This window comes from Dasypus novemcinctus, chromosome 10 (genome assembly GCF_030445035.2).
Source record: "Dasypus novemcinctus isolate mDasNov1 chromosome 10, mDasNov1.1.hap2, whole genome shotgun sequence".
NCBI classification, from domain to species: domain Eukaryota; kingdom Metazoa; phylum Chordata; class Mammalia; order Cingulata; family Dasypodidae; genus Dasypus; species Dasypus novemcinctus.
In genome coordinates, this window is record NC_080682.1 from 106,852,954 (window position 1) to 106,909,667 (window position 56,714).

The window sequence follows — 56,714 nt, forward strand, 5'->3', positions numbered from 1 at the left end:
TTGGTTGGTGGGCAAGATTTATTGGGAAGGGGAAAGGGTAGGAGAGGAGATGCTGATCTCCTCATCCTCAGCCAAGATGTAATTGAGCAAGGAGAGTCCCCAGCTTTGAAATCAGAACTTGCAGGTTCCAACCAGCCCCAACTCTTGGTTGTTTTTTACTTTATTTTATTATTTTCTATTTAAAGACTTGTTTTTTATTTATTTCTCTCCCCTCCCTCCCCCTACCCAGTTGTCTGCTCGCTGTGTTTATTCGCTGAGTGTTTTTCTGTGTCGGCTTAGATTCTTGTCAGTGGCACCGGGAATCTGTGTCTCTTTTTGTTGCATCATCTTGCTGCATCAGCTCTCCGTGTGTGTGGCGCCACTCCTGGGCGGGCTGTGCATTTTTTGTGCGGGGCGGCTCTCCTTGCAGGGAGCACTCCTTGAGCATGGGGCTCCCCTATGTGGGGGACACCCCTGCATGGCAGGGCACTCCTTGCGCACATCAGCACTGCACATGGGCCAGCTTACCACATGGATCAGAAGGCCCTGGGTTTGAACCCTGGACCTCCCATGTGGTAGGCAGACACTCTATCAGTTGAGCAAATCTGCTTCCTGCTTTTGCCTTTAGACAAGTTATGTGAGCTCTGGTTTGTGCTGGGGGTGGATTCAAGGTAGAACTGGGGCTGGGGGTGGGGGTCAGGGATCAGATGTCATGTAGTCATTAAAACAGTTCTGAGCTGGGGTTCAGAGATCCAGGTTCTAATTAAGATCTGAGGTAACTCCCTACACACAAAACCCTCACACCTATCCACCCCTCTCCCAACCTCAGCCAACATTCCACAGTGGTTCCTGCTCTTCTTCCACGAACTGAACCTGGTGGAGGAGAAGGCAGTCAGAAGACGTCTTCCAGGGACCAGGGTGAAGGGAGGGAGGGTGGCTGAGCCAGCCTTAGGGAGAGAGGCCATCATGCCCAGTGGGGCCCCAGGCCTTCTCTTACTGCCAGACCCACCCCAAACCACAGGCCATGTCCTCTTCTCAGAAATACTGCCATTTCCCAGAGTTCAGGGCTCATGGGGGAACAGGAGGAGGTGGCTTCACAGTTGCTGGAGGAGGAAGCCTCCCCAGGAAACCTGGAGGCCATGTCTGGCATTATAAATAGGATGATCAAGTTTTGGGGCCAGCAAGCTCCCTGGAAGGTGGAGTGGAGTAGAGGCTCTGAGCCAGGTCAGCTGCACCTGCTCCAGCCCAGGGCCTGGCCTGCTCTGATGATCTGAGATCCAACAGGGCACAGACTCCTAGACCTCGATGGAACCCAGCTCCTCCACTTAATAGTGGTGGTCTTGGTTAGGCTGTGTCCTTTCCCTGAGCCTTAGTTCTCTCAGCTGTATACTGTGGCTAATAATTCCCACCTCACTCTGTCCTAAGGAGCAGGTGAGACAATGGATTTGAATGTGCTTTGTAGAGTAATGTCCAGGCACACTGTGAAAGCGGATGTCACTACCTCATGCAGAGCCCGGGCTCTGCCCAGCCTGGCCCCCACCTGGGGTGGGAGATGCCGTGCTGGAGACTCAGGGAGCTGGGCAGCCCTTAGACCACCTCTTCTCTCTTTCCGATTATACCCATGGGGACACCAGCCAGGGCTACACAGCAAGTTAGTGGCAGATTTTGACTTGTCCCCAAACCTTGCTCTCCTCCATCCTCACTCCTGTTTCTTCTTCTTTTCCCCTTCCTGTGGCTTCTTCTCCCCACGGGAACCTACTTAAGGCTCTCCTGTCCCCCAGACTCCCTTCTTTCATGCCACGTCCACAGCCAGCCGCTGCCTGGCCTCTCTATTCTCCTTTTCAAAACTAAACAACAGGGAGCAGATGTGGCTCAAGCAGTTGAGTGCCTGTTTCTCACATGGGAGGTCTTGGGTTTGGTACCTGGTGCCTCCTCAAAACAAAACAAAACAAAAAAACAGCAAGCAAAGAAATGAAGCAACCAACTCAGAGGAGCCAATGTGGCTCTGGTTGAGTGCTGGCCTCCTACATACAAGGTCCCAGGTTCAATCCCTGGCCCCAGCACCTCAAAAACAAAACAAAACAAAAAACAAAACCAAAAACAAACCACAGACTGTTTTTGCAGTTCACGAGGTGAAACTTGTGTCCATCTTCTGTTTCCTCACTTCCCAGACACTGCCTCAGCCCGCATCAACCTGGCTTCTGCCCCTCAGCTCTCCTGACATTGCTCATTGCCTTTGTCACCAGAAATCTCCTTGAACCCATGAAGCAGCCTTTTCAGGCCTCATCTTATTGGACTGCTCAGCCCCCTCCTCTCCTTTTCTCTTGCCTCTATGCTTGTTCCTTTGCTCCAGGGTTCTACCCTAGTCTCCCTTCTATTTTCACTCTACATTCTTTCCCAGGCTAATGTCTTCCCGTCTCCTGACTTTAGCTACCACCTACATGCCAGCAGCTCCCAAATTCCCATCTCTAGCCTAAACTCTCCAGATTCATAATATACTCAAAGGACTATGGATATCTCCCCTTGGCTGTCTCACCAGGGCTTCAGACTCAACAAGTTCTCAGCTGAAACTTCTCTGGGGTGCTCCACGGTCTACCCAGCCAACTCAGCTAGACATAGGTACACACTAGACGCCTCTCCCTGAACCCTCTGTCCAGTCCATCATGAGCTCTTCCCTCTTCCATCCCCACTGCCTTGCTCCTACCCAGGCCATTGTCATTCCTCCCCTGCATTCCCACAACAGCCTTCACCCCACAGGCAGAACGTTCTGCTCCCTGCTGCCCTCGGGATGAAGCCAAAGCTCCTCAGCTGGGTATTCAGCCTCATCTGTCTTCGTTCTTTGCCTTAAAATGTATTATCCAGAAACAGTGAGCTCTTTGTGATTCTCTCTGGAATATGCTATTTTCCATCTTCCAGGCAGTTTCCTCTTCCTGTATCATCACCCGCCTCTCTCTCCCTCCATCCTTTTTTGTTCTAACTCCTGCTTGTCCTTTAGAGCCAGCTTAGGTGTCCTCAGCCTGGATGGGGGCGCTGTACCCCCATGGTGCCTGCTATCATGGCTTAGCACTCATTGTGGTATGTGACGCCTCTGTCTCCTCTTCAGAACATTGGGTTCCCCAAGGTTGGGGTGGGGAGGGCACTGTCAGTTTCTTCCAGTACTTCAGGGGTCTAGCATAAGGCCTATCCTAGTGTAGCTCAGAAAACATTTTGTGAATGAATACATGGAAGGAGACAGGTAATAAATTAAAGAAGCACAAAATCGTGGTAGATCTGCTTTGGAATCCACAAGGCAAACCACTCAGAAAGGTCTGGACCAAGATGAGGAGGCGCTGATGTGCTGCACATGCCTCTCACGGCGGACAAAGCAGAAGATGAAAATTAAAGGCTTCAGAAAAACCCATCGGAGAAGCCAGAAGGCAACTCAGCCTGCAACGTCAGGAAAAGCACCCAGAGCAGTCCATTCCTGTCATGAGACCCTGGAGCTGACGCATTCCAGAGCCCTGCCTCTGGCAGAGGGGCCTGGGTGGGGGGTGACATGGGTGGGTGTCAGGAAAGGCTCCCCTGTGAAGGCATCTGAGTTAGATGGAAGGAAACCCAAAATTCCCCATGTGAATGACGGAGCTTTCAGATTCCTGCCCTTTCAAAGCCTGCTCAGAACCCACCCATCGAGCCCCTTTCTCCAATTAACCCGAATGGAGAGCAGGCAAGGCTGAAGCAGAGAGTTTTCTCTGTGAGGGATGGGTCGAGGTATAAGGAGAGGAGGTAGATGGCTTCCCACTCAGGAGAAGACAGGAGGGTCCATCAGTTTCTCAAACCCCAGACTCTCAAACCAGGCCCCGGGGAGTTGGTGGGGAGAGTTTGGGGATGGTGGCACACCTGTCCCTGCTCAGTGAGGTGGCATTAGGTAGGCTGCTCAGCAGACTTCCCAGACCTCAGAAACCCCGGGTACAAGGCCAAGGCTACAGGATCAACAGCCACGGCCCTCTAAGGGGCTGTGGGTGGCAGCACTCCAGCCAACAGGCCACCCTCGCTTGTCTCTCTGGGGCTTCCAATCAGCACAGGGAGGGGGCAGCCGTGGAGGTGGGCGATGGCGGCAGCTGGACTGGCAGGGAGCACCGGCCTGGGAGTCAGCACCCCCAGGTCCTCGTCCCAGCTTCACTCATCCCCACGAGGCTTTGGGGAGACATTTGCTGATCCTGAGCCTCCGTTTTTTCCTCTCTGAAATGTGGATAATTCCTACCCACTGTTGCTATGGTGAGAATTAAGGGAAACCATGGGCGTTAAAGCATCTTTGAAATTGCAAGGACTCATAGATGTGGGGAGGATCAATTATTGATGTTGACCTTCACTGTCATTGTTAGGCTGGTGGGCCTTCTTCCCAGACCCGGGGCTGGGGCTGGAAATCCGACGGCCGAGTCCCGGCAAGCCACTGAGGTAAGGCTCTTTGGGGCTGAGAACATCGGTTGGTCACAGCCTGGAAAGGGGATGGAGCGCTAGCCTGGAGCAAGACAACTGCCTTCCAGGTCGCTTCAGGCAGATTACCGCCCCGCACTGCTCTTCTTCCTCCCTATCAAGTGTGGCTGACAATGGTGAGGCTCGGTCGAATACTGGGAAGGCGCTGAGGCTCCGTTCACATCCCTCCCCTGGCTAGTCACCCTCCCTTCCTAGGCTCAGAGCCAAAGAGCCATGGGAAGGGGCTGTCCGTTACAGGAGGAGGTGCCATACTTGGGGGCCTGGAGACGGAGGCAATGCAGAGCAGGGGACAAGGGCTCGGAGGTGGACAAGGCCCTGGGCGCAGAGGCTGGGGACACTAGCCCTGGCTCTGGCAAGGACGCGCCGGGAGCCCTGGGGCCATCTCTTTCCCTTCTGGATCTGCTTCCCCCCGCTGTAAAGCGGGGTGGGAAAGATCACCAGGCCTGCCTTGCGGCGTCACTGTGAGAAAGCACAGGAGCCCGGATATAAACACAGCAGGCGGGGTCGAGGGGTAATGCAACTTCTTATTTATTAATATATAAAACAAAGATGATAGAGCTCTTATATGCGACTGTTCAGGTCTCTGTTATAAGGTCTTGGTCTCTTTGTCTGGACTGGCCGTGACCTTCAGCTCCGGGGTCTGGGCTAGGAAGACGTTCCAGTGACCTGCATGGAGGAAGGCAGAAGAGGGGTGTGTGTGTGTGTGTTTACAACAGAGCCAGCGTGCCTGGGGTAGGATGAGCTGGGAAAGCTGAGGGCGAGGAAGAACAGAGAGGGCCACGGCGTGGAGACCGCACGGGAGAAGGAGGCGGTTCCTGCCGTCACGGGGCGCGGCGCCTGGCCCTGTCTCCAGCCAGTGGACCGGCCGGGCTGGATCCTGGCACCTGTTGGTGACGCACCTCCCTGCCTCCCCTGCCCCACCGGGGTCCATTTCCCTGCGTGTCCTGGAGGGCGAACCAAGGTGTCAGAGCGGGAGTGGTTAGGGGGCTTTCTGCAGTTCAACCCCACCAGCTGATGGGAGATGTCCCAGGACAGGGGGCTTAAGCAGCACCACGGTTTGGGGGGCTCTGGTCTCCCCTTCCACAGTCCGGTCTCCCCTCACCCCCTAAGACCAAATCTAGCCAGCCCTGCTTCCCCTTTCCTGCTCCCAAGTTGGGAAATCTCTGGCCCAGACGCCCACTGGATTCCTGTGTCGGGAACTGACGTGCGTGGCTGGCGGCCCCTCCCCCCAGCCACCAAAATAAGCCCTCCTCCGGGGACCTCCCAGGGAGGCCCGCCCTCCACCCCCGCCCTTCCCCAGGGCCCCTTCCCCAGCGCAGGGCCCACCTTCGTGGGTGCCGGTGAGCAGCCGGAAGTTCTGTGCCTCTTTCTGGAAGTCTTGCTTCCTGACTTTCTTGATCTGAATCAAGTGGAAGATTCCTGAGGGCAAAGACCAGGGATGAGCAGGGAGGCCAGGACCGCGCGCGCTCAGTGACAAAGGGTGCCTCAGTCCCGGGGCCCACTAGGACCCCCGCCGTCCCTCCCCGTCTCCGATCAGACACCAATCCTGTGGCTTAGATCCCTCCCTACTCTGATTAGATCCCTTCTCCCACTCCCACTGCCAGCCTCCCCATCCGGCCCTGTGCGTCACACCTGGGCCACTACGCCAGCCCCCCGCGTTTTCACGCTCTCCTCCCTCTATCTCCTCCCTCTAGGCCGTAATCCCACCTGCCGGCATTTGAAGCTCACGTGCTACCCTGCCATCACCCTGCCGTGTGCCCAGCCCCGACTCGGGGGCCTCCATGCTCCCTGGCCCCCTACCCTGCCTGTCGCCATCACAGCTCTGCTCTCAACCCCCAACCCATGTACAATGTGAAAGAGAGGGAGAGAGGGAGAGAGGGAGGGAGGCAGGCAGCACAGCCGGCCGGGGTGGCCTCATCGTGCTCTTCTTGGGCATAGAACTTAAGACAACAATTGATAGGTGTCCTTATTCAGACTGTAAGGAACTGACAAGCGTCGGAGTTGTACCCCTTTCAGTGCAAGGCCTGGGTCACCCCAAGCTCCCAAGTGGCCCTGCCTGTGCTCCTGCCCTAACCAACTACCCGGTGTGCGCTGAGGGGCCAAGCCTTTGTACGTGCCAGTCCCCCTGCCGGAACACTCTCTAGCATTGCCCCCATCCGCCAGGTGAGCTCCTGCCCATCCTCCAGCCCTAGCTCACCCACCCCCCCAGGCAGCTAAAATCCTCCTCTGTCTGGGACTGTACCCGCTTCTAAAATGCTATCGTCGTGTCTGTCCCGGCCTTCCCTGCCAGACTGGGAACTCCTGGCCGGTGGGGAATAAGGGATGCCTGATGTCTGCCTCCCCGGGGAGCTGGCCGCTGGCTGTGCCAGCTGTTACCACCAGGGTCTGTGGCCAGAAAGAACAGATGCAAACACCGAGGCCTCTGCAGGCCAGAACCACCCTCCAGAAAACCCAGAACTGGCCCTGCTTATGGGAATCAGGGCAGGATCTCGCCAAGGAGAGCACAGAAAGTCCTGACCCTGGCGCTGAGTTCCAGTAATCAGGGAATGTCTGGCCCTGCCCTCGGGACCCCCAGCCCGGGTGCCAAGGACCAGGATGTGAAGAAGACTTGCTCCAAAGGCAAGGGGGGAGCACACTTGAGAGTCAGTTTTCCTCAGATGCTGAAGTTGGCAACAAGCAAGAGATGGGGAAAGGCCGTTCTGCACCAGCCGTGCCACTGCACACCCTTCCAGGCGAGGGACAAACTGGAGGGGAGGTGACAGGGGCATGGGGGGTGCCCACACTTCAGCCTCTGCAGCATAACTGACAGGACGGGGCTCTTTGGCCTGGATTTAAAAGCTAAATGGAGGGCCATGGCTGCGCCGTTCAGCCTTTGAGGGGCTGGCTCAGGTCTGAGAGCAGCTGGGCTCTGTGGACCCGCAGCTCAGGGCAGGGATAGAGGGGGAGCCCCCGTCAGGCTCAGCTCAGTGTGACGGACCCTCTAAGACTGAGCCACGCACAGCGTTAGGAGGGGAACGGGGGTCCCTGCAGTCGGGTGCTGGTAACATCAGGGAGGCAGCAGGGAGACTGCTTTCCTAGGCTGGGCCTAGAACTGAGGCTCCTGCAACAACCTCCTGCTCTAAAACTCCAGAATCTGAAAGACCCTGAACCCTAAGCCAAGTCTCTGCTCAGGGTCTGGTCCTGGGGCCGGCCCCGCCTAGCACGGGTTTCAGCACGCACCTGCTCTCTTCTCCAGCCCGGTTCTCCCCTTTCTCTCCCAGCCCCCACGTCCTGCTGCTTCACGGAGCGAGCTGCTCCCCCGAGGCCCAGACCCGGGTGACGGGAGGCGGATGGGGGTGGGGGCCAGGAGGCGGGGAGGGCCTGGCCATTGCGGGGTGATGGGGCCTGGCAGAGTGAAGGCGAGGCGCCCCCTTCCTTGTTCCTTTTCTGCTGGGCCCCGCAGCTGTGAGATCGGCCTTGAGGTATGGCCCGTCTGCGTAAGGGCGCTCTGTGGAGGTGGCACTGGGGACCGTCAGGCCTGGCTGTGACTCTCTGCTTTATTGATTAAACTGTGTGAGTCGTCTTAGGTCTCAGATTCAGTTTTCTTCTCTGCAAAATGGGGATATTAACACATAGCCCTCAGGCTTCTAACGTGGATCAAACGAAGCACAAAGGGCCTGGCCCGCACCACGCAGAGTGCGGGCAGCAAGAGGGCAGGCTCTGAGGCTGCGGGCCTTGCCCTCCTCTGCACCTCTAAATCCTGTCCAGCCCCAGGCCCACCCCCACGCAGCCTTCCCTGCCCGGCTCAGCGCCTAGGGCGCTCCTGCTGCACGAGGTCTCTAAGCCACGAGGCCCATTACACTCTGTGGTCCCAGCCCCTGGTGGCAGTCCCAAGCCCAGAGAAAACACTGCAGCCTGCCCAGGGGCCAGTGGAATCTCAAAGCCCAAAAACTGTAGGGGTTACTGAATTTAACTCCTCAGCCACGACTCAGTCCCCACCAACCTTAGCGTGAACCCTCTCCCTGAAGCTGCTCACTCCTCGCTCCCTCCCCGTCCACTCTAGGAAAGCTCTAAGTAGGAGAAAGTTCTTCTTCTCACTGAGCTGAAATGTATCTCTCTGCAGCTGGTGGGGTGGGACGAGAAGGATGCTGACGTTTTTAGTGCCACTATAGGTCAGGGGCTGTAACTATGTTATTTCATTTAACCATCCAAGAGCCCTCCTCCCCAATTAACTGGAGAGAAAACTGAGGCCCAGAGAGGTCAAATGATTGCCCAAGGCCACACAGCTAAGAGATGGCTGAGTGGGGATTCCAACCCAGGTCCATCTACTTCCAAAGCCCCTGTGTGTTGTTCTGACCCTCGAGGTCGCTCAGAACACGGCTGCTCCCTCTACCCAGGGCAGCCCTTCAGACTCATGGAGCCAGCGGTCCTGTCCCCCTGAGTCTCCTCTTCTCCAGGCAGAACAGCTCCGCTTTCTTCGTCGATTCCTCCTACGACAGGGGGCAGAGTAGAGCAGGGAAAGAGCCGCATCTGACGTCACAAGACATGGGCTCTAGCTCCCGCTGCTCCACTTACTGGCTGTGTGGCCTTGGGCCAGGTACTTCACCTCTCTGAGCCTCAGTTTCCTCATCTGTAAAATGGGGATAATAATACCTCTCTCTCAGGATCATGGAGGATCAAATAAGATAATGAATGTGAAAGCACTTGGTAAACTCTAAACTGCTACCCACACGAGCTCCTATTATCATTATCATCATTCTTATCATTATTCCCTCTTCCACCCACATCCCCTCCACCCCAGACCCCAACCAAACCCACCAGTAGGGGAAAGGAACTAAGAGCTAAGTTACCCTAAAGGTTTCTCTCTGGATCATGGCTTAATGTTTTACTCTACCCAGGGGATTTATGTTTTTCAAAAACAGCCATAAAACCGAACTCTCAGCAATTTCCTTCCAAATTCAACCTTCAGTTGGCGATGGGAGCAGCCTGTTGAATAAGGTGAGTTTCTCACGGATCGAAAAATATATCATCGTGTCAATTTTCTTCAGGGCAATGGAATCCACCACGTAGAGGAGGCTGAATGAAACCGGTCTCTCCTGCCTGGGGGGCCCTGCGAGGGCTCTCCTGCTTGGAAACGCCTCCCCAGCTGGCTAACCTCACAGCACGCTGCAAGTCTACCAGGAGAGGTCTATTTATTTACCAGGGTAGCTCTACCCTCTTCTTGGCTCCTCTCAAGGTGCAACAACCCCATCCTTCCAGGAGAGGGAGCAGGTTGAGGCCTTGGCATCTCAGAATGAATGAGCTGATCAGAACTGTGGGAGAACCACAGACTCAGCCCCCCTGTCCTACAGCTGGGATCAGAGACTCTAAAACCTGGAAGGGCGGCCAGAGGCAGGGGCACCTGATCAACACGATGTCCCTAAGGACCCTGCAGGGGCTGGGGACGGGGACAGGCCAGAGGCACCCCCAGCTGGGAGCGGGCCAATGCTCACCTTTTACCAGCTTCCAGAGGTAGATCTCCACCTGGTCAGAGGCCTCACGCTCAAGGGCAAAGCGGTGCAGCGTGTCTGGGCTTGGGGACACCGACGTGTGGACGAGGACCCGGCCGGGCGCCTTCGGACACCTGGTGGCACTGATCTCACTGTGGCCGGGCTCTGCCTTGTCGTCTGGGAGAGACAAGGAGCTGGTGACCGCTCTATCTCCCTGCCCCTGGCGGGTCCAGGAAGTGGGCCACTAGTCTGACAGCCCCTCAGTGGCTCTACGGTCCTTGGGAAAGTACCAGAGCCCCCGGGAAGAGAAGGAGGGCACTGAGAGCAGAGCAGCATCTCCCCCGCCACCTCCTATCAGTTAGCATATCGGGAAATTTCTCACCCTTCAGGACCCAGCTTTCCTCCTACCTCCTCAGGGCAGCCCCCCCGGAACAGCTCAGCCCACCCTGACGGCCCCCACCCATAATTTGTTCTTGTTTGTTTTAAATTCAAGCTTTCAAGTCCAGCCATGGTTTCTTAAACGCTTCTTACTTAACTAGCCGCCGCTCACTCAAGCCCATAATCCCAGGCTGCCTTGAGTTGCTTTGGAATTGTTTCACTTGGGTGTGTTTTATTTATTAAAAAGACCCCCAAGGTAAAGGGGACCAAGTCCTAAAAATCCCTTGTCAGTTACCCCACTCAGCATAGGCTCTCAATGATCACACACTGAACGCAAGGTTTGGGGAGGGCTGAGAAGGTGATGGCAGGAGGAGAGCGGTGGATGTGACGGTGGGCGCGGCAGCGGTGGCGATGGCTTTGGGGATGGGCCGAACAGTTCTGGAGCCAAATTGGAGTCAGCTGCGAAGCCTCGATGTGCTGGCAAGCCCAGGGCACTCCCCAGGACTGTCCAAGTACCATCATCCCCCATCATCCCTCCGGGACTGAAGGCTAGGTCCCCACAGCCCCTTCTAGACTTATGCTGGCTGTGAAGTCCCCCAGATGCCTGGCTGAGAGCGGGAAGGCTACACTGCCAACATCTTCAAGGGGCGGGGCCCACGACCAGGTGTGTTTATGAGGGAGCCCAGCAGTGAGCCTCAGCCGGTGTCAGAGAGAGGGCAAGGTGGACCCCCGCTTCTCGCTGAACAGCCCCATGCCTGTCACATGACCCCCAGCACCCTCTCCAATAGCAGACTACTCTGACGAATAAGAATTATCCCTTTTGTTTGAACTCCATTTGCAATTCATAAAGTATTTCCATCAACACCGTGTGTGAGGCTCAGAGAGGTAAAGCAAATTGCCCAAGCTCCCAGCAGCAAGTTGAGTAAGCAAGCTAGCTCGAATTTGCATTTCCTGACATTTAAATCCCGAGCGAGATGGAGACTTAGGATAAATTTAGTCACTCATTTATCTCATTTGTGAAATAACTCAGTGGTAAGGCTTAAATCAAATATGTGAAATCACAGTACAACACGTGGCACATAGTAGGTGCTCGGTGTAGGTTTCTTCTTTTCCTTTCCTTTCCCCTTTCCTTTCCCCTTTCCTTTCCCCTTTCCTTTCCCCTTTCCTTTTCTTTCCTTTCCTTTTTCTTCCCCTTTCCCTTCCTTTCAGTTTTGCCCTAACCCCCTAACCAGATCTGCTCAGGCTCTGGCCTCAGCTCTTGCATTTTCCCACCTGCCTTCCTCTCAGACTTGAGAGGAGGGGCCGGACCCTCCCAACAGGTGCTGTTGGAAAGCACAGGGTCCTCCGTCAATGTCAATTGGAAGGAACCTAGAGGATAATCTAGGGAAGGTGTTACAGTGGGTTTGGTGGTGGATGATGATCGTGGTCAACAGTACAAATACAAGAATGTTCTTCTTTAACGAAGGGTTAAAAATACGGTGATACACGGGGCAATTATAACTAATGTCACTTATGGACGATAGTTAACAGTAATACTGTAATATTTCTGCAATAATGGAAAAGAAGATATATCAATTCTAAAAGACAACAATAGGGGGGTATAAGAGAGTAGGGGATTTTTCCTTTTAGAGTAATGAAAACGTTCTAAAATTGCCTGAGATGATGACAGCGCAACTCTGTGATGTAAATGATAGTCACTGAGCGTAACCGTTGAATGGATTATACAAAATATGAGGGTGTATAACACAGGGAAGCCAGTGGTGGAAGATGGACCGTGGCTAACAAGACAAATGTGAGAACATTCTCTCATGAAGTATAACAAATGTATAATACTAACACAGGGGCTAATAAACAGGCGGGTGAGAGACAAATACACCGAATGTACGAAATGGGCTGTAGTGAGTAGTAATATTTTGATGATGCTCTTTCATAGTTTGTAACAAATGTTTCACAATCATGCGAGGCGTTGGTGGTGGGGTGATGTATGGAACCCTGTATGATGATGTGCATGTTTGCTTTGTAAGTTCACAACTTTTACTGTTTATGTATGTTCATGTATGAATGAATGATATACTTAAAAAATCACAGGCTCCTATTCTTAATGAGATACTCTGGTGGGCTCCTCTACAGACTTGTCGATCATAAGGTCACACGGCATTATTGAAAGAACCCAGCGGGCAAGTCTGGAGGTGAGTTCTAGCTCCAGCTCCAGTACGACTTTGCAGATCGTCTCTGGATCTCTGTTTTCCCATATGTAGGTGAGGGTTGATCTTGATAGGAAGGTGATAGTGGTCTATAGCCTAAGCTCTGGAGTGACCTCATCACTGTCACTTACAGCTGTAAGACCTTGACAGGGAATGCATCTTCTCATTTTTCTGTAAAATGGAGATAAAGATAACTGTCCTGTCCATTTTGGTGAGACTTATTAAAGGAATTCGTGCATGCAAAATACCTAGCCGTTATGCTGCGAGTGTTCAATAAATATTGGCTGTTATTCCTCAAAGTCCTGCTATTCTAGGGTTTTATGACTTCATGGAGTTTGGAATATTATTTGATTCTGCATACATGTCTAAGAGCCTCTGAATCTATTACGAAAACATTTGATGGTCCCATAAATCTTACTATTTGTGTGTGTGTGTGTGTGGTACTTTCTCTCCCGTGCGAACATCCTGTACTTCTAAAAACCTTGCCTTCCATGGCTCTGAGTTGGAGCCCTTCCATGCCTGAGATGACCTGAGCGGCTGCGGTCCTGGGAGGAGACCCAGGACTCATTCTGGCCAGCGCCCTCCCTGCCCCCGGCGCCCCCTTCTACCTGGGCAGATCTTGCAGCACTTCCCAGCCACTTTCTCAGGGTGACGGCAGGGGTACTCGGTGGGGCAGGTCACGCGCTGGCAGTCCTGGCGGCCATCCTGACAGGTGCACAGGATGCAGGGCAGGGGTCCGAAGGCGCGGAAGGCGGGGTGCCACACCTCCCCGTGGGAGTACGTCTTCCCGCCGTGCACACAGGCTGGGCCAAGAGGAGTGGGAAGGAAGGAGGGTCAGTGCCTGGGACCTGAGCCAGGGCCTTTGGTCCAGCAATGGGTGGGGTGGGGGCTCAGGGACCCCCCACTCCACGAGTGAGGCCCAGCCACGCTGCCTGAAGAGTGGAGGCAGTATGACGCCCACCCCCCGTCACTGACATCCCCTTGCCAGCAAGAGTTTGCTGAAGAGAAAGAGCCGTCCCCACCCCCTTCACGGGACACCTCCAGTGGAGCAAGCACAGTATAGGCCTGGCAGTGAGGGGAAGCCAGGTCCCCTTCTGTCACCACCGGGCTGTGCAAGGCCTGGCAGGCCCCTCTCCATCTCCCGGCCTCAGTGTCCCATCAGTACCAAGCAGGGCTGGACTCGAGAGCCTCCACGGCCCCTGCAGGAAGCTCCTCTCCTCCCCTTCTGCTGCCACGGGCCTCCTTCCCCGCTCCACAGCCTGCCTCGGATCCCTTCTTGCTTTGTGGGAACTTTTCCCCAGCACTCCCTTACATTATGGTAATTTATTTACATGTCTGTCGTTCTGACTCATCTCTGAGTCCCTCGAGGGCAGGGGCCATTCTTCATCTCTCTGTCTGTCATCCCCATTTCCCAGCAACCCATGGCAGAGGCTCAAAAAAGTAGTGCACAAAGCTTGGGTTCCAGACCACGCGCTGCCTCCAACGCGACCCTCGGAACCTCGGTGTCCTCATCTGCCAAATGGGGGCTTAAACCTGTCCCTTAAGGATCTTCCCATTTCGATGGTGTCGCAGTCCACAAGCTGGCCAAGGCGGGGCAAGGGGGCGGCCGAATGGGGAAGTGGGGAGCAGGCAGGGCCCCCCTGTCCCCCCTATAGGCTGGAGGGGGTTCCAGTGCCCACCTTTCTTGTGTTTCTCCTTCAGGACTATCTTGACGGTGGTGCTGCCAGCCCCTTTTGGCCGGAAGTGGCGAGTGATGAAGCCCAAGGGGGAGCTGAGCACAGTGGGGGCGGGGGTGCCCAGGCCCCTCTCTCGCCCGCCGTCACCTGAACACGGGTCCTGGGGTTGCATCTGCGAATGGCAGGAAGGATGAAGGTCACTGAGCCACGGGGCTGCTGGCGGCAAGACAGAGGCACAGCGCGCCTTCCCCCGGAAGAGGGCATCGGCAGCCGAGCTCTGGAAAGTCTCAGCAGCTGGTGATTTGGAAATCCAGCCTCCACCAAGGGCCTCTCAGGCCTTCAGAGCCTTGGGGTGGGGGGTGGGAGATGCAGGGAAGGTGCTGGGAGACAGAACTGATCTGGACCTGGAGAACTTACTCTGTAAGGAACAGAAGAGGAGAAGGGAGTGGGGATGGCCGTCAGGAAGTTCTCTGGGAAGATTTAGGTGATGGAACAAGGAGACGGACCCCATCAGGCCCTGGAGTCCCACGGGTAGGGCGGGTCCCTTCTCCAGAGCGTAGGCCCCCTTTCCCGAGCCCTTGGAATCCAAGACCCCAAGGCCCCGCCCCTCCAAGCCAGGAGCTAGGAGGACTGGCAGTGACAGCAAAGTGTGTGTGGTGAGGGCAGCTTAAGGCAGGCAGGGGCGTCACAGCTCGCAGTTTGGGGATTGGACAGTGCCAGGCCATGGGAGGGGAGCAGGAGGGCTGGGGACAGGGGGCAGGGCCTGCTTGCTGACCCCGAGTCGCTCATGCTCCTTCTACCTCCCATCCCTGCCCTGCATGGTCTCGGAGTCAAGCCCCTGACGGACAGGACACTGCACCCACGGTGGCTCCCTGGAGCGGAGCCCGGGTCTCAGGCCCCAGCACAGGCCCAGGCACATAGGAGGTGCCCGGTAAATGCTTGGCAAGGGGAATAGAGGCAGGAAGGAAGGAATCAAAGGGCTCCGCGCCCAGGCTGAGGTCAGTGCACAGCCTGGAACTGCCCCAGGGTGGGTTTCACTTAGCATCCTGCCTCTCCAGGAAGAAGTGGGGAGGTGAAGGGAGTGGGATGGCTCAGGTCCTGCAGCCAAGCCCCCAGCAGGGAAGGCCCAGCCTGGGGAGGGAGGGTGCCCTGGCAGAGAAGAAGGGAGAGCTCAGAACCTTGGGGACCTCTGAGAAGGGGGACCCAGCCTCCAGTCTCCCGGGGGCCAGTGACTCAGGCGGAAAGAGCAGGCCAGGTTGTTCGCATTGTAGACGCGACACAGGTGACAGTGGGGTCTCGCGTCCACGTGGGAGCCCACGCTGACTTACCCTCTCAAGCCTGGAGAGCTTGGCAGTCAGGCCACCACTGCCCATCTTAACTCTACACCTAGATCGGAGACGGCCCGAGCTAAGGACTGACACAGGCTCTGGGTGGAAGAGTCTCAGAGAGCATCCCAGGAGGGAAACTGGGAAGTCTGCAGCCTGCTCCTGCCCTGTGTGGGTAACCGGTTTTCTCCCAGGCCCATTAACCATGGCCCGGGGCTGGGCCAGGCAGGGCACTAGAACATGGTGAGGGCTAAGGTAGCTGACTCAGGACACAAATGAGGGAGGAGGCCAGTAGCTGGTATTGCCTGCTCTAGAGTCCAGAGACTTAGGCCTTGGGTACTGCCGCCCTCACCTCCCCTCCACCCCCGTCAGCGAAGCCATGCACTCACCACCTCCCGGTGTGACTGCATGGTGTCCTCTTCATCTGTTTTCTCACTTGACCCATCTAGAAACCCAAAGGGCAGTCAGGTCAGCCCTGCAGACCTCCACCTAGAGGCTCTGCCTCTCCAGCACCTGGAACCACTTCTGCAGCCCCAGCTCACCGGCAGGTCCTCTGGCCCCAGTGGGAACTAATTCCCACTTCTCATTACAGCCTCTCCTCACCTTGTTAAGTCCCTACCACGGAGCTGCTGCCTCAGTTTCCCCCCAACTGACCTCCTGCTCACCACTGGGTCTGAACTGCCTGGCTGGGCTAGAACATCTTGCTCAGATCTTACTTAAAAGTCCCCTCTCTGGGACACTGGGCCATACCCCTCAGTGCCTGTCATTGATGGCCCAAGGGCCCAGAATCCCTCCCTGCAGGAGGCTTAGCTCTAGTCCTTGGGGCGGCCCCTCTACCCAGCCACACCTGAAATCACAGGCCTTGGTTTGCACTATGCACTCCCAGGGCCCTGCCCTCCAGCCCCTCTGCCCCTCCAACTTTAACACCCCAGGACTTCTCTACCCCCCACTCTCCTGGGGAGCCCTGCAGCTTCCTACAGCCCTCGATGGGATTCTTTCTCCCTAGCCCCTCTACACAGTTTAGCTTCCGCCAAGTGTTCCTGGTGCAAAGACCCAGAACCCTGGAATTAAGACGGCCCGATAGAAATCACCCAGACCAAACTCTCATTCTACACATGGCCTGAGTAGGCCCAGCGAGGGGAGGCAATTTGCAGGCATTAGCTGAAAGAACCAGGACTGAAATTGGGGTCACCTCACCCCCAGTCCAGTGCCCTTCCATAATACGAACACCTGGGGAAGCACTTTACTGGGGTGCCCCGCTTCCCCCACTCCGCCAGGAAGCTTTCCTCCACTGCCCCCAGCCCACAGGGATACTCCATTCTCTCACGCGCAATTTGCCCTTCACTAGCCAGTCCATTGGTCTCTGTTTCATACAGAGATTCCACCTGGATTCTGCTGACAGATGCGCTCTGCGCCCCGGTGGCCAGCTCTGCCAGGAGGAAGACAGGAGCAGGAGACGAGGTCTCGGCCACTTGCTGGTCCCCTTGACCTCATCTGATTTCAGGGACACTGTCCACTGCTGCAGCGTCCCGCTCTGCACAGGCTCCAGCTACTTCCCTCTGGCTCACACGACAGCTCCTCTCCAAGTGCCTGTGCCTCACGTCCCCGTCTGCCACCCCCCACTTCTTATCCCATCTCCACACAGGCATGCATGATAGGGGAGAGAATTGATGCCCTTGGGGTGAGCCTTAGACGGGTGGGAATTGGTGGCTGGTGGACAAATCCTTACTGCTTCCTCCACCACCCCCAGCCTGCTTAGGGCAATCCGTCACACTTGGTATCAGGCAGAGACCCGCTCTATACTCTGTTCTAGAGTTGCCTCTCCTTCCCTGCTTCACTGCCCCTTTCTCTCATCCTTGCTCCCTGGGATTGCAATAGGAAATAAATGCCCATCGGCCTTTGCCCAAGCTCTATTTCTGGGGAGCCTAAGGTAAGACCTCACCTTCAAGGAAGGAGCTGTCACCCCAGGAGGGGTGCCCGGGGCGGCCCTCCTAGCTGGAATAGTTCATGCCTGGCTGGACCCTGCTGGATCTAGGGACAGGCTCACCTTTGCAGGCCTGGCAGCAGGAGTCAGGCAGCGGGAGCGGTGCGGGGCAGCCGGGTTCCGGGCAGGTCATGAGGCCGCAGTAGATCTGGCCTTCCTGAGAGACAGAGCAAAGCGGGGCTGGAGTGGGAGCTCCCACGGCCAGCCTTGGGGGCTAGCAGAGCGCTCTTCCCAGGGGCAAGTGGCCTTGAGGGGGAGGAGGCGGGGAGCAGCAGCCCTCCGGACCAGGCCCAGCCCACGCAGAGGGGCCCGTGCCCTCCCCCCACCCCCACTCCATGCCCTGAGGGTAAGTTCACCCTTCAGCCTCCGAAGCATTTCCACAGTCTCTCCCTAGGTTTTCCCCACAACCTGGGGAGGTGGAGTTCTCCCATCCTAGAGAGGATGGGATCCTGGAGAGGGGCCTGAACCTTCTGAAGTCAGAGACACCATCAGGGCGGAAGGGACCAGAGACGGGCGTTTGGGCTGCTCCCCTACCCAGCGGAGGGGAGGGAAGGGCTGGCGGGAATCTGGGGCTCATCTTGCTCCTACGCCAAGGCCCCGAGGCAGCCTGCAGGAGAGGACCTTGGAGGAGTAAGGAGGTCAGAAGACCTTTAGTGGGTTCCTGCTCAGCCTCAGTGCCCTCCTCTGTGAAATGGGCCCAGCTGGGTTGGGGGGATCCGGTGAAGGCAATGGTTATGAGAGCCTTTTAGAGGTATGAGGCCCAGTGTCCTTGAGAGGAAGCAGTATTACCTTAAGCTCTTTTCCTATTCTTTTCCCAATAAGCCTGAGAAGTCAGGTATCTCTTAGACGAGCTCAGGAGTCAAGCCAGTCCCATATAAACAAGGATGACAAGAAAGAAGAAGGCAAGACCCAAGTATCCAGGGAGAAGGGACAAAGGAATCATAAGAAGGCTCCCACCACCCGGCCACCAGCCTTCTGTCTCTTTCACCAGCCCAGGAATCAGCAAGAGGCAGAGGAAAGAATATGGGGTCACAAAGCCCTGGGTCTGAATTCTGGGTTCTGCCACTTACTGGCTGTGTAACCTTAAGTAAGTCCCTTAACCTCTCTGAACCTCGGTTTACCCATCTGAAAAATAGGCATTACGATGTCATTCTCCTCGGGTCGTTGGGATGCTACATGTAAACCCAAGGATCTCCATGAACCTGGTAGGTACAGCATCCTAGACCACTGCAAGAGGCTCAGGCCCTGCAAAATTAATCACCCGCGAGGTTGATTTACAAGTAGTCACTCCTCCTTATGTGTAAGTGATTTGCTCTGAATCACTGATACCTTAAGATTCAGAACCTCAAGTTGGAGGGTCCTTCTCACTGCAAAGATGGGGAGATGGGCCCCCAAGAGGAGAAGCGACTTGCTCGGTCACACGGGAATCATGGCAGAGCTGGAACGCAGACCTGGGTCTCTGACACCCAGTCTAGACCTCTTACCCTCGAATCGCTGCTAAAGCAAACAGTTCTTCATAGAGGGCAAGAGCGACCACCTGGCCAGACGCCCTAATGCCCTCAGAGGAACCGAGACCCAGAGAATTGTGGTGGTAAGGACAGGGAAGAGCAGCCGTTCCTTCTGCCCAAGCACAGATGAGGCACTAAGCCAGGGGGTAGGAACGACAAGCTGAAAGTCGCCACCTGTAGACCTGGAGCAGGACCAGGCCTAGAGGCCTCTGAAGAGGAGGGCGAAGAGCTTATGGATCAGACCCTGCCTGGCTGGCCACGGGAGGGGCCGCTTAAGCAGCCTCAGATGAAAGCCCCTCGGCTGCACACACATCGGCGCCTGTCTCTGGCCCCCAGGGCTGATAACCGGTCATTACTCTGTCATTCACTCACTCTCTCATTCATTCAACAATCATTACAGATATTCTCTGTGTGCCAGATCCAGGCCTGGGAGCAAATGAAGAAATGGAAATGAATTGGGAGTGTAGCGTCCAGTGGGGGAACCAGTGTCATGTCAATATGAGGGGACCAGGGCTGGAACCTGGTCCGAGGAGGCCCACCCAGCCCAGCTAGGGCAGGACACTGCAAACCCCAGCTGCCGGACTTCCCTCCCCCCCCCCCCCCCCCCCCCCGAGCCCACTCATTCTCACGTTACCCTCCACTAAGGAGAACGACGTGCCCCCACAGCCCCCGCCGCACTCCGGCGCTCGGCAGGCGCAGCCCGCTGCCTCGGCTGGGGAGCGAGCGGAGCGCTTACCGTACAGCTGCAGAGGACACACTGGTTGGGCAGGCGAGAGGGGAACAGCTCGTGGGCACTGAAGATCTCTCCATGTTGGTACGTGGTCCCGTTGTACTGGCAGGACTTTGGGGGTGCCCGGAGCCCAGAGGGGGTGTGAGGCTCTGCAGATGGGAAGGGGCAGGAGGAAGAAGAAAAGGAAGTTTCACACAGACCTAAGAGATTTGCTGGATTTAATCAGGCCACGCCTCCAAAGACTTTTGCGTTTTATCCCATCCTGGCGTTTAAACCAAGCTCTGGCCTCAGCCTTCCCAGCCATGCCCCATAACAATCCACAAGGTGCTGCTGACACCTGCATCTGACCACGCCACTCCCTCCCACGGCCCCCGCCCTGGCCTTTCAATCTTCTGTGTCTGAGCCGGCCCTGACCAGGGCAGGAAGGAAGCTGCAGCTCCGCTGCCAGATGGGGTCCAAGCTGCTCATTAGCTGAGGCTCGGGGAGCCCTCCTGGGGCTACACACTATACGGGGTGCTGGGCACACGGCAGTGAGCCAGGCAGAGCCCCTGCCCTTGTGCATTACAGCCTAGTGTCCCTGCGCTTGGTGTCAGTGTCTGTCATCCACTGGCCACCAGAGCCCCCTCCCAATCACCTGCCAGCCAGTCCTCATCCTGCAGGGTAGAGGGAGGAGCCTCCAGCTCTGAGAAAACCTGTTCATTCATCCATCCATTCATTCATTCATTCATGCATTCACCTGAAAGCACCTTCTCTGTACCAGGCACCATGCATGTTAGGCTTTGGGAATGGGGTGACTGGGAATGGGGTGGCTCAGCCCCTGTTATGAAGAAACTCACAATCTAACGGGGTAGAGAAGCAAGTCACAGCAATGACACTGCAGTATGGCAAGGACTAAGGCAGACAGAAGCACAGAAGTTGTGGCAACCCAGAAGGGGAGCCCCTAACTCAGCCACGGAGGCAGGGGGCAGCGAAGGCCTGAGGGGGCTGACAGCTGAGCCGTGTCCTCAAGAGCAAGTGGGGCCCAGCAGGCAAAGAAAGGGGCTGAAGGGCATTCAGGGAAGAAGATGCCCGGGCAGAGGCACAGCGAGGGGGTCCCAACGCCAGCAGGGAGTAGTGAGGGAGGTTGGAGTCGGCCTCAGGCACGGAAGAGGTGACGCCTCCTCCGTGGACAGGATGAGGCTCGGAGCCCTTGCTGCCCCGGGTATCCCCTTCACCCACGTCTTCCACACAGGTGCCCAGCGTACCCGGGGAGTCCAGGTTCCCAAGCCCAGAACGGGGCACATATCCGGAGCCCCCTTTCCATCACCCTCTTGATGCATCTAGACATCATTTCTCCTCTCTGCGTCTGTCCCCACTTCTAAAGTCTGCCTCTCCCCTGCTGCCCCTCCCTGGCCACTTGTTATGCCACCTCCTCTCTCTTCCCTCTACTTTCTAGAATTCTGATAGCAGGGGCTCTTTGAGTGTTAAAATCACGCACTCATCGACACTCAGCTTCGGGACACGGAGGCCTGGAATCGCCGCCCTGGTAGCAGCTCAGAGCCCGTCTACCCCAGCTCCTCCAGTCATTCCCAGCCCAGGCTGGGAGCCTCCGGGTGGTCTCCCTGCATGTCCACTCGCTCTGACCCAGGCCAGCCAGAGAGAGAGTGGAGCCCAAGTTACCAGGTCAGGCAAGCCCTGTCCTTCAGCACTTTTTACATTTTCTCCTCTGGCCACGTGCACCTTCTTCAGAACGAGAAGTCTGCCTCCAACCCAGCCCTCCTGGCTGGCCCAGATGTCTCTTCCCATGATCATCTCTGTATCTCAACACCTCTCATCCCAGGGGCCCGCGCTGGGCGTGAGGCAAAGGTTGGCGGGGTGCTAGGGGGGCAGGAGAAGGGGGGAGAGCGGGGCTACTTACCCACACACCTGGGACAGCACTGCTGCGGCTCAGTCACAGGCTGGGGGCAGTGGACAGGTGGGCAGTGGAGGCGGTAACAATTCACGTGGGCACTCTGCAGGGACAGGGGGTCAGTTCTGGTTCCCGAGAGCCATCCCCCACCTCCCTTATTGCCCTCTCCCCAAACCCCCAACCGCTGGACACTGCATTTGTTTTAAGCCTGTGATGGGATAAAAAGCAGCTCACTCAGAGAGTCCACGGCTTCTCCCTCCCCTGCTGGCCCACGGGATCTGCTTGGCCCCTCGCCTGCGTCCCTCCCCCACCACAAAAAGGGGACAGGCCTGATCGTGGGTTGCACAGCCCTCGTGTCCCCTCCATGGCGTGTGGGAAACACAAGTAAAGGTATTTTAATATTGGTCTTGGTGATTTGACGGTGCTATTTTAACTCTGGGACTTTTTTATTTTTAACCCTGGGCCCGAGCCTAGTGGTTAATAGAGGAATGTGACACTCCAGGGCAGGGGACCGGGATGGGGACAAGACTAAAAGCCAGATGCGGAGAAGACTCAGGGTTTCATGATCCCACTCCCTAAGTACCTGAGGGATTTGGGAAACCCCGGGCAGAGCCTTTGGAGTGGGCATCAGGGAAGAGGGGGGCTGAAGTTCTTCAGTGTTTTCAAGTACAGAAAAGGGGAGAGAAAGGGGCAGAGAAACACACACAGAGAGCGATGAGCAGAAGTAGAAGAGCTGGAGCGTGATTGAGGCCACCAGCCCTTTTAGCGTTTGCTCAACTCACCAGGCAGGATCAGTCAGGCCCTCCCCTAGCTTCCCACACCTCGCTTGTCCCTCTCTTAAGAGGGTCCTTGCACTGTATTGTGACAAACCATTTACGTCTCTCTGACCTAGTCAATGTGAATTCCGGACAACAAGGACCAAGATTCATTCTGTTCATCTCCAAATTGTTGGCACGGGGCCTTGCTCCAAGTTACTACCTACTAAAGTCTGAACAAGCAAATGAGTGAGTGAGTGAGTGAATGAATGAATGATCTCTTTCTTAGAGGACTGAAGCCAGCTTTGTTCAAAACTTCCAAGTTGGCCACGATTGCTTCCAGTCCCTTTGCTCCCCTGCCCTCTGTCCCCCCAAACTCCCTGATATAGAACTTGTCCCAGAGGCAGCCTCTCGCTCCACCAGGCCCTCTGGGGTGGCTGCCTCCCAAGGCCAGAGGGAAACTGCAAAGATGCATCAGTGCCACGGGGCCTCCCAGAGTCTACCAGCTTGGTCTGCGATGGAGCAAAGGCCTTCTGCAGTGGGCGCGCATGAAGTGACTACATGGTGAACCGAGACCCTCAGAGGAGAAAGGGGGATGGGGTGAGAGGGACCGTGGGACCTGAAGAGCTGGAAACTCTTGCTTGATTCCAGCCTCACAGAAGCCAAGAGATGGCGATGCTCAGCAGCCACACGGTAGGAAATAAGCCAGAGGCAGGCTCGGGCACGCGGCCAGGCAGGCGGTGAAGCCCTTGGCAGCCGGAGGCCACCTCTCGGGAGAGTCACGGCTCCCGCCGACAGCGTGGCTGTGGGGTAGGGGCTTCGTGTATATGTTTATTTCTCTTCCTGCACCTTCTCAACAACCCTAGAGGTAGGTGCTATGACCCACACTTTAGAAAGAGAAAAGGGCCTCCTAGTAAGTTGCCTCCGGTCACACAGCCGGGAAGCAGCGTGGCGGGGGTCCGTGCACTTTCCCCGAAGCCCCCTCTTCTGGGTGGGCGTGGACTCATTCATCCACCCAGCATTTCCTGGTGACAACGGGGTGCCGCACCCCCTTCCCGGCAGCTGGGCTAGAGCCACGAACAAGGCTGACAAAGGTTGCTGCTCTCGCAGAGCTTACGTCCAAGCAGAGGCAGACAGACCTTACAAAGTAAGCAAGTAAAGGAGCAAGACAACTTCGGAGGATAAGTTTATGAAAATAATAAACCAGGGCGATGAACCGACAGGGTCAGGCTCCTGCAGAGACAGCTTCAGGGAAGGCGTCACGAGGAGGTGGTATTTGTGTTCAGGACTGCACGGGAAGCAGGAGCCACTCGTGGGGGGGCTGGGAGGGCTTTCCAGGCAGGGGGATCAGCCAAGGCAAGTCCTCGAGTGGGAAAGGATTCCAAGTGCGGGAAGGACAGAAGGAAGGCGGGTGCGACAGGGGCGGGCGTGCAGGGAAGGCATTGGGTTGGAGCATAAGGCAGAGCCTTCTGAGCCAGGGGCAAGGAATTTGAAGTTCACTCTACATGCAACAAGAAGCTACTGGAGGAATGGCATGATGTGCTTTATGCTCAGAAAAAAATGATTCTGGCTGCTTGTGCAGAGAATGGCTTGAGAGGGGGGACAGGGAGACCCATCAGGAGGCTCGTGTAGCAGCCCAGATAACAGATGAAGATGGCTTAGGTTAGGGGGGCCAGTGATGGCGGAGAGCCGTGGAAGGATTCAGGGTATCTTTTGGAGATTTTGGCAACAGGCCACCGGCTGAGGATGGAAACTGTGTGTGTAAACTCTGGGGAAAGGAGAAATAAATTAGCTCCAATGGGTCACAAAAGTTGGACTTTGCCAACTGGACCATGTGATATGTCTGGAATTTTCTGTTATGGTTTCCTTTCTTTTCTCTGGCTATATTTCATGAAGTTCTTTTTGAAAAGGCTGATTGGCCTCAGATGTGGCAAGGCAAACCAAAGCAAGGCAGTCGTGGGGTGGGGGGATGGGGTCCCCGTTTGGGCCACGGTTCTACCTGGGGTCCACGTGGTAGAAGCAGTGGGGCATCAGAGAGGAAGACCCCAAGACGGGTGGTGCCCCAGTGGTCCAAGTCAGGAGAAGGCTGGCCCACCCCCTCCTCCCACCTCCCAGTGTCTCCTCAAGAGCTCTTCTCTGCTTCCACTCCAGAAGACTCCCACAGGCCTTCTGAATTCTTCTCTTGGCTTTATGCAGAAAAAGAGAGGGGCTGGGGGGCTGACTCCACCAGGACCAGCCCCAGGACAGAGACAGCTGGGGACAGCCCACCAGCGAACCTGGGGTCCAGGCAGCTGAGCGAAAGCCAAGGGCTTCTGAAGCCTCCTAAGTCACCCTCTGCTTCCTCTCCCCTCCAGCCTCATACCTGATCTGGTAATTCTGGACCACATGGGGTCTCATTTATTCTACCCAGTTAACCGTGCAAGGCCCCGTGGGGGTGCTGGGTTGGGGTGGGAAGGAAAGAGAAGTGAAAAAAGACATGGGCCCTGTCCCAGTTTGTTCAGCCTCTAGCCAGGCACCACGCTGGGCACGAGGGTGGGCCCAGGAAGACCTGACCTCAGGTGCTTAGTCTAGGAGGGCACAAAGAACTAGGAGGCCTGGTCTACAGTGGTCAGGACAGAGGGACGGAGGAACTTAGGGTGGGAGCTCAGGAGAAGAAAACACTTGCAGCTGAGAGATCCAGTAGGGCTTACTGGCATTTGGGCAAAGCCTTAAAGAATACGTATTTGGAACAGTGGGGATGGGGGAGGCATTCTAAGGCAGGGTGGCAAGAGAGGGGGCTGGAGGAGACAGCCCCTGAAAAGGAGGAGTGGGGGTAAGACCAGAAAGGCTGTGTCTTCCTCCACTGTGCAGGAGGCAGGGAGGCGGGCACCAGCACGAGGCAGGAAGAAGGCTGGAGTGAGGGGGGGGCCGGGTGCTCAGCCCAGCCCCTGGCCCGCGGTGCGACTTATTTCTGGGACACGCAGGTAGCCACCTCCTTGCGTGTTATGGGCACTGAGCAGTGAAGTGGCCCTCAGTGGCCATGACCAGAGCAGGGTTCTAGGGCACGGGCTCCGGACTGCCCCCGACCTGCCGAGCTGCTGGCTGCCCTTCCTCTCTGAGCTGACTTCTCTGGAGGTCTCCCAGACATTCTAGACTCGGGTGGCCCGAGGCACCTACCTCGGAACAGGTACAGCGGAGGCAGTACATCAGGCCCTGTGGCTCCAAGTAAGGGTGCCAGCTCTCACCGGGGGAATATCTCTTCCCATGGAAAAGGCAGAACATATCTGGGCCTGGAAAACCAATCAGTGCCGTGTTAGTCCCAGGAGGCTCCAGGTCAAAGACCCTGCCTCATCCCTTCTCCTTTCGGTTCTGGGAAGGAGGTCATCTGAACAACCCGGGCAAAAGAGAATCTGCTGGATGTGCTCTCCCAGTCGAGGGGGCAGAACGTCTGAGTTGGAATCTCAGCTTGACCACATGCTTGCTGTGTGATGCTGGGTATGTCACTGCCCCTCTCTGAGCCTTAACACTTACCTCGCAGGGCAGTTAGGGGATGAAGCAGTAAAAGTGCTTTCTAGATTTAAATTGTGATATGTTAGTTATTATGACTAGATGAGTAATCTGAGGTCCAGAGAAGATAAATAATGCCACGAAGGCCACCCAGCAAGTTAGTCACAAAGCCGAGTCTCCTGACTCACTCCAGCGGCAACGAACTTTTTTGAAAATTAAATCTGATTGAAATACGGAGAAGGGAGTTAACATTTATTGACTACCTTCTCTTTACTGAAATTTTTACAGAAGTTGTTACTTAATTATCTCGTTAACATTTGTGTTTTGAGAATTAAATCGGAAAATGCTTGTAAAGGGCTTACTTAGGCCAGCACCTGAAACTTAGTCAAATGCTATTATGATAATTACGGTAACAATCACAAAGACACTGCAGAATGGACATTATCATCTTCTGGAATAGATGAGAAAAACGGTGCTCACAGAGACTACGCCATCTAAACCCAGGGCTCGAGGCTCCAAAGCTCAGCTCCTTCGAGTTCACTGCACCACTGACTCTTTTTTACCCAGTTTCAGAGACTGAACGCTCAAGTTCCTTCTTCTGCCACACTGGCCACCATCCCCTGTTCCCTCTAAGTTTCTATTTATGCCTCTTCTTCACGAGTCCAAGTTCTTTGGAAACACGGACTCTCATCCTTTCTGAATCACATTCGCTTAGACTTTTTGACTCAGGTCTCAGAGCGTTCAAGGCGGTAGACTGTTTGGAAGGGCTTATATTCACGCACAGCGCAGCGCAGCGCAGGAATTCCCTCCCCGTGTTGGGGGGTGGGCTGGAGCGGGCATCTCCAGGGAAGAGCAGCTAACGAGACATTCCTGTTAGAGAAGTCTGCTTTGAAAGAAGCTGAAGTCTGCCTGCCCCTGCCCTCTTGGGCCTCCCAGAACAAAGATCTGAAGCCCTGGTGGTGATGGATGGTGCCCTCCGTCTGTGCTTCAGTGGCTGCCCGAGGCCACTGGAACCCAGGGCTTAGATCTCTCCCGCCCCCTCCCCAGCCCCCGAGGGCAGGGAGGGATCAGACGGCAGCTCCCCTTTCCAGCAAGGCCCCGGCTGGCCGGTATCAAATGAGCTGTGTTTATCTCTCAGCTGGCAGAGAGGGCGGGCCACAGGCCCAGCTGGGAGGCTTGTCAGAGCCAGCCCAACTCTCCAAGGAGTGAATAATGTCTTTCTTCCTCGCTGCCTCCCCCCACCAGGGAGGGCAGGGATTGCAAAACCGCCTGGGCCTGCGTTCTCAGCTCCTTGCCGAAGAAACCCCGTCCCACCTTCTAGGGGCGGCCCTGCGGCCCCAGCCCCTGTGCCAGTTGGCACCCTCCGCCCGTCACTGCCTGCTGGCGGCACGGAGACAGAGAGAAGGTCTCAGCCCGTGCCCAGGCCAGGAGGACCTCCCCCCACCAACAGACCTGGCCGCGGCTGAGAATGTGGGGGGCCTGGCAGGCCGTCCGCAGCCCCAGGAGGCCTGCCCGCAGCCCCAGGAGGCCTGCCCGCCACCATCCCCACTCCACCCCGGCGCTAAGGTGAGAGACACAAAGCAGGAGGGAAGGCCTGGAGCTGCCTCGTGCCCTCGGGAGGCGAGTGCCCAAGGCCCTGCCAAAACCAGGCTGGGAGACGGAGCTGCCAGGCGCGCCATGTGGTCTGCGCCAGCCCCGGGCTCTGCACGTGGCTTGGGGAAGGAGAGCTCTAGCTCCTTTATGCCACGAATCACCGGATGACGTTGACAAAGGCTCTTCCCCTCTCTGAGCCTCAGTTGCCCGTTTGCAAAATAAGGGGGGCGAACTATGATCTTCAAAGGCCTTTGCCTCAGTAGTTTATGAATCCAAGACTCCAAGGTTCCAGGTTTTCTTCTAAGATGTGAGAATTTTCTACAGCCCCTGCAGTCCGTCAGATCACGAAGCGTCTAGAACGGTAGGATTTTGTGGTTCTAAGGTTTGATCGTTCCAAGAGGCCGTGAGTCTAGGAAGAGCTGATGGTCCTACGACACCCCAGGCTCTGGGGGACCCCGGGGAGGATCAGGATGAGGGTCAGGGAGCCAGGGGGCCCATCCTGAGGGAGGCGGTGAAGGAGGCAAGGCTGGTCCCTCAGTCTCCCCCCCTCCCATACTCCCCGCTCCTGCCCTGCCTCGGGTCGGCCCGCTTCCCCTCTCTACCCCACCCCACCCCACTCCCTCAGGGTCTTCCCCCCCACACGTGCCCACGTCTCCCTTCCCAGCCGGGGCCACTGTGCCTTCTCTCAGGGGCCTCCTGACCTTAACAACCCCCGGCTCTGATGACTAACCCAGGAAAAAGATTGTAGTGGGGGAAACTCCAGTTTGGGGAGGACAACTGGCCCTGTTCCAGGTCGTAGAGAGATAGGGAGAGAAGTTCAACAGGTCTCACCCCTCAAGTGCCCTCACTCAGCGCGTGTATATACGCAGCCGTCAGGACCCAGGCTTTGGGGTCGGATAGGGCGTGGCTTTTATCTGCATGAGTTTAGGCTAGCTACTTAACCATTCCAGGCCTCAGTTTCCACACTTGTTAAATGGGAGTAGCAATCTCTACCTCTCAGGGTTATTGTAGCATTAAATCAGATACTATATGAAGCATGCCTAGTGCCTGACATGTATTAGATGCTCAATTAAATAGCAGCTTAAAAACAAACACGCAAAAACCATCTGAGTGCTGACCCCAAACTTCCATTACAATCTGTTTCCCCCAGATTTCAATGCAGCACCAGACACTTCTCGGGACATAAACTTCATAGTATCCACCACCGAAGTCAAATTTCCCAGGTTTCATTTACAACCTCAACAACCCTGTCTCCTGTGGCTCCTCAAACTCTTCTCATCTCTCCACTCACTAGCCAGACCAGTTTCCCCCAACACCGCCTCATGCCAGTGCAGCCCTCGGGGCTGGGGTAGGGATGAAAGTAGTTCAGAAAGGTGGGAGGAGAGAAGGGGAAGGCTGAGGGGAGAGGCCAGAGACCGGGCCATGAAGGGCCCTAGCCTAGAGGGTAGAGGAAAGCCAGGAAAAAGCTTTAAACTGGGGAGGGACGTGACCAGGTTTGCATTGTAGCATCAAAGCACAGCTGGAGGAATGGAGAATTGATCAGAGGTGAGGCTGGAGGCAGAGAGGCCAGGGAGAGGCTGCTGAAGTCAACTGTTTTGAGATAACGGCGGCCTGCACCAAGCTAAAAGCAGCGCTGATGGGCAGAAGTACAGATCTGAGGGACACTCAGCAGGTACAGGGGTCAGGCTTTGGAAAAGACTGCCTGTGGGTGGAAAGGGTGAAGGGGCAGGCAAGGATGGGATTGGAGTTTCGAGCTGGAACGGGTGGCACAACACCAGAACTCAATAAATAGTAAACATCGTTATCATTAATAATAAGAATATGATGTCCTGTTATCCATTCATCTCTTGAGCTTTTTGTATATAAGTCTTATATGTCCTTGCACCTGGTGCGTGCTTAAAGAAGACACACTCCCTGCCCTCAAGGAACTCATAACCTAGTGAAGACAGCCAGCCAGCCATAACACATGTAGGTTGACAAGCTCCATGACAGCTGAAGCATAGGATCTTCAGGGAAGGCTCCCCTGAGAAGATGCCCAGGTTTCTTGAAGGAGTCAACAAGTTGAAGAAGGTGGAGAAGGGCCCCTCAGGCAGCAGGAGCCAAATGCAAAGGCACAGTTGTGGGTGAAAATGGGTTCCTGCGGGAAACTGCAAGTGGCTAGGGAGTGCTGGGTGCTCGCTCCCCTTCCCCAAGGAGTGTCGATTTGGACAGCCTCAGCCAAAGCTCTTTACCTAACCTAACACTGGCTTAAAGTGACAGCATTTGGTTGGTCTAACACGAAAGGCTACCTGGGGAAGCAGACTTGGCCCAGTGGTTAGGGCGTCCGTCTACCACATGGGAGGTCCAAGGTTCAAACCCCAGACCTCCTTGACCTGTGTGGAGCTGGCCCATGCGCAGTGCTGATGCGCGCAAGGAGTGCCCCCTCACGTAGGGGTGTCCTGCGCAGAGGGGAGCCCCACATACAAGGAGTGCACCCCGTAAGGAGAGCCGTCCAGCGTGAAAGAAAGTGCAGCCTGCCCAGGGATGGCGCCGCACACATGGATAGCTGACACAGCAAGATGACACAACAAAGAGACCCAGATTCCAGGTGCCGCTGATAAGGATGGAAGGGTCACAGAAGAACACACAGCAAATAGACACAGAGAGCAGACAACTGGGGGGGAGGGGGAGAGAGAAATAAATAAAATTTTTTAAAATTAAAAAAAAAAAAGCAAAGGCTACCTGAATACCAGATAGACTCCAAATTTTACTTTCACCTCCCCGGCCGCCATGACCTGGCTCCTGCCGGCTTCTCCTGCCAAGCCCTGTGGTGGCGCTGCTTTCAGCCTCGTGGCCTCTTGCTGAGTTTCTCACCAGCCCACCCTCCACCAGGCACCTGCACGGTTCTGTGCCTTCACACGCGCTGCTTCCTCGGCCTGGAATGCAGCTCCAACACCTCCTCCTCCTTCAAAAGCTGGCGTAGGCACCACCCTTTCTGTGAAGCTGCCCCAGCCTTCCTGGCCACTGTCCCCTCCTGTCTTAGGGCTCCCACGGACATGAGTCCAGCCCTCTACTTCAGCTTTCATTACACCAGATTAAAAGTAGTTGTTAAGTGGGGTTTCCTCTCTTGCTAAACTGTGAGCTCCTGGAGGCCACTAACCAGGTCTCATTAATTTTTTGTCTTCCGTGCTCAGCACAGAGAGTCGGTGCTTGATAAATGGATGAATGATGAGAGAACGGAGTCAACGGAAAGAGGTTCCGGGCAGAGCTGGCAATCCGATGCTCCGTAATCGTCATAATGTGAGAGGGGAGCCAAATCCTTCTCAGGACCTCTAACTTGCCACCTAACAGGAATTAGCCTTTGACCTCCCCACTGCAGCTCCCTGTCCTCTAAACTCCCCAGCCACCTGCCAAACCAAACAACACAACGTACCCAAAGTTCTAGAGCCTGGAGGAAGTAAGGGGAAGATGAGAGATTCCATGATCTTTATGTGTAAATCAAAATTTTTAAACTGTCCAAGTTCGCCCTGTAGTCTGACTTAAAACCCTCGTGCTATGATAAAGGTCTTATAGGGGTCTGGATAGGGGCAGGTAGCACGGGGTTGGAAATTCTCCCCATAGGAGGCAGAAGAAGCAACCAGCAAGAAGCTTCTGGGCTGGAGGGGGAGCTAAGTGAGGCCAAGAAAATGGTACCAGGAGGGGTTAGGGTGAGAGGAAAGAGGACCGAGATCGTGGCTGGCCTGTCCCCAGCCTGCAAGAACTCAGGAAACCTGAGCGAGCCAGGCTGCACAGGAATGTGGGACGTTTACATCTCTCCCCTCACGCCCACACAGCTATACTTTCTCTATTTATTTATAGTCCCCTCTTCACACAAACAAACTTGCTCTCTCTGAGACACAAGCTCTGCCTGGGCTCTGGCACCCGATAGAGGAGGCCTCTTAAGGGAATCAGAGAAACTTCTGCTCCTCAGCAGCCAAGCTGTGCAACCCAGGGAAAGGGCTCTCGCTTCTCGGAGCCTGACACCTGGCGCGTGGCAGAGGAGCATGGAAGGGCCTCAAAGGAGAGAATCGTTGAGCCGGGAGAGGCAGCTGTGTTATCCGGCAAGGGCCAGGAGGCAGGGATGGGGCTGCTTAGCACTCCATGCTGCCGTGAGCACAGAGGCCGAGGACGGTAGAGTCTTAGCAACTATGCCCAGTCCCTCATTTTAAGAGTGGAAACCCCCCAGAGGGGGAGGGCTGCACCTAAGACCATGGCTTCATGCCAGCACCAACGCCAATGCCAGATTTCAGACCTGGAGAGGGTGCTTGGAAGGACAGCTGTCCCCTCCAGGTCAGGATCTGGAGAAACAAGGAAATGGCTTTAAATTGCAAACAAAAGGATTCAGGTAAGGAAGACCTTTCTGACCCCAAGGATGGCTAGCAGGGAAGCAGATGTGGCTTGCACCTACAATAGGGCAGGAGCTGGGTTCAATCCCTGGGGCCTCCTGGTGAAAAAGAAGAAGAGAAAGCATGCCAGTGTGGTGAGCCAGTGCCCATATGGTGAGCCAGTGCCCGCGCAGCGAGCCAGTGCCCATGCAGTGAGCCAGATGAAGGGGACAGTCCAGGTGAAGCGCAGCAGAGACCAGGAACTGAGGTGGAGCAATTGACAGGGAACCTCTCCCCATTTCAGGGGTCCCCAGGATCGAATCCCAGTGAATCCTACAGGAGAAAAAATGAGAAGAGAAAACAAAAAGAGAAATAGATACAGACGATCACACAGCGAATGGACACAGACAGCAAAAACAGCAGGGTGGGAGAAAGGGAAGGGGGGACGGAAATAAACAAATAAATCAATCTTTAAAAAAAAAAAAAGACTGGGTAACAGAAGGCTGTGAAACGGCCTGAATAGGGTCCTGTCCTGAGGCAGGGGATGCCTGAAATGATCTCTGCACACTCCCCCCAGGGGCAGCGCTCTCATGCCAGCCTTTTTCTGCGGGAGTCTGAGGGATGCAAGGTCCCTCTCCCAGAACCCGGCGCCGTGGCCGGCGGCTGGGGGAACTCGAGAGGCCAGCAGGGACAGGTGCAACAGCTGGAGCAGCTGCGCAGCTGTTGTTGAGCTCAGGCTCGGCAGGCGAGCCAGTGAGTGAGGCAGAGACCTCTACTGGTGGGAGAGGGCAGGCGCAGCGCCCCAGAGGGGCTGCCGGGAGCTGCCTCGAGGTCTTCACTCAGGCGGCCACCCCCACCCCCTCAATCTGGACACGTGAAAGGGCATGCGACTCAGCTGACAAGCCGGGCAGGGCTCCCACTGGTGGGTCTCCCCCCAGGCCCGCTGCCCCAGGTACCATCTCCTGGTCTCTGAGGGTGGGCTCCTCTGCCCCCGCCTCCCGGTATCAGGCTGCAGACCCACGCTTCCCCCAGTCTCTTTTCCAAAGGTCAGAATGAACTTCTGGAACCAAGGCAACAACATCTTTGGATCTTAGAATCATGGGCTGGAATGGTCCTCTAAAATCATCCATTTGAGTCCAGCCATCTCTCTTTACAGCGGGGAAAGCTGAGGGCAGAGAAAAGCAATGTGCCCCGGGTCGCGTGGGAGCTGTTGGCAGAGCCGGAGCCGGGGCCCTGGCCTTTTGAAGCCAAGTTTTTCTTCTGCACCGTATCATACCACGGTAGCTCCCTTCCTGCCCCATCTTCTGGTGTCTGGTATTCCTTTATCTGGGAACAAAAGTACCAATTTCAAGAATACAAATAATTCTTGGAGAAAAGAATGGAAGGGCCCATGTTTTTACCGTTAACAGTTGGCTCTCTCCTTAAAGCAGGATTGGGTGGAGGGAAGCAAGAGAAAGAGAAGCATGATGGACAACTTAAAGGGGATGTTGGCATTAGGAAGGGAAGAAGAACACAAGGGGAGCAGCTGACATACGGGAAAGAGCACTGGAGAGGGAATCAAGAGACCGACATCACACATGTTTGTGGCTCAGTTACCCATCAGTGACCTCCCTGAGGTAAAGGCTCTAGCCTGGGGGTAAGATTGGCATTCGATCTGTGGTCAGTGTTGGAGGATTAAGGCTCAGCCTGTGGCTGCAGTGAAGGCTCAGGCTGGCTTGGGATCAGGGCTCAGTCTATGGTTGGAAATAGAGCCTGGATAGAATAAGTTTTGTTTGACTAGCCTTGTACTTTAACCAAAGTGCAAGCTGCTACCTTGGCTCATAGACATGTGAGAATTTCCATCCATTGACCCTGCTTCTGAGCACACCAAAGATAACATGAGGAGATATGTCTTGAGGTCTCACTTATGAAGATAAGGACCTTCATAAGGAAACTTAAAATAGGGCTGTGGAAAATGACTATAGGATTGTTTCTAGATTCATAGATTGTCAGCACTAGAATGGACTTCAGAAAAATGAGGCTCAGAGAAGGAAAGTGAACTGTCCCAAATTACACAGCCAGTAAGTAGGGACCAGAATCCAGGTCTGCTTTTTAAAGAAATTAATTTGTTATATGACTTTGGGCAAGTCATTTCCCCTTTCTCAGCTTCAGTTTAAGAAAAAGGATAGGTAAATTGAGCTGGGGGGTTGGGGAATGGGTGGGACAGAAGCAAATTATTTTCAGGGACTTTTCTGGGTCTGACGTCCTTGAATCTTAACACTTCCCTTTGAATGCCAGCCTACTCACCTTAACTCAACAAGTCTACTCTGGGTTTTTTTCTTGAGTTTCTGGAGCTCTACATTTACCAGGCTGTAGAGAAAGATGGAATATTGTCAGGACTCAGTGAGAGGTACGGAATCAAAGGCCGGCTGAGGCAGGGAAGAGGATAGATCAAGTAGATCAGGAGGTCAGGAAGAGTTTCTTAGAAGAGGTGTGACCCAAGCAAGGCTGTGAAGGGCTGACAAAGTATGGGAGGCAAAGAAGAGGGTGTGAGGGAGACATGAGCAAGCCTGCACAGTGGTCTGACTCTAGGACATCTCCTGGTTCATCTTTTTTCTGTCTTTCTTTTTATTATTGTTTTTCCTTTTAAAGTACATGGATCACACAAAATGTTACATTAAAAAATATGAGGTTCCCATATACCCCACTCCCCACACCCCCCACTGCTCCCACATCGACAACCTCTTTCATTAGTGTGGCACATTCATTGCATTTGATGAGTAACATTTGGAGCACTGCTTCACAGCATGGATTATAGTTTATGTTGTAGTTTGCACGCTCTCCCAGTCCATTCAGTGGGTTATGGCAGGACATAGGATGCCCTGTATCTGTCCTTGCAATGTCATTCAGGACAACTCCAAGCCCCCAACATGCCCCCGTATCATACCTCTTCTTCCCGTTCTCTGCCTTCAGCAACTCCCATGGCCACTGTCTCCACATCAATGATATGATTTCTTCTATTGCTAGAGTCATAATAATTCTATAGTAGAATACAAGTAAGTCCATTCTAATCCATACTATATTCCTTCATGCAGAAAAAGCTTGGGGGCTAAGAATGAGATGCCGAGTGGAAAGAAGGCAGGCATTGAGGGCATCCTGTGCTATGGATCTCCTTTAAGAAAGAAGAGTCAGGTGTTTGGAGGAACCCACAGGATTTAAGGGGGAAATGGTGACATTCTGAGTATTTTGCTGGGAGCTTTATGCCCGTCACCTCATTTAATCCTCCTGGGAATCCTTCAGGTTACAGGTTAGTATTTTTCTTCAACAGATGAAGAAATTGAGGCTCAGAGATGTTGTGACTTATGAATAGTCACACAGCTAATAAGGAGCAGAATCAGAACTTTAACTGCGCTCCTTCCATCACTTTTACTAAGGACTTCTATGAGTCTCATGGTGCCGGCAAGCCAGACGTGGGTCAGACAAGCACCTTGCCCTTGCGAGCAGAGACAAGACTGAAACAAAACCCAGCAACGCCAGCTCCAGAAAGTCATGTGCCAAAAGAACAGCATAGCTGGGGATCTGAGCTGTGGGGAGGCGAGAGCACTAGGCTGGGAGCTGGGAAATGGGGTCTTAGTCCAAAGCTCTGTCCCCTGTGACCTGGAGCAAGCCACTGCCCCTCCTTGGCCTCGGTTTCTTTATCAGATAGACAGGGGTTTGAACTAAGCTCCTCCTTTCTCATTGAGGGAATGGCTCATTCGGGTTTTCATCCTCACAGCATTCTCAAGGATTGGCAGAGGAGGGGGCCTACCAGCTTTTTGTGGGGGCGGGGGGAAAACCAAGGTTCAGGACATGACTTGTTTGAGGTCATACTGTGTCTAAGTGAAAAAGAGTGAATTGGAGAACTAACAGTTTTTGAGAACTCACCATGCTCCAGGCTTACGCTAGTTGCCTTACATATTTTTCTAATTTAATCCTCACAAAGTCCTGGGGCTTTTACTCCCACTTGATAGATTAGGATGCTGAGGCTAAGAGCAACGCCCTCCACGCCTGCCTCCCAACCCCTGGTTTTCAGTGGGGCTGGGATGATGGACCCATGGTCGACCTCACTGTGCCCTGCTGCCTCCCAGAGTTTCACAACTCCAAGTCAGGGATCCCAGACTGTGGGGCAGGGGAAAAAGCAGAGGATTTGGAATCGGAGCATTCTGGTTTTCAATGACTTACTAGCTATGCAAACTTGAGCAAGTACCTTCTCTCAGCCCAAGTTTTCTCATCTGTAAAATGCAAATGATAAATACCCACCTCCCTGGAGTGTTGTGAAAATCAAGAGCAAAAGGAATAGAATGGTTATCCTAGTTAGCGCTCACGTCTTTCCATACACGCGTTCTAAGTGCAATGGCTGTTTTGTCTTCCTCGCACTCCTTACCTGAAGCCAAACACAAGGAGATTTTCTACTAGGAAGGTTAAGCCCCCTGCCCCCAAGTACAGTGCCCTGCCTTCTCCCCGGCTGCTGTCAGTAGCGCCACCACCATGTCCACCCCAGCAACCGCCGGTCTGAATCTTGCCAAGTCTCCCCAGTCTCCCAGACTTAGCCCCGACCGGTCGGCAGAGGAGTCTCCACCCCTCAGCGCAGGTGCCTCCTGGAGGGCCGTCAGAGCAGCCCAGGGCCCGCTTGCCCCCGCGTCCCAGGGCGCCGCATCCCTCCTCTGCCCGGCCGCCTCCCCCTCTACTTACGGGCTCGAGCGTGGGAGTCCAAGGGGAACCAGAGCAGCGCCAGTCCCAGCAGGCAGGAGAGGACCCTCACCTCGGGAACCATCCTTCTCCTCCCCAGGACCAGGCCGCTGAGCCGCAAGGGGAGTCGGGTGAAAGCGGGACGGGAGGGACACTGAGGCACAGGTTCCCACAACGGTCCACAGCCCCCGACAGGGCGGCTGCTGCAGAGCAGAGCCAGAGAAAGAAGAAGGTGCCGAGGAGAAAAGGACAGGGCGGGCGGTCCAAGGTGGGGAGCGAGAAAGGTGGACCGAGAACTCGGGGGAAGGAGGAACAGAGATGGAGAGATGGAGAAAGGCGCGGCCGGAGGTCAGAGCGATGCGAGGAGGAAGGTGAGCGGGAGAGGAGGAGGAGAAAGACGGCGGAGCGCCCGGAGGGCTGCAGCCCGCCGCGCAGGGCGAGGCGCGCGGGGGGCGCGCGGCGGCCGGGGCGCGCGGGCTGGAGGCGGCGGGCGCGCTGGGCTGGGGCGCTGGGGGCGGGCGGGCGGCGGTCCCGGCGGCGGCGGCGAGGCGGCCGCGGCGGCAGGCTGAGCGCGGGCCGGCTGTGCACGCCAAGGGCGCCAGGCGCGGCGCTCGGGCGCATTTGTACTTTGCCGCGGGAAGCAGGCAGAGCGGCCTGGCGCTGGCCTGGCGCTGGCCTGGCGCTGGCGCCTCCTCTGGGGCACCGCGGGCTCGGTGGATTGGCCACCGACGCGCAAGCCCGCGGCCCCCCTCCCTCCCTTCTCGTGCCGGTCTGCGGGACCGACGCTTCAGGCGAGGCGCCCGGGAGGAGGCGAGGGGACTTGGGGAGGGGCAAGGGGGCCACCCGGGCCACGGGTTTTAACCCCTGCCTCCCCGCGGCGCCCGGAGTTGCGGGAGGACGGAACCCAGTTAGACCTCAGGTGGGACTTTCGGGTGCGCAAGGGTGAGACGCCGGGGTCGAAATGGGGAGACGGGCTGCGGGAACCAGGTAGGGCGCTCGGCGTCAGCATGCACTAGGGACGCCTGAGTTTCCTAATTGGCAGTTGGTGGTCACCTCCCTTTTCGAAATCTATGACCCCCACTTCTAAACTGGAGGTTTTAATGTCTCCCCCACTCTTGTTGCAAAGATCAAATGAGGTGATGAACGCCAAAGCACTCAAAACCCAAGGAGCAGGGGTCATGATACCAGGTGCCACCGGCTCCAGAACACTGAGGACCCAATGACTCCAGAAACAGTGCTTCCCAAGGGCCCTCAGACTCAGCAAACACTTCTGTTTGGCAGCCAGGGTCTGCCAGGATCTGCCCCCAGTGCCATCCCAGAGTTAACGTCTTCTGCTCCAATCTGGCCAGTCTTTTCCTCTCCCTTGAGTAGCTCCATTTTAACAGATGAGAACTACCTACATCATCATGCTTCCCTTTTGCCTTGGCTTTTAGGGAGCTCAGAGTTAAATTTAGTGCTCAATTGCAGAAACAATCTCATTCCAAATTCCTTTGATCATCTTTGTTTAAAGTCTGCTGTGCACACATACATTTTTGTCTTAAGTGTAAGCATCCTGCCCATCCTACCTCAAAAAATAGGTCTCTACCGTCTTACCCCTCTTCATCTCCATTTTCCCTAGAGGTCAGGCCATCCTCATCCCTTACCTGAAATTTCTCAACAGCCTCTTAACAGGTCTCCCTGTCCTTAGCCTGGGTCCCTCTAACCCATTTTCCTTATACCTGCCAGAAGAATTATACTCATTATTTTTGTTGACAAACTTGATCATATCACTTTCCCACTTAAAACCACCATTGCCTTCCTATCACTTACAGATTAAAATCCAAAATTTTTAGCGTTGGATTCAAGACCCTGCACATTTTGTTTCCTTTCTACCATTGCCATCTACCCCACGCTTTCACTAACCACTCACCTCCCCACACGGGCCATGTATTTTCATGCCTCTGAGTCTCTACATCTGTTTTCCTTATGACTGGACTGTCCTCTCCCAAATTTAGTGAATCCCTTTTTCTTTTCAAAAGTTTTCTCAAAGCCACTTCCTCTCTGAGGCCTTCCCTGACTCTCCCAGGCAAAGCAAATTTCTGATCTTTGTATTTCCGACAGTACTTGGTACTGTAGCTATTGGAGTGCAAGTATTTATTTGCGTTTCTATCCAGGACTCACTGTGAAGGCAGGTGCATTCTTTCGTTTGTATCTGCATCTCCAGCACTTAGCAAAGTGCTGGACACTGAAAGATAATGAATAAATAATTTTAATATGTATGAATGAAGACCTCAGTGATTTGAAAAGGCATTATTTTCCCATGGGAGTGCCTATGGCATCCCTGTGGCTCCCAGCTTTAATCAATGATTGACGTAAGAAACAACCACTTGAGTAAAGTTGCTGTGTTTTCTAGAGAATTGTGGTTAAAGATGATTATTCATGTATTTTCTAATATCTGCTATAAAAGGAGACTTGTTAAGTTCTTCTAAAATCTAGTGGGGGGGGGGAGTATCTCCCCATAGCAGTTTGTTGCCCCAAGAGGTTGTCTGACATCTGCTTGTTTCCCTGATTAAGGTATTCATTCACTTATTGCCTTCCAAGGCAGCCCATTCCACTGTTGGACAGCTCTGACTGTTAAAAGTTCTTTATACTAAACGGAAATCTGATTCTTTGACTCTCTGCACCACCCCCAACTATGCCCCCAGGGCTACACAGGACAAGCCAACTCCTTTTGTCTTTTGAGAACCTTACTGAGATTTGGGGCAGGGAGCCCGGCCTCCATACTCTCACCCATACCAGTCCTGGCTCCCCGTCCGCTCATGCCACATGGAATTTTTTCATTCTTCAGATGTTCTGAGCACTTTCAGTCTCCACGCCTCTGCACATACTCTTTCTTCTGTCTGGAATGCCCTCCCTCTTCTCACTTATCTGTCTGGCAAGCTTGGCTTTTTTTAAAGGCTCAAGATAATTGCTACCTCCTTCATTCATCAAAACTATTGAGTGCAAACTCTGTGCCAAACCCTGTGCTAGGTGCAAGGGACACAGCGGAGAACAAGACAGGCATGATGCTTATAGTCTAGGTTCTCTTTGAAATCTCTTCGATGGTCTCTGAGTTAGTGTCTTTCTCCCCCATGCTTCTGTGTCTCCATTATAGCACCGGTCACAGAGTATTATCAATAGAACTTCATGTCTCTAAGCAAATTCCTTGAGAGCACATTCTACCACTTAATATCTTCCCTACCCTTCAGTACAGAGCTTTGCACACGGTGGCTGTTAAATAAATCATATCCCTAGTTTCTTCAAATAGTCCTCTTGTGACATATTATTTGTGGCTAAAGGCCTCCTCCTGGGCTGCAGGCTGCTTGATTATGTAAAATAACCAAGCACTAGGGATATAGGGAGCAGTGTCAAGAAAAAACTTCTGTCAATAAGATTATAACAGCAGACTCACTGTAAGAGAGGTAAGAGAAGAGGACGACATAATAGAGGTGCTCTAACAGTGGTCTGCCAGTAAATGCTTCACAACCAGCTCTCTGCAGAGGTGGGGGGAGGGTGCCCTGGTTTATCACATTTGCCAGTTTCCACAGTGGTAACTACTACTCTCATGACCCATGTAACTGGCAGGGTTCTCTAGGGAAACAGAATCAACAGGAGATATCCGCCAATACTAAGAGATTTTATCAGAGTTTCTCACATGGCTGTGGGGATGCACAAGTCCAGGTTCCGCAGGCAAGCTGCAAACCAGGGCTCCCATGAAAGTCCAATGAAGATCCTTGATGAGTTTCCGGGAGACATTGGCTGTCCAAAGACGAGCTGGGAAATTCTTCCTGAATGCTGTAACCACGTCCCCTTTTAAGGCATTTAACTGATCAGATAAAGTGCCACCCATTGCTGAAGGCAGTCTCCCTGATTGATGTAGATGTAATCAGCCATCCATGCAGTAAACTCCACTGGTGACTCAAGTCCATAAATGTCCTCGTACCACAGTTAGCCCCATGCATGCTTGACCAAGCAACTGGGCACAATTACCAGGCCGAGCTGATACATTGGCCTAACCATCACAACTCATTTCAAGCTACCAATGTTATGTCACTGAATGTGAAGTTGGGGAGAGATGCACGGTAGGACACCATTATAGAGTATTTCCATCACAGAGATACAGTAGACATAACTAACCTCAAGAACACTGATCATAGTAAAATCGGTAAAATAATGAGGAAGTGATGAGTTTGAGTATTTGTCACCTCTGTTTTCAATATAAACTATTTAATTGTAAGTTTATACAATTTAATTGAAAATAATGATTGCTTCCCAAATTCCTGAAAATTCAGCACTCAGCTCTCCTGAGCTGGATCCAGTAAGGTGCCTTTACTTGACGTCCTGTAAAGGGGCGAACAAATTAAATTTTTGAAGCTGGGTCTTATTTAGATAGATCAGGAGGAAAGTCTTAAAGGAGCTACCAAAGTTCATCCCACTCCCACTCCTCAACCAAGTCAAGAGTTACTCAGTTGTGTAAATCTGAGTTGAGCCCCAAACTCTAACTTACCAACCTGAGGCCTCTGCATTGCAAGCGTCATCATTCACTAAGCACCAAGGAGAATGGAACATCTCCTCCTGCCTCTGCTATACTCAGGAGGACTCTTGAAAAGCAGTTTGTCCTCAGAGACTTCTTTCAATGAGTCTGTGAAGGAATAGAGCTCCAGAGAGGATGGCAGAGGCACTGTGTCCTCCCAACGGGGGGAATGGGGAGTCACCAGAGTTATCTTTTTAAAATGTAAGTCAGGGAAGCAGCTGTGGCTCAATCAGTTGGGCTCCCGTCTACCATATGGGAGGTCCTGGGTTCGTGTCCCGGGGCCTCCTTGTGAAGGCAGGCCCGCCCGCACACTGAGGAGAGCTGCACGGCCCACAGGCACCACAGAGAGCTGACTCAGCAAGGTGATGCAACAAAAAGGGAGTCAAGTAAAAAACATGGAAGAGCACGCAGCAAATGGACGCAGAGAGCAGAGAGCAAGCAAGCCAAAGGGCGGGGATAAAAAAATGTAACTCGGATAGTATCACTTCCTTACTGAAAACCTTCCTGGTATACTTAGAATAAATTCCAAACCCCTGGCCACAAGTTGAAAATCTCTGTCCACCCTGGGCCCTGCCTGCCCCTGACTTCAGACCACTCTCCCTTGTGCTTGCCTGGCTCCAGCACCCTGGCCTGCTTTCTGTCCCTGGGACAGACCAAGCTGCTTGGTCTTTCCTCCAGGTCCTTCCAATTGCTGTTTCCCCTACTTGGAATTCTCTTCCCCACAACGGACACCTTTTCGTTCAGCTCAAATGTCACTTCCTCAGTGAGGTGTCTCCAGTCCAACTTATCTAACGATGTCCTACCTCTAGTCATTTTCTACCATATTACTTTGATATTCTTCATGTTGCATCATAATCTGAAATGTATGTCTTCACTTGTATAGTCTCCACCTCCCATGTGAGCATGAAAGCTCCGTGAGAGCCTGGACCTTAATTCTCGATCCCTGCTGTACCCCTAGCTCCTAGACCAGTAATCCGCCAGCACATAGTAGAGGCTCGCTGAATATTCTTTTCATAAATGAAAATAAATGGATGATGGAATACTTGTCTGGATTATCTGATTCAGTTGAGAAGTGAACCGCAGACATTCAAGACCCCAAATCCTTGAAATTCAAACACATTATCATTTTCATCCTTATTATTGGCACCATCACTTTTTTTTTTTTAGGAGGTACTGGGTACTGAACCCAGGACCTTGCACATGTAACGTGAGCTCAACCACTGAGCTACATCCGCTCACCTTACACCATCACTTTTATCATCCCACCACCATCATTATCAACAATGTGCTACATGGCACATAGGGTTGCTTACTGTTTGTTGAAGGAATGAATGAATGAATGAATGAATGCAACTTCATAGCTGACCTTAAATTTCCTTTCTGGTCTTTTTTACTATCTGCCCCATGCCAGTCCAGTTTCTTGTATAGACTATCTTGCAGCTACTCCCAATCAGTCATTTTCACCTAATACATGAGGTCTTTTCATGTCTGTCTGTGTTGGATTATACTGTTCCTTCTATTTGGAATTCTCATCTCCTTCTTTGATGAGTTCTCGTTCTTCCTTTAGGACTCAACTTTTTATCCCATCAGCTAGAGTTAGTCATGTCCTCTTCTGTGCTTCCACATCACTTTGTCTATACTGCTGTTAAAAATTCATCTCCTAAATTATAGTTGTTTGTTGACATAAATGCCTTCCCCCCTTAGAGAGTGAATACCTTGAAAGCAGAGACAGTATGTTATTCTCAGTATGTTATTCTGTATGAGTATGTTATTCCCAGAAGCCACGCAGGACCTGTCACTTAGCAGTTTCGCAATATCTGTTGAAATCATCAGCCTCGTCATGCATAGGCTAGATGGAGAGAAACATGCTGGTGTTGAAGGATAAGATGTACAATTCTGGTCAAGACGTGGTGTCTGACCCAGAGGATTTATAATCTAATTGGGAAGATAAGTCCTTTTCATAGAAATGATTTCATTAAAAGCCATTGTAGAGTGAAATAAGCCAGATACAAAAGAACAAATATTATATGATCTCACTGATATGATATGATATGATATAATTAGAATAAACAACCTCATAGAGTCAGAATCTAGAATACAGCTACCAGGGGATGGGGTAGGGATAAGGAATTGGGACTTAAGGCTTAAAATGTACATAGTTTCGGTAATGCATGGTGATGAGGGTAGCACAACACAGAGACTGTATTTAAAAGCACTGCATTATATATTTGACTGTGGTTAAAAGGATGTTACAACCTAGTTCCTGAAGGGCACGGGGTCAGGGCGGTTGCAAGACCAAACGACACACTTAGCACTTAGTGTTCAGTATAAGCTTTATTTATTAGTACTTACAGATAGGAGAGATTGTCTTTGGTGGCAGTGGTTTAGAAAATGAAGCCAGCGCTCCACAAATAGGTAGGAAAATTAGGGGCAATATAAAGGGTTTTAGAATAAAGGTATTTTATAGCAGAGTAATATAAATGGAGCCTGGTAATATTATTATAGGAAGGACGTGTATAGACTGGAGAAAATTACAGTTTACAATATTAAGTGTATATTGTTTTCTTGTGAGATTTGTTACATTTCAACTTGTGTAGGTGGATGCGTGCTTCAAGCTGAGTTTTTCTTAGGAAGAGGGAGCCAGGGCCGGGGACTTGCTGGACCTTTACAAAGAAGAAATTTATTTATTTATTTTGTCTTTATTTATTTTTTTAATATTACATTAAAAAAATATGAGGTCCCCATATACCCCCCACCCCCTCACCCTAGTCCTCCCCCCATAACAACAATCTCCTCCATCATCATGAGACATTCATTGCATTTGGTGACTACATCTCTGAGCACCGCTGCACGTCATGGTCAATGGTCCACATCACAGCCCACACTCTCCCACAGTCCACCCAGTGGGCCATGGGAGGACATACAATGTTCGGTAACTGTCCCTGCAGCACCACCCAGGACAACTCCAAGTCCCGAAAACGCCCCCACATCTCATCTCTTCCTCCCACTCCCTATCCCCAGCGCCACCATGGCCACCTTCTCCACACCAATGCCACATTTTCTTCAATTACTAATCATAATAGTTCATGAATAGAATATCAGTAAGTCCACTCTAATCCATACTCTATTCCTCCATCCTGTGGACCCTGGAATGGTTGTGTCCACTCCACATCTATACCAAGAGGGGGCTTTGATTCCACATGGATGCTGGATGCAATCCTCCTGCTTTCAGTTGTAGGCACTCTTGGCTCCCTGATGTGGTGGTTGACCTTAGAAGAAATTTATTTACAAGAAATTTTATTTACAAGAATAAAATTTTTTAAAAACCCATGGAACTACACTAATAGTGAACCCTAAGTTAAACCATGGGCTATAGTTAATAGTATAATTATAAAAATGTTCTTTCACTATTGTAACAAAGTTTGCATACCAATGCAAGATGTTAATAATAGGGTGGTATGTGGGAATCCTGTATTTCATGCTTGATTGTTCTGTATCCCACAACTTCTACAATAAAACACCCAGTGTATTTTATTTTATTTTATTTTTTTAAAGATTTATTTATTTATTTAATTTCCCCCCCTCCCCTGGTTGTCTGTTCTTGGTGTCTATTTGCTGCGTCTTGTTTCTTTGTCCGCTTCTGTTGTCGTCAGCGGCACGGGAAGTGTGGGCGGCGCCATTCCTGGGCAGGCTGCTCTTTCTTTTCACGCTGGGCGGCTTTCCTCAAGGGCGCACTCCTTGCGCGTGGGGCTCCCCTACGTGGGGGACACCCCTGCGTGGCAGGGCACTCCTTGCGCGCATCAGCACTGCGCATGGCCAGCTCCACACGGGTCAAGGAGGCCCGGGGTTTGAACCGCAGACCTCCCGTATGGTAGACGGATGCCCTAACCACTGGGCCAAAGTCCGTTTCCCCACCCAGTGTATTTTAGAATTAAATATGAGACAGGTGAAAGCTTGGTATGAGATGATGTGCGTAGGATTGGAGTAGTCAGAACACTTGGTTTCTAGTTCCTACTTTACCATGAACTCACTGTGTGGATTTGACAAATTATTTTCCTTCTCGAGACCTTAATTTTCTTCTCTGAAAATGAAGAGGTTTGATCAGAGTCTGAGATGGTTTCTGAAGCTGGCTCCATCTCTTGACATTCTGAGTTTGGCTCCAGGAAAACTGGGTGGAGAAGACCGTGGGTAGAGCTCAGTAGTCTTGGTTTGCCCCCTGGTGGTCTTTCACCTACATCACAGTCCCGGGAGATTTGCTCAGAGATGGGGATAGCGGAACTTAGAGTCCAGGAAACAAAGAACCTTGGAACAACGACTGTTCTAGAACGGACCACTCAGGCTTCTCAGTGGTGACTGACAGATTGATAGAGAATCTTGTCCTCCTTTAGGACAGAAGGAACTTGGGAGATTATGCTCTCTGTATTCAGTCTCCAATTGAGGCTGTTCCTTTCCAAGAGAAAGTCAATCTTTTTTTCTTCTGCTCCACTACAGTGTTCCCTTCTGAGGCAAATTCTTCTTTCCAGTCAGTATAACCATCCATCCATTTATTTATGACAAAATGGAGTTTTCTCTTCCACTCACTCTTTTCTTGGGGAAGTGCCTCTCCTCTTCCTAACCCCCTCCATTCCCGGAGGACTTGGTTCTGACCAAGTAAAGGTAGTAGAAGGATTTCTTGGTGAGACTGGGGAGAGAAATAGACTCTGATAGAATAAGACATGTACTTTACACTGTAAAAAGTGATCAGTGCCACCAGAGAGTTTTGTCTTTTAGGGGTTTCACTATATGAGTTGGGGTTGGGAAGGCCATTTTCCCCTTTTTTTCAGTATTCTCTGTACATTGAACCTAAAGGACTTCTGAAAGCCACCTCCACCCCCTCAAAAAAAAAAAAAAGCAGCTAAAGCAAAAAGACAATTGGTTTCTTGGAATCTTGGGCAAGAGCCTACAAGGAGAAGAATATAGGGACTCTGAAGTCAGAAAGGAAGGAGAAAAGACTGAGGGGATGGGAGGGAGGTACAGAGAAAGAGACCTGACTGAGAGGAGCGCTTTCCTGATGCGAATTCTAGGTGGATTTATAAGTATGGGGGCAGAGATTAAAGAAACTAAAGAACTATTTTGCATCACCAATGTGCTAAATTGTTAAATAGATTTTTTTCTGACAATACACTATACTTTGAAACTTGCTAAATAATACAAGCATAACTAAGGGGATACACATTCATTCATTCCACAGCATCTGGAATGTGCCAAATACTGGACCTAAAACTGGACCACCAAAACTGGCTCAGCATCCTAACTTTGGCTGGCTACTTTGCTGCCGAATCTTCAGCTACCAGATTAGTCTCTGCTACGTAGTAAGTACTCAATAGATACTTGTTGAAGAATGAACGTTAGCTTCACTATCCTTTCTCTAATGATATCTCAACTCCATCAGGGTAGGATGAAGTTTGCTTGGATTCTTTTTATACCTCACTGATAATTATAAGATCAAGAGTTATCCTTATAGGGAAGCAGATGTGGCTCAACAGATAGAGCGTCTGCCTACCATATAGGAGGTCCAAGGGTTCGATACCCAGGGCCTCCTGGTCATGTGGTGAGCTGGCCCATGCGCAGTGCTGCTCTGCGCAAGGAATGCCGGCCCATGCAGGGGATCCCGCCGCATAAGGGTGCCCCCACGCAAGGAGTGGCCCCTGCGCAAGGAGAGCCACCCGGTGTGAAACCACAGCCTGCCCAGGAGTGGTGCTACATACATGGAGAGCTGACACAGCAAGATGACACAACAAAAAAGAGACACAGATCCCCAGATGAGAAAATAAGCAGACACAGAAGACACACAGTGAATGGACACAGAGAGCAGACAACGACAGGAGGTGAAGGTGGGTGAAATAAATAAATAAATCTTTTTTAAAAAAAGAGTTATCCTTATAAAATACAAATCCATTTATAATACTCCCTTGGTCCAAATAGTTAAGTCTTTCAAGAGTGCCCCAAGATCTTGAGTATATTCCTCTGTAAAATGGAGATAACAATATGCCCACCTTACAAGGTTATTTTAGGCTTAAATGAGAAAAAGTATATTATCCTTTGCATGATTATTGCTCAATAAATTGTAATTCCTTTTCTTCTCCAATTTTCTAGCCTTATCTCCAACCCAGTGTAATAACCACATCAAATTCCTTACCAGTGCCACATAGCCAGTACTTTTATTTACCTTTGTGTTTCTGCTTTTGTTTTTCCTCTGCCTGAAACGCCTTCCTCTTTTTCTACCTGGTGAACTGCTCCTCAACCTTCAAAAGAGAGTTCAGGAGTGGACGTCGCACAAGTGGTTGAACACCTGCTTCCCACATGGGAGGTGCCTCCTAAAAATAAAAACAAACAACAAGCAAACAAATGAAAAAACCAACTCAGGGGAGCTGATGGGACTCAGTGGTGGAGTGCTGGCTTCACACATAGGAAGTACCGGTTTCAATGCCCAGTCCCCAGTACCATAAAAAAAAAAAATGAGGAAACGGACTTTGGCCCAGTGGTTAGGGCGTCCGTCTACCATATGGGAGGTTCGCGGTTCAAACCCCGGGCCTCCTTGAGCCATGTGGAGCTGGCCATGCGCAGTGCTGATGCGCGCAAAGGAGTGCCGTGCCACGCAAGGGTGTCCCCTGCGTGGGGGAGCCCCATGCGCAAGGAGTGCGCCCGTGAGGAAAGCCGCCCAGCGTGAAAAGAAAGAGCAGCCTGCCCAGGAATGGCGCCGCCCACACTTCCCGTGCCGCTGACGACAACAGAAGCGGACAAAGAAACAAGACGCAGCAAATAGACACCAAGAACAGACAACCAGGGGAGGGGGGGAAATTAAATAAATAAATAAATCTTTAAAAAAAAAAAAAATGAGCTCAACTATTCCCTCTTCTGTGAAACCTACCACACTCACCAACCTCCCACTTTGATCTCTGCTTCCATTGTATTCTGTATATGTCTCAGTTGTAGCACTTACAATTCTTATTATTTATACTTTTGCCACATTGTTAAGTATGGCAGGGATCAAGTCTCATCTGTATTTGTTCAGTGTTTAGAAAGGGTCTTGAGGAGGCTGGAGAGTGACATGAAAAACACAGGTAGAGGCGGTGGACTTGGCCCAGTGGTTAGGGCGTCCGTCTACCACATGGGAGGTCCGCAGTTCAAACCCCGGGCCTCCTTGACCCGTGTGGAGCTGGCCCATGTGCAGTGCTGATGTGCGCAAAGAGTGCACTGCCACGCAGGGGTGTCTCTGCATAGGGGAGCACCACGCTCAAGGAGTGCACCCCGTAAGGAGAGCCGCCCAGTGGGAAAGAAAGTGCAGCCTGCCCAGGAATGGCACCGCCCACACGGAGAGCTGACAGAACAAGATGATGCAACAAAAAGGAACACAGAGTCCCGTGCTGCTGACAACAACAGAAGCAGACAAAGAAGACGCAGCAAATAGACACAGAGAACAGACAACAGGGTGGGGGAAATAAATAAATAAATAAATCTTTGAAAAAAAAGAAAGAAAGAAAAACACAGGTAGAGAGAGACAACCAGCAAGATGGCGGCAGAGTAAGGAGCTCCTAGAGGCAGCTGCTGCTTTAGGGCAATTAATAAACACCCAGAGGGAAACGGACTTTGGCCCAGTGGTTAGGGCGTCCGTCTACCATATGGGAGGTCCACGGTTCAAACCCTGGGCCTCCTTGACCCGTGTGGAACTGGCCATGTGCAGTGCTGATGCACGCAAGGAGTGCAGTGCCACGCAAGGGTGTCCCCCGCGTGGGGGAGCCCCACGCGCAAGGAGTGCGCCCGTGAGGAAAAGCCGCCCAGCGTGAAATGAAAGAGCAGCCTGCCGAGGAATGGCGCCGCCCACATTTCCCGTGCCGCTGACGACAACAGAAGCGGACAAAGAAACAAGACGCAGCAAATAGACACCAAGAACAGACAACCAGGGGAGGGGGGGAAATTAAATAAATAAATCTTTAAAAAATAAAAAATAAAAAAATAAACACCCAGAGCTCTCTGGAGCTAGCTGAGGCATCTGTTCAGGGGCTCCAGGAGGCCAGAAGAGCATCCTGCCACATACTTGAAGGAATGGAAGGAGGAGGCTGTCAATCTGCAGATAAGACTCATAAGTAGGGCACTCCACGCCTCAGAGGCCAGTGCCCATCCTCCACTGGAGGCACAAGCCACCTCTGGAGCTGTTCTGCCGCTGAAATTGAAAGCTCCACTTCCAAAAACGGGAGGTCGAGGTGGTTGGGCACCAACTTCAGCTTCTGATGAGTAAATTCAGTGGACTAAACTATAATCCTGAGAACAGCTACAGTTTGAGCTGGTCCAAGGCAGAAAGAGGCCAGGAGCTGCCAGCTTAACTCTGCACCTGGCACAAGGGAAAGCAGCGTGGATTAAAAATTCCAGTGCTGGTGGAGACCAACTTCTTCCTCTCCAGATCTGACTGTAGCTATAGGCTAAGCCCCAGTGCCACCTCTGGTGGGGAGGAAGCTGGGGGACCTGCGCCAACCTCTCTGGAAAATTGCCGGTTGAGCCGTGGAGGCTGGCGATTATCCTACTTTGGCAGCACAAGCTGCCCCAGGAGCTTATTCTGTGGTTGGAATTGGAAGCTCCATTTCCCAAAAACAGGGGAGGAGGAGACGGTTGGCCACGGATTTCTGCTACTGATTAGTAGACTCGGCTGGCTAAGGTCTAACCCTAGGAACAGTAGTGTGTGATTCTGCCCAAGGGGGAAAGAGGTCGGTGGCTGCCATTTTGACTCCACCCCCAGAATGAGGGGAAGCCGGGCTGACCTGAAAACCACAGTGATGGTAGGAACCAGTTTCTTTCACCCAGAATGGCCTGCAGCCCTAGTCTATGCTTCAGCCCCACATCTGGCAGGGAGGAGGTTGGCTGGTTGGCACTAGCCTATCCAGATAACTGCAGGTATATTTGGCTGGCACAGACTGAATAATCAGAAGTCTATTGGGCAACTGAGGTCATCTTGGACCTGCACTGCATAGATTGCTGCCCACACCTGTAGCTCCATCCCTGCCCCAGGCAGAAGAGAAAGAGCATGAAGCTTCATCAGTCTCTCTGGGCAACTACAGCCTAGGCCTGCATGACTTGGATTATTCCACACAGGTGTGACTCTGTCCCTCCCTCTAGCAAAGAAGAAAGTTGGAAGAAGCTTCATCCATCCCTGGGACAATGAGGGCAGCTTGAGGCTCCAGAGCTAAAAGTACCAACTACATCCTTGGCTCCTACTGCACAACTAGCACGGGAGAAAGGACAGGAAGCCCTAAACTAAAGAGAAAAGTTGCACCCAGAATAAATACTCTAGTAAGCCAGATGCCAAGAAACCAACAAAAATTACAATCCATACCAAGAAATAGGAAGATATGGCCCAGTTAAAGGAACAATATAAGACTCCATATGACATAAAGGAGTTGAGACAACTAATCATAGATGTTCAAACAAATCTCCTTAATAAATTCAATGAGATGGCTAAAGAGATTAAGGATGTTAAGAAGACATTGGATGAACATAAAGAAGAGTTTGAAAACATACTTAGAAAAATAGCAGGTCTTATGGGAATGAAAGGTACAATAAATGAAATTTTAAAACTTTGGAATCATATAATAGCGGATTTGAGGAGGCAGAAGAAAGGATTAGTGAGCTTGAAAAAATGGCCTCTGAAAGTGAACATACAAAAGAACAGATGAAGAAAAGAATGGAAAACATTGAACAAGGTCTTAGGGAACTAAATGACAGCAAAAGACATGCAAACATATGTGTCATGGGAGTTCCAGAAGGAGAAGAGAAGGGAAAATGGGCAGAAGGAATACTTGAAGAAATAAAGGTAGAAAATTTCCCAACCCTATTGAAGGACATAGATATCCATATCCAAGAAGTACAATGTACTCCCATCTGAAAAATTCCAAATAGACCAACTCTGAGACACATACTAATCAGAATGTCAACTGCCAAAGACAGAGAGAATTCTGAGACCAGTGAGAGAAAAGCAATGCATAACATATAGGGGATAGCCAATAAGATTAAGTGCTGATTTCTCACCAGAAACCATGGAGGCAAGAAGACTGTGGTATGATATATTTAAGATACTACAAGAAAAAGACTTCCAGCCAAGAATCTTATATCCTGCAAGATTTTCTTTCAAAAATGTGGGTGAAATTAGGATATTCACAGATTAATAGAAACTGAGGGAATTTCTAACCAAGAGACCAGATTTTCAATACTAAAGGGTGTTTTAAAATCTTAAAAGACAGGAGGGAAAGGCATGGAAGAGAGTCTAGAAATGAAGGTTATATAAATAAAAATAACTGAGTGTCAAAAGCATGGTGAAAATAAGACAGATAAAACTCAAATAGGAATAAACTTAACAATGATGTAAAGCACTTGTATTCAGAAAACTGCAACTCAATGTTAAAAGAAATTTAAAAAAGACCTAAATAACAGGAAGAACATTCCATGCTCACAGATTGGAAGACTAAATATTAAGATGTCAATTCTATTCAAATTGATATACAGATTCAATGCAATCCTGATAAAAATTCCAGCAGCATTAAAAAAAATTGAAAACATGATTAGCAAATTTATTTGGAAGGGTAAGGGGTCCTGAATAGCTGGAAACATCTTAAAAAGTATAAGCAAACCCTCATCTCCAGACTTGAACTCATATTACCTAGCTATAGCGGAAAAAACAGCATGGTACTGGCATAAAGACAGACACATAGACCAATGGAACCAAACTGATGGTTCAGAGACAGACCCTCACAGGTGTGGTCAAATGATTTTTGACTAGCCTGTCAAACCCACCCAGATTGAGCAGAGCAGTCCATTCAACAAATGGTACTGAGAGAACTGAATATCCGTAGCTAAAAGAAGGAAAGAAGACCCATATATCACACCTTATCCCAAAATTGACTCAAAATGGATTAAAAACCTAAAAATAAAAGCAAGAACTATAAAGCTTCTAGAAGAAATGGTAGGAAAATATCTTCAAGCCCTGGTGGTAGATGGTGGATTCTTAAAGGAGATAAAAGGAGGACTGAAATGGACTACTGATGTTTAATGTATGTAGAAGTTTTAATGAGCTTTACTGTAAAAGTGTGGAAATGCATAGAATGGATGGTAACAAATAGTAACAGCTAGTTTAGAAATGGGGATGTGGCTGAAAATGGCAGTTTAGGTATGTAAATGCCAATTGAGAGAATGCTAGAGAATAATCTAGGACCTGAATAGCACAGTAAACCAAGAGGTGGACGAGAATTGTGGTTGATGGTACAGATGCAAGAGTGTTCTTTGTCAGCTAGAGCAAATGTACATCACTACTGCAGGGTGCTGGGAATGTGTGGAGAAGCATGGGTAAAATACAACTGGAGTGATGTATGGTCTATGGTTAGTAGTAATAATATAATATTCTTGCATCTATGCCAAAGATGTACTGTGTTGATAATGTGCCAAATGGAAGATGTGAGCCAAATTGTACGCTATGTATGTGGTAACAATCAGATGATGTTATCTTATCTGTAACAAATGTTCCACCACAATGTAGTGTGTTGATAGAGGGGCATTGTTTGAGAATTCTGCACATATGCATGATTGTTTTATAAGTTTACAACTTCTGTCATAAAAAAATATATTTAAACAATAATAATAGGGTGGGTTGGGGGAAAATACACCAAAGGTAAGATAGGGACTATAATTAGTAGTATGATTTTGACAATATTCTTTCATAATTTGTAACAAATGTCTCATGACAATGCAAGGTGTTGGTGGAGGATTGATGTAAGGGACCCCTGTATGATGTTAGGCATGTTTGCTTTGTAAGTTCACAACTTTCACTAGATACTTATTGTTTATATATGTTCATATATAAATGATATAAAGATAATAATAGGGTGGGTTGGGGGAAAATACTTTTGTTTGTAGTAATATTTTGACAATGCTCTTTAATCATAAGTTAAAAATGTTCAACAACAATGCAAGATATTGGTGGTAGGGTGACTTATAAGAGTTCTGTATGATATTATATATGTTTGTTTTGTAAGTTCACAACTATTACTATACACTATTGCTCATGTTTGTTTATGTCTGAGTGATATACTTCAATAAATTTTAAAAATAAAATTTAAAAAACCACACAGGTTGAGGGGTTAACTTTGCAAAAGGTCTACTTCTCCCTCTGAAACAAAAGAAAAGGAACTGAAAATGAAGAATAGTTAGAATGTGGTAAGAATCTACAAAACAAAAGGGAAGAGGCCAAATCTTTAGGGGAAATCTTGTTTGAGAGTGGAATGAAACAGGAAGAAGATGCTACTAGAAGAGATGAGTAGGATAAAAGAGGTGGCCCTCACTCATTCCATAAGGAAAGTATTATACTGAAAACCAGTCCAGATAAAGATAGCACAAGGAAAGACAATTACTGAACCAAATCTGAAAAAAATCATCAACAAAATATTGGCAAACTGATTCACGCAGTATATTAAAAGAATTATACATCATGATCAAGTGGGATTTACACCAGGAATGCAAAGGTGGTTCAAGATATGAAAAACAGGGAAATGGACTTGGCCCAGTGGTTAGGGTGTCCGTCTACCACATGGAAGGTCCACGGTTCAAACCCCGGGCCTCCTTGACCCGTGTGGAGCTGGCCCACGCGCAGTGCTGATGCACGCAAGGAGTGCCCTGCCACGCAGGGGTGTCCCCCGCGTGGGGGAGCCCCACGCGCAAGGAGTGCGCCCCGCAAGGAGTGTGCCCCGTAAGGAGAGCCGCCCAGCACGAAAGAAAGTGCAGCCTGTCCAGGAATGGTGCTGTACACACGGAGAGCTGACACAACAAAATGAAACAACAAAAAAAAGAAAGATTCCTGTGCCGCTGACAACAGAAGCATTCAAAAAGAACAACACACAGCAAAATGGACACAGAAAACAGACAGCTGGGGTGGGGTGGGGGGGAAGGGGAGAGAAAAAAAAAAAGATATGAAAAACAAAGTAATATATTACTTTAATGGAATTAAGGGAAAAACCACACGATCATTTCAATTGATGCATAAAAGGTATCTGACAAAATCCAACAACCTTTTATGATAAAATGCACCTAGAAAACTCAGAAGAGAAGAAACTTTCTCAACATGACAAAGGGCATTTATGAAAAACCCACAGCTAACATTGTACTTAATGGTGAAAGACTGAAAACTATTCCCTTAAGATCAGGAACAGGACAAGAATGCCCTCTCCATTGTTACTCACCATGGTACTGGAAGTTCTTGCCGGAGCAATTAGGCAAGAAAAGGAAATAAAAGGCATCCAAATTGGAAAGGAAGAAGTAAAACTATCTCTATTTGCATATGACATGATCTTGTATATAGAAGACCCCATGTAATCCAGAAGAAAACTAGTAGAGAATATAAACAAGTTCAGCAAAGTTGTGGGGTACAAGATCAACATGCAGAAGGCAGTTGTTGTTTCTGTACATCAATAATGAACAATCTGAAAAGGAAATTAAGAAAACCCTGAAAACTATAAAACACTGCTGAAATAAATTAAAGAAGACCTAAATAAAAGGAAAAACACCCCATATTCATGGATAGGAAGAGTAAATACTGTTAAGATGTCAATACTATCCAAAGTGATCTATAGATTAAACACACTCCTTATGAAAATCCCAACAGCCTTTTTTTTTTCAGAAATGGAAAAGACAATTCTTAGGTTCACATAGAAGTGCAAGTCAAAACCATCCTGAAAAAGAGCAACGAAGTTGGAGGACTAACACTTCCTGATTTCAAAACTTACTGCAAAGCTACAGTAATTAAGACAGTATGATACTGGAATAAGTATAGATATGTAGACCAATGGAATAGAATTGAGAGTCTGGAAATAAACCCATACTTCTATGGGTAGTTGATTTTTATTTTTAAAGATTTATTTATTTCTCTCCCCTTCCCCTCTCCCCCATTGTCTGTTCTCTGTGTCCATTCACTGTGTGTTCTTCTGTGTCCACTTGCGTTCTCTGTGGCACCAGGAATCTGTGTCTCTTTTTGTTGCATCATCTTGCTGCATCAGCTCTGTGTGTGTGTGTGGTGCCACTCCTGGGCAGGCTGTGCTTTTTTTGTGCGGAGCAATTCAATGCAGGGCGCACTCCTTGTGCATGGGGCTCCCCTATGCAGGGGACACCCCTGTGTGGCATGGCACTCCTTGCAGGTGGCAGTGCTACACGTGGGCCAGCTCACCACACGGGCCAGGGGGAACTGGGTTTGAACCCTGGACCTCCCATATGGTAGGCGAATGTTCTATCAGCTGTGCCATGTCTGCTTCCCGGTAGTTGATTTTTGATAAGAGCACCAAGTCCATTTGTTTCAGTTTCCCAGTTGCTAAAACAAATACCATTCAATGAGTTGACTTAACAACAAGAATTTATTGGTTCCCAGTTTCAGAGGCTGCTTGCTTCCTCTTGTGGTTGGTATCTTTTGACTGGCTGGCAATCTTTGGAGTTCTGTGGATTTTCTGTCACATGGCAGAGCACATGGTAGCATCTTCTTTCTCCTCCGGGTTCCTCTGATTTTCAGCTTCTGGCTGTTCACTGTGGCTTTTCTCTCTGTGTCCAATTTCCTTTGCTTAAGGACTTCAACCATATTGTATTAAGGCTCACCCTCATTCAGTTTGGGCACAGCTTAACTAATAACATTTTAAAAGTCCTATTTCCAAATGGGTTCACACCCCCAGGACCAGGGGTTGGGGCCTGAACGTGTCTTTTGTGGGGGGCATTATTCAATCCCCAATACTATTCCATAGGGAAAGAATTGTCTCTTCAACTAATGGTGCTGGGACAACTGGAGATCCACACACAGTAGAAAGAATTTGGGTCTCTACCTCTTTCTATGTAAAAATAGCTCAAAATGATCAATAATTGCCTTCATTTCCTCATTGCTAAAGCAAATACCAGGTGATGGGTTGGCCTAAACAATGGGAATTTATTTGCTCACAGTTTGAGGCTAGGAGAAGCCCAAAATTAGGGCATCAGTAAGGTGGTGCTTTCTTCCTGAAAACTGGTGTTCCAGGACTGGCTGCCAGTGATTCTTGGTCCTTGACTTTTCTGTCATATAGCAACGCAAATAGCAATGTCTTCTCCTTTCTCTTTCATGCACAATTGACTTTGCCTTCTTGCTTCCTGTGGCTTTCTCTGTCATCTGTCTGAAGTTCATTCTGCTTATAAAGGACTCCAGTAATAGGATTAAGGCCACCCTGAATGAGTTGGGCCACACCTTAACTGAAGTAACCTCATCCAAAGTTCCTTGATGCAGCGGTTTCACCCCCACAGGAATTGGTACACAGTTCCAAACCACCACAGCAACCTAAATATAAGAACTAAAATGATAAAACTGTTTAAAGAAAACCTAGGGGAAATCTTTAGGACCTTGTATTAGGTAATGGATTCTTAGAGATGACACCAAAAGACAAGCAACAAAAGAAAAAACAGATAAATGGAACTTCATCAAAATTTTAAAAAATTTATATATCAAAAAACATTATTGGGAATTGGATGTGGCTCAAGTGATTGGGCTCCTGCCTACCACATGGGAAGTCCATGGTTCGGTTCCCAGTGCCTCCTAAAGAAGACAGAGAGCTGGCACAATGGGCAGGTGGGGCAAGCTGACACAA

At 51.4% G+C, this 56,714-nt stretch overlaps 1 protein-coding gene across 2 annotated transcripts; it reads right to left on the reverse strand.

The window, feature by feature from the left end:
- Positions 1–4,964: 4,964 nt before the first annotated feature.
- Positions 4,965–37,206, reverse strand: CHRDL2 (chordin like 2). Of its 2 annotated transcripts, XM_004482655.5 has the most exons (12): positions 36,501–37,206; positions 25,525–25,637; positions 21,623–21,716; positions 19,732–19,874; positions 17,551–17,644; positions 15,893–15,948; positions 14,182–14,350; positions 13,111–13,305; positions 9,924–10,097; positions 9,007–9,061; positions 5,779–5,871; positions 4,965–5,118 (listed from the first exon to the last, which is right to left on the reverse strand). In XM_004482655.5, exons 1-12 carry the CDS (start codon positions 36,580–36,582, stop codon positions 5,028–5,030), a joined length of 1,359 nt encoding a protein of 452 aa, XP_004482712.2. In that variant the 5' UTR covers positions 36,583–37,206; the 3' UTR covers positions 4,965–5,027. The 2 variants fall into 2 exon arrangements, with proteins under 2 accessions (XP_004482712.2, XP_004482713.2); XM_004482656.5 differs by lacking the exon at positions 9,007–9,061 and having other exon boundaries at positions 36,501–37,205.
- Positions 37,207–56,714: the final 19,508 nt, after the last annotated feature.

Excerpts from the sequence above, each read along its gene's own strand:
- CHRDL2 (XM_004482655.5), bottom strand. The coding sequence starts at position 36,582 with ATGGTTCCCGAGGTGAGGGTCCTCTCCTGCCTGCTGGGACTGGCGCTG. Across the intron at positions 19,875-21,622 it reads GTGCTGTCCCAGGTGTGTGG|AGCCTCACACCCCCTCTGGG; the intron begins GTAAGTAGCCCC and ends TCCCATCTGCAG. Across the intron at positions 9,062-9,923 it reads CCTCTGGAAGCTGGTAAAAG|ATGAGGAAACTGAGGCTCAG; the intron begins GTGAGCATTGGC and ends CCCATTTTACAG.